Here is a 72,089-nt window from a genome sequence, read left to right on the forward strand (position 1 = left end):
ACAATCCACCAAAAAATGTTCGGTACTGGCACAGTACAGACAAAGATTCTCTTCCTTACGGCGATTCCTCTCTTCCAGGGTCAGGCGAGACCGATCCACTTGCATGGCCTCCTCGGCGGGAGGCCTAGGCGCAGATTGCAATGGAGACTGTGGGAGAGGTGTCCAGAGATCTAAGTCTTTTTCCTGGCGGAGCTCTTGATGCCTCTCAGAAAAATGCATGTCAATGCGAGTGGCTAGATGAATGAGTTCATGCAGGTTAGCAGGAGTCTCTCGTGCGGCCAGAACATCTTTAATGTTGCTGGATAGGCCTTTTTTAAAGGTCGCGCAGAGAGCCTCATTATTCCAGGATAGTTCAGAAGCAAGAGTACGGAATTGTATGGCGTACTCGCCAACGGAGGAATTACCCTGGACCAGGTTCAGCAGGGCAGTCTCAGCAGAGGAGGCTCGGGCAGGTTCCTCAAAGACACTTCGAATTTCCGAGAAGAAGGAGTGTACAGAGGCAGTGACGGGGTCATTGCGGTCCCAGAGCGGTGTGGCCCATGACAGGGCTTTTCCAGACAGAAGGCTGACTACGAAAGCCACCTTAGACCTTTCAGTAGGAAACTGGTCCGACATCATCTCCAAGTGCAGGGAACATTGCGAAAGAAAGCCACGGCAAAACTTAGAGTCCCCATTAAATTTGTCCGGCAAGGACAGGCGGAGGCTAGGAGTGGCCACTCGCTGCGGAAGGGGTGCAGGAGCTGGCGGAGGAGATGGTTGTTGCTGCTGTAGCTGTGACTGAACTTGCTGTAGTTGTGACTGGAGTTGCTGTGTCATGGTGGTCAAGTACGACAGCTGGTGATCTTGTTGGGCGATCTGACGGGCTTGCTGGGCGACCAGCGTAGGGAGGTCAGAGACAACTGGCAGGGGAACCTCAGCGGGATCCATGGCCGGATCTACTGTCACGATGCCGGCTGGCAGGTAGTGGATCCTCTGTGCCAGAGAGGGATTGGCGTGGACCGTGCTAGTGGATCGGTTCTAAGTCACTACTGGTTTTCACCAGAGCCCGCCGCAAAGCGGGATGGTCTTGCTGCGGCGGTAGTGACCAGGTCGTATCCACTAGCAACGGCTCACCTCTCTGACTGCTGAAGATAGGCGCGGTACAAGGGAGAAGACAGAAGCAAGGTCGGACGTAGCAGAAGGTCGGGGGCAGGCGGCAAGGTTCGTAGTCAGGGTGGATAGCAGAAGTACTGGTACACAGGCTTTAGACACACAAAACGCTTTCACTAGGCACAAGGGCAACAAGATCCGGCAAGGGAGTGCAAGGGAGGAGACCAGATATAGCCAGGGAGCAGGTGGAAGCCAATTAAGCTAATTGGGCCAGGCACCAATCATTGGTGCACTGGCCCTTTAAGTCTCAGGGAGCTGGCGCGCGCGCGCCCTAGAGAGCGGAGCCGCGCGCGCCAGCACATGACAGCAGGGGACGGGAACGGGTAAGTGACCTGGGATGCGATTCGCGAGCGGGCGCGTCCCGCTGTGCGAATCGCATCCCCAACGGCCATGACAGAGCAGCGCTCCCGGTCAGCGGGACCGACCGGGGAGCTGCAGGGAGAAAGACGCCGTGAGCGCTCCGGGGAGGAGCGGGGACCCGGAGCGCTAGGCGTAACATACACTACAGACAGACACACTTACACACACACACTACAGACAGATACACTTATACACACTACAGACAGATACACTTATATACACTACAGACAGATACACTTATATATACACTACAGACAGATACACTTATACACACTACAGACAGATACACTTATATACACTACAGACAGATACACTTATATATACACTACAGACAGATACACTTATATACACTACAGACAGATACACTTATATACACTACAGACTGATACACTTATATACACTACAGACAGACACACTTACACACACACACTACAGACAGATACACTTATACACACTACAGACAGATACACTTATACACACTACAGACAGATACACTTATATATACACTACAGACAGATACACGTATATACACTACAGACAGATACACTTATATACACTACAGACAGATACACTTATATACACTACAGACACACTTACACACACACACACACTACAGACAGACACACTTACACACACACACTACAGACAGACACACTTACACACACACACTACAGACAGACACACTTATATACACTACAGACAGACACACTTACACACACACATACTACAGACAGACACACTTACACACACACACTACAGACAGACACACTTACACACACACTACAGACAGACACACTTACACACACTACAGACAGACACACTTATATACACTACAGACAGACACACTTATATATACACTACAGACAGATACACTTACATACACATCATTCACAGATGGGGAAGGGGCTTTCCCCCAGAAAGCGTGACATCATCTGAAGCCATATAGGGGAGAACGTCCTCCCTCACTCTGCTACACATGCGACCCAGACCAGTTCAGTTGTGTGAGATGAGCTATGATTGGCTACGGCTACACCCCCCCCCCCCTCAGCACTCCAGACTGCATTTCCTGATTTTGGACTTCAGGAGGAGTCCAAAGTCTGTGCAAGAGATGGGGGACATGTGGAGGGAGACACCTAGTGGCAGCTTTTTCAAACACAAATAAAACTTAGAAAACTTTTTTTTTTTTAAACAAAGTATATTAGAATTTTTTTTTGTTTACCATGAGTAAATAGCAAAGTTACTTTTAATGAGAGTGCCCATTTAACTGACAAAACACTATGCCAGGAAACAGAACAGTAAGACACAGTGAATTCACACTGCACAACCCTATGTTTACCAGAGCGATAGACTTCCACTAGAGGAGAGAGTCGCCTACACAGAGCAGGTGCCAGACTATTTTATGCCCTGGGCAGGATCATCTACTTGCAACCCCCCCCCCCCCACACACACACACTCCAATAAAAAAATAAAAAAAATACTTAGATTTTTTAAAATAGGTGAAAGTTCAGGAGTATAATACAGGAAAAACTCAGGATCAGTACAGGATAAGTAATGTAATGTATGTACACAGTGACCCCCACCAGCAGAATAGTGAGTATAGCTCAGGAGTATAATACAGGAAAAACTCAGGATCAGTACAGGATAAGTAATGTAATGTATGTACACAGTGATCTCACCAGCAGAATAGTGAGTACAGCTCTGGAGTATAATACAGGAAAAACTCAGGATCAGTACAGGATAAGTAATGTAATGTATGTGACCTCACCAGCAGAATAGTGAGTACAGCTCTGGAGTATAATACAGGAAAAACTCAGGATCAGTACAGGATAAGTAATGTAATGTATGTACACAGTACATTAAGTATATATTATATAGGACACTACATACACTGCTCAAAAACATAAAGGGAACACTTAAACACCACAATGTAACTCCAAGTCAATGACACTTCTGTGAAATCCCACTGTCCACTCAGGAAGAACACTGATTGACAATCAATTTCACATGGAACAGACAACAGGTGGAAATTATAGGCAATTAGCAAGACACCCCAATAAAGGAGTGGTTCTGCAGGTGGTGACCAAAGGCCACTTCTCAGTTCCTATGCTTCCTGGCTGATGTTTTGGTCACTTTTTAATGCTGGCAGTGCTTTCCCTCTAGTGGTAGCATGTAGAAAAAACACAACACAACCCCGTAAGTTGTGCTTAGAGACCCAGGCACAACACTGGTAAAGAGTATTCCAAAATGCAGCCAGTCCCACCACCGCAACGGTGTAGCATTTGTAACAAAAACCTCCAGACTCCAAAAGGACTTAGATCGGTGCAGAATGGACAGGAGCAATATAGACAAAGGTAGATTTATTCTGGAACAACGCGTTTCAACGCCGGAACAGGCGTCTTTTTCAAGTTCACACACTTGAAAAAGACTTGAAAAACTTGAAAAAGATGCCTGTTCCGGCGTCGAAACGCGTTGTTCCAGAATGAATCGACCTCTAGTGGTAGCATGAGACGGAGTCTACAACCCACACAAGTGGCTCAGGTAGTGCAGCTCATCCAGGGTGGCACATCAATGCGAGCTGTGGCAAGAAGGTTTGCTGTGTCTGTCACCGTAGTGTCCAGAGCATGGAGGCGCTACCAGGAGACAGGCCAGTACATCAGGAGACATGGAGGAGGCCGTAGGAGGGCAACAACCCAGCAACAGGACCACTACCTCCGCCTTTGTGCAAGGAGGAGCAGGAGGAGCACTGCCAGAGCCCTGCAAAATGACCTCCAGCAGGACACAAATGTGCATGTGTCCACTCAAACGGTCAGAAACAGACTCCATGAGGGTGGTATGAGGGCCCGACGTCCACAGGTGGGGGTTGTGCTTACAGCCCAACACCGGGCAGGACGTTTGGCATTTGCCAGAGAACACCAAGATTGGCAAATTCTCCACTGGTGCCCTGTGCTCTTCACAGAAGAAAGCAGGTTCACACTGAGCACATGTGATAGTCTGGAGACGCCGTGGAGAACGTTCTGCTGCGGTTGTGCATGTTTCTTCTCTGCCCTATTGCATTTGCTAGATCCCCGCGTTCCTTCTCTCGCAGAGCATTATCAGATTTCCACCGGTGACAATTTAGTTGATCTGCAGCTGTTCTGACGTGTACACAGCGGTGGATTAACCTCATTACTGCAAGGGAAAACCTGACCTGGGATCCGCCACTGATGGAAACCATCAAATTCGCCAGTGCGAGGTGTGCCAAGGTGCCACAAAATCTACGCCACTGATAAAGTGGCACAAATCTCCACTCTACGGTAAATGTATTGGGTTGCAGATGGCCACTCTTCCGCTCGATAAGCCCAGCCTACGGTTTTCACACTTTTTTTTTTCTTTGCGCAAATGTAACTTGCACATTGGGTTCTAGATGTAGCCAGCCTCATCTTGCATTAAAGGGTTATAAAGTAAAAAAATAAAAAATACCCTATTCATAGGACTGGGGTCAGGGCTGTCGGGGTATGCTGGAAGTTGTAGTTTTGCAACAGCTGGAGGTACTCTTGTTAGGAAACACTGCCATAGACAATGCATGGAGCAGCAGACGGGAGCTCCGGAGATATTTGAGAGATGTACCTGGGTATCTCCAGCGCTCCCATTGACAAGTATTTCCCAACCAGAGTCCCTTCCCCTAGTGCCAAACTACAACTTCCAGCATGCCCGTACATCTGGAGGCACCCTGGTTGGGAAACACTGCCATAGATGATGCATGGAGCGGCAGACAGGAGTGCCGGAGATACTGGGTATCCCCAGCGTTTCTATAGATCAGTGTTTCCCACACTCCAACAGCTGGAGGCACCCTGGTTGGAAAGCATTGGTCTATGGGAGCACTGCCTAAGACAATGGATGGACAGGACGCCTCCAGCTGTTGCAAAAATACAATTCCCAGCATGCCCGGACAGTCAAAGGCTGTCCTGGCATGCTGGAAGTTGTAGTTCTTCAACAGCTGGAGGCACCCTGGTTGGGAAGCATTGGTCTATGGGAGCACTGCCTAAGACAATGCATGGACAGGGTGCCTCCAGCTGTTGCAGAAGTTTTGCAACAGCTGGAGGCCCTGTGGTTGGAAAACACTGCCATAGACAATGCATGGAGCGGCACACAGCACATGCCATCTGCCGATCAGTTGATTTAAAAAACCAAAATTGTTTTCCACCGAAGTACCCCTTTAAGCCGTGGCCACATCTGTACACCTGACCTTGGATGTTCCAGATATAAGTCACCCCCTAAGAGCCGCCGGCAGGAGTCCCACCGCCCGCCGCACACCGATACCCATCAAACCTCCACCGAGCTCACAGATTCCATAGGAAAAAAACATTGGCAGCGCCGGCGTTTATTCATCGAAATATCCCCCAGCTAGAAGTGTTGTGTTCTGCTTCCACGTACTGCCGCGTCCCCGCATTCTGTATACCTTGGACCGGAGAACACACTTTTAAATATATTTTCTTTATTTTATTACAGAGCGTTCACATGGAGCTGACACAGGGCCAGGGATTCAGATGCAGCGGCCCATTCCGCTCCTGCGAGGGCTTTATTTTCCTATTAAACCGTACACTGTGATATTTTATTACTAGGACGGTTTACAACCATTTTATACGTTTCCTAACCCTGCTGCTGCTGCTGCTGCACCTCTCAGGTCTCCACCAGTATGGAGGCTGGATGGAGACATTGTTCTGGATTACACAGGAGGGGACACAATAGTATCTAAGTATTAAAAAAAACAAGGGGACAGGGTTCTTCTATATTACAGTGCGGTATTCTTGGAACCCAGTGAAGGCAAACGCTTTATGTTCTCCTGAAATACTCTGTGCTGACAGGGAGGGTCAGTATGTTCTGTCCTCATATTATCACAGACGTGGATCGGTCGTTTCCTCCCAGGGGTGAATCTCGCCTTTCTGCTGTTTGAGGTGAACTTAAGTACGACGTCCCCTATAAATATTTATATATATTTATTCAACTTCTTCTATTATATTTTCATTCCTTGATGTATTTATTTATCTAATATATATATATATATATATATATATATATATTTATTTATATTCACTTAGTTTTTTTTATTAATATATATGTATATATATATATATATTCATAATTATTTATTTTACTTTTTTTATATTTATTTATTTTTTCATTCACACACACAAATATATTTTTAAAATGTATATTTATTTATTCTATATATATATATATATATATATATATATATATTGTGTGTGTGTGTATATATATATATATATAAATATATATATATATATATATATATATATATATATATATATATATATATATATATATATATACAGCAACAGAAGAATGCAGCAGCACACTGCCAGCACAAGGATATAGGTGAAACATGAACATGCAGATAAAACATGGAGAGCTATACAGCTATGGTGTAAAATATGCAAATGTGAAACTATGAAATAGTGAGACACTTAGCTCGCAAATTTGTCTCCGCCGGCAGTCAAATAGCTTGGACCGTCCCACCGCAATAAGGTGGCCTCATTGGGACGGACCCTACACTGTGAATATGCCTCTGTGTGAACAGTTCAGTAAGCATGGCAGGATCTGGAACATCCAAGACACCTTATATACACACCTGATAGAGGTGGGTGGGGTGCAGGAGCCAACATGGAGGTAGCCACTCCCCCGTATGTGCAATACAGACAAAGAATAAGTCAGCCAGCACTTTAGTTGATACCAAACTATTATATGGACCTGGCCTACAGGTGCACGCTACTAGGCTAGATATACAGCAACAGAAGAATGCAGCAGCACACTGCCAGCACAAAGATATAGCTGCATTCTTAGCCTAGTAGCATGCACCTGCAGGCCAGGTCCATATAATAGTTTGGTATCAACTAAAGTGCTGGCTGACTTATTCTTTGTCTATATATATATATATATATATATATATATATATATATACAGTGGTCCCTCAAGTTGCAATATTAATTGGTTCCAGGACGACCATTGTATGTTGAGACCATAACTCTATGGAAACCTGGTAATTGGTTCTGAAGCAACCAATATAGGAAAAAGTGAGGATTAAAGAAAAATAAGTAGATAACTAATATAGATAAAGCAAATCCTTACATATAAAAGTAATAAAGATCTGCTGGGAGCTGTAATCACTGTCTATGTAGAGGACAGGAGCTTCTTCAGGGTGCTGTACAGAACACACAGTGTCCAAAAAAAGTTAAATGGAGCCGTCCTCACCTGGTGTCCAAAGGAGCAGCTAACCCTGGTACAGGTAAAGAGTACAGAACATGTAATACCTCCCTGTACTGTAGGGGGCACTACCAGACACCAGTCAGTGCATAAACTTCAGTAATACAGGTAAAGAGTACAGAACATGTAATACCTTCCTGTACTGTAGGGGGCGCTACCAGACAGCAGTCAGTGCATACACTTCAGTAATAGAGGTAAAGAGTACAGAACATGAAATACCTCCCTGTACTATAGGGGGCGCTACCAGACACCAGTCAGTGCATGTACTTCAGTAATACAGGTAAAGAGTAGTACAGAACATGTAATACCTCCCTGTACTGTAGGGGGCGCTACCAGACACCAGTCAGTGCATGTACTCCAGTAATACAGGTAAAGAGTACAGAACATGTAATACCTCCCTGTACTGTAGGGGGCGCTACCAGTCACCAGTCAGTGCATGCACTTCAGTAATACAGGTAAAGAGTAGTATAGAACATGTAATACCTCCCTGTACTGTAGGGGGCGCTACCAGCTGTCAGTCAGTGCATGCACTTTAGGAATACAGGTAAAGAGTACAGAACATGTACTACCTCCCTGTACTGTAGGGAGCGCTACCAGACACCAGTCAGTGCATACACTTCAGTAATACAGGTAAAGAGTAGTACAGAACATGTATTACCACCCTGTACTGTAGGGAGCGCTACCAGACACCAGTCAGTGCATGCACTTCAGTAATACAGGTAAAGAGTAGTACAGAACATGTAATACCTCCCTGTACTGTAGGGGGTGCTACCAGACACCAGTCAGTGCATACACTTCAGTAATACAGGTAAAGAGTACAGAACATGTAATACCTCCCTGTACTGTAGGGGGCTCTACTAGACACCAGTCAGTGCATGCACTTCAGTAATACAGGTAAAGAGTAGTACAGAACATGTAATACCTCCCTGTACTGTAGGGGGCGCTACCAGACACCAGTCAGTGCATGCACTTTAGGAATACAGGTAAAGAGTACAGAACATGTAATACCTCCCTGTACTGTAGGGGGCGCTACTAGATACCAGTCAGTGCATACACTTCAGTAATACAGGTAAAGAGTAGTACAGAACATGTAATACCTCCCTGTACTGTAGGGGGCGCTACCAGACACCAGTCAGTGCATGCACTTCAGTAATACAGGTAAAGAGTAGTACAGAACATGTAATACCTCCCTGTACTGTAGGGGGCGCTACCAGACACCAGTCAGTGCATACACTTCAGTAATACAGGTAAAGAGTACAGAACATGTAATACCTCCCTGTACTGTAGGGGGCTCTACCAGACACCAGTCAGTGCATGCACTTCAGTAATACAGGTAAAGAGTAGTACAGAACATGTAATACCTCCCTGTACTGTAGGGGGCACTACCAGACACCAGTCAGTGCATGCACTTCAGTAATACAGGTAAAGAGTAGTACAGAACATGTAATACCTCCCTGTACTGTAGGGGGCGCTACCAGACACCAGTCAGTGCATACACTTCAGTAATACTGGTAAAGGGTACATGTGGTAGCCCTTGGGGGGTGTATGGTAGTGGTGGTATGGTATAGGTATATAAGGGGTTAATGTTAACCCTAGAAGAGTTTGTGATGCCAGGCTGAGGGCTGGTATGCTGAATCAGTTTTCCGGCCTATCGCCGCCCCTCCCAGTAACGATAGGTGCATAAAATAACTGAAGGTCCACAAGGAGAATTGAACTTGAACTGGAACAACTTTTACTGAAGCACTTGCAATGTCCAAGTACAGTAACAGTCTCACATAACAGTCTTGAAGTTGCTTAGTGACTGGCAGAAGTAAAGGATGTTGGATTAGACATATAGTCTCTGGATTTTAGGGAGAGATTTGCAGATCTGTCCGGATTTAGGCGAGTTATTAGGTCCGGTGGTACTGCAGAGTGTTTGGGAGATGATACACTCCATGTTTGTAATGGCTCAGCCGTCGCCGCAAGGCTCGGGCCTAACTCACTGCGATAATTGCTGTACAGGTCTTCTGTCATCAAGAGCACAGAAGCAAGAGAGCGAAACATGGCCGCCGCTCCATTATATGGGCAGGGGGTGTGGCAAATCTGATTGGTCCGAACATTTGCCACCCACCATTACAAGGTGTGATGGGATTGCTTACGTCACAAGATCTATACGCATTATAAAACCAAAACAAGGCTAGAGATACCAAAGTGCGGCCTGGAACGCATCCAGAGTGAGGCTTGGAACGCATCACATGACCCGAAGGCCCTGTGACACCTTGGAAACAAGTAATTAACCATTTATTTACATTTATACTATACTATTTACATTATCTATGTATAAATTACTAATTATACATTAGGATAGGGGCGACTAGGGGTAGACTAACTAATAGGGAACCCTAAGTCCTAGGGACTCTGGCTATGGGGACCCATAAATAAATAAGAACCATATGAAATGCGGTACTGGGACACCACAAACCCCCTTACTAAAGATAAGTCAGCCTCGACGTCTGTCCCCTGAGACAGAGGGACTAGGACTAGCATTAGAACAGCATGCTATAGAACAGGATGATTTGTACTTTTGCTATACATCCTGAGTAGACTAAACACATTTTGATGCTATCTAGACATTTGAAGGCTATCTAGACATTTAAATGCTATCTAGACATTTGAATGCTATCTAGACATTTGAGTGCTATCTAGACATTTGAGTACTATCTAGACAGTTGAGTGCTATCTAGACATTTGAGGAAGCTATCTATCCTTTAGTTTCTAGCTTCCTATATAACTTTATAAACCTTATGATACATTTTGAGGCTAAACTGAATATTAGCATATACCTCTATACATAAGGTTAACTAGATATTAGTACAGCTCTATTTACCTTTTGCATCAAGCTGACTAGACATTTTGTTATTATCTCGTATTTTATTCTCCAAACAATAAGTTACACGAAAGGTATACTGGCTAGCCGGAAGCTAGGTCACAGTAAGGGTGGCTGCTAGGGTCTATCGACTACACGCTACTTACTCCTAGAGCACTTTCAAAACAACCTATCCAGGTTATTCTAAGAATTACGTGTTTATTTTCTGTATTTGCAAGAGCACCTACTGGCCAGGCAGAGCATCTCACACACGCAGTGAATAAAGAAAAGAAGAAGTGTAGCTAACAGTGGCAGGAATTGGGTATAAGTATGCTACAATTCCTTAAGTGTTACTTAAGTGAGATATTTATTTGTTTTTGCGTATGTACTAGAGAAATTTTGAAATAGTACATTAAGTGAGTAATCTAGGGTACTATGTGCAAGTACTATTTGAAAGGGAATCCTCCCTACCATTTTTGGTTGATCCATTTGTGTAGCAGGAAAACTATGTTGTTGTCGGTCAAGCAGCACTGGTGTGGGTGGCAGCATTCTTCTGACTTGCGTTGGGGACCTCATTGGTGGGATACCAGGAGCACAACCTTCCTGTTGGTCAAGTGGCGGTGGTGGTGTTGCAGGCTCTGACATTCTTTTATTGAGTGCGTTGGCCCTTTAAATGAAGCTTGTATCTGTATGTCCTGTATCTGTATATCTTTGGGCTCCGGCAAGATGGCCGCCGCACCGCAGACTTCGGTGGGCGGAGTTTCTGAATCCTGCGCGCGGGAAGGCCTCGCGCCGGTTTTAACTCTTTTCAACGCGGATTGCAGCTCCGCTGTACTCTTCGCCTCCCCCCTTACTTTTCGTGGGGCCCCCTTGTAACGTTCGCCACACGCGCCATTCTTATACATTAAACACAGTCTCTTTCTGGGGAGGAGTGCACTTTCACTAGTGACAATATTAGGCACACACCCGAATCTTGTTCGTGCAACGCCAAAAAGGCTTTGTGGTAGCCATTGGGGGGTGTATGGTAGTGGTGGTATGGAATAGGTATATAAGTGGTTAATGTTAACCCTAGAAGAGTTTGTGACGCCAGGCTGAGGGCTGGTATGCTGAATCAGTGTTCCGGCCTATTGCCACCCTTCCCAGTAACGATAGGTGCACAAAATAACTGAAGGTCCACAAGGAGAATTGAACTTGAACTGGAACAACTTTTACTGAAGCACTTGCAATGTCCAAGTACAGTAACAGTCTCATATAACAGTCTTGAGGTTGCTTGGTGACTGGCAGAAGTTACGGACCTTGGATTAGACATATAGTCTCTGGATTTTAGGGAGAGATTTGCAGATCCGTCCGGATTTAGGGGAGTTATTAGGTCCGGTGGTACTGCAGAGTGTTTGGGAGATGATACACTCTATGTTAGTAATGGCTCAGCCGTCGCCGCAAGGCTCGGGCCTAACTCACTGCGGTAATTACTGTACAGGTCTTCTCTCATAAAGAGCACAGGAGCAAGAGAGCGAAACATGGCCGCCGCTCCCTTATATGGGCAGGGGGCGTGGCAAATCTGATTGGTCCGAATGTTTGCCACCCACCATTACAAGGCGTGATGGGATTGCTTACGTCACAAGATCTCTACACATTATAAAACCAAAACGAGGCTAGAGATACCAAAGTGAGGCCTGGAACGCATCCAGAGTGAGGCTTGGAACGCATCACATGACCCGAAGGCCCTGTGACACCATGGAAACAAGTAATTAACCATTTATTTACATTTATACTTTTCTATTTACATTATCTATGTATAAATTACTAATTAAACATTAGGATAGAGGCGACTAGCGGTAGACTTACTAATAGGGAACCCTAAGTCCTAGGGCTATGGGGATCCATAAATAAATAAGTACCGTATGAAATGCGGTACTGGGACACCACATACAGAACATGTAATACCTCCCTGCTCTGTAGGGAGCACTACCAGACACCAGTCAGTGCATGCACTTCAGTAATACAGGTAAAGAGTAGTACAGAACATGTAATACCTCCCTGTACTGTAGGGGGTGCTACCAGACACCAGTCAGTGCATGCACTTCAGTAATACAGGTAAAGAGTACAGAACATGTAATACGTACTGTAGGAGGCGCTACAAGACACCAGTCAGTGCATACACTTCCTTAATACAGGTAAAGAGTAGTACAGAACATGTAATACCTCCCTGTTCTGTAGGGGGCACTACCAGACACCAGTCAGTGCATGCACTTCAGTAATACAGGTAAAGAGTACAGAACATGTAATACTTCCCTGTACTGTAGGGGGTGCTACCAGACACCAGTCACTGCATGTACTTCAGTAATACAGGTAAAGAGTACAGAACATGTAATACCTCCCTGTACTGTAGGGGGCGCTACCAGACACCGGTCAGTACATGCACTTCAGTAATACAGGGGTTTTACCAGTGAATGCCCATTCTGATTGGTCAGATCTTCCGGCCTTTGACACGTTTCACAGATCTGGACTGTCTGTACATTGTATGTTGAGTCTGGTTTCAAGTTACAATGGTCCAGAGTTGAGGGATCACTGTATATATAACTTTTTATTATTATTTATATTCATTTGTTATTTTTTTTATATTCATTTGTTATATCAGGTGTGTATATAAGGTGTCTTGGATGTTCCAGATCCTGCCATGCTTACTGAACTGTTCTCACAGAGGCATATTCACAGTGTAGGGTCCGTCCCAATGAGGCTACCTTATCGCGGTGGGACGGTCCAAGCTATTTGACCGTCGGCGGAGACAAATTTGCGAGCTAAGTGCCTCACTATCTCATAGTTTCACATTTGCATCTATTACACCATAGCTGTATAGCTCTCCATGTTTTATCTGCATGTTCATGTTGCACCTATATCCTTGTGCTGGCAGTGTGCTGCTGTATTCTTCTGTTGCTAGATAGATATATAGATATATATATATATATTTATGTTATTTATAATTATTTCCTCTTTTTTATATTTATTAATCTGTTTATTTGTTCATTTACACACACACACACACACACACACACACACACACATATATATATTTTTTTTAAATGTTCATTTATGTATTTATTTATACACCATCACTGTGAGCTGTACTTTTCACCAGTAGAACGTTTGCATAGTTTTGACTTTTAGATCACTTTATTCCTTCTTTCTTTCTGGGATGTGTTGTGACCATAAACTATAAATCATAAATTTTGGGGTTTGGAATGATTTTGTATTTCTGCCATTGACTGCGCAGAATCAGAAATGTGATAATTTTATAGTTCTTACATATTTTTTTTTCTTACAAAGCTGTCATATAGAAGAATAATGCCTCCATATGCTACTCACTAAGTCTTGCAGATTCTTTACATGCCTTTTTTATGTGTCTAGTTTCAGTATTTGGGTCACAAATCCCTCTGTTCTGCTGCTCACTCATTCTGACACCCACTGCTCAGGAAGGGGCATGTCCAAGGCAAGCACTGAGCCTGCCCTCACTCACCATGCATTCACTTCCTCCCTGAGTCTGCTGTGCTGTCCTGGTCTCTTCATCCAATCACTGCAGGCTGCTCTGTAACCTTCTTAGCCCCGCCCTCCCTTCTTTGACTTTGCCCCAGCCTGTGCTTCAGCTGGGACAAAGATGATGGACAGGACATGATTATGTTCTGGATGGTATGGGGACACCTAGAGGTCTTTTTTTTAATTTAATTTTTATTTTTTATAAGCCATGATTTCTATAAAAAGGAGATACATTTTTTCTTCATGAAGTGTATTAGAAAGGTTAATGTTTGCCAAGATGTAGGACATATAAAAAGATTTTAAACTTGGCAGTGCTCATTCAACACTTTTTTTTAGCCCCCCCCCCCCCCAGTGACCTTTTATAAACAATCATTAGATTGCTTAGAACTATTAATGAAAATGTGAGCCAAAAATAGTCTAAATGTCCCCATTAGGATCTGTTGCCACTGCGGCTGGGGGCAAGTCCTTGGCTAGGTTTTACTTGCCCCCTTTGTGCACCCCCTTCTGATTGTCCGAGGCTACTAATTTAAGTTACCTCTTTGCAGATGCGCCCCTGCTTCTTCCCACATGATCCGTACACTCTTCTCCTGAAATACTCTGCACAGCTGGGGACCCTCCTTCTTCCCTCATGCCATTCTCAGAATATGACATCTTGAGTAGTCCTGTCCTAACAAAAATACATACAACATGATGGGAAAGTTCTCTGTGCTCTCACAAGATCGGCATACTCCTCTCCTGAAATACTCTGTGCTGCTGAGTAGAAGTGAGCCCTGTTCCTATCTCCAAATAGCTTAATGGGGTACTCCACTGGAAGACAATTTTTTAAATCAACTGATGCCAGAAAGTTAAACAGGTTTGTAAATTACTTCTATTTAAAAATCTTAATCCTTCTTGTACTTATCAGCTGCTGTATGTTCCAGAGGAAGTTCTTTTCTTTTGGAATTTCCTTTCTGTCTGACCACAGTGCTCTCTGCTGACACCTCTGTCCATGTCAGGAACTGTCCAGAGCAGGAGAGGTTTGCTATGGGGATTTGCTCCTACTATGGACAGTACCTAATATGGACAGAGGAGTCAGCAGAGAGCACTGTGGTCAGACAGAAAGGAAATTAAAAAAGAAAAGAACTTTCTCTGGAACATACAGCAGCTGATAAGTACAAGAAGGATTAAGATTTTTAAATAGAAGTAATTTACAAATCTGTTTAACTTTCTGGCACCAGTTGATTTGGATAGGGAATGAGGTGTTTTAAGACCTTTAAGACCTTCCATTTGTTCTCGATTCCAGACAGATCACTGTCCTATAAGATAAATACATTGTTCTCCTGAAATACTCTGTGCTGCTGAGTCTCTGCTCCATCCACTTTGTAACCCTCCAAGACAGTGTTTCCCGACCAGGGTGCCTTCAGCTTTTGCAAATGCAGTTTATAACCCTTATAAGACTGTGTTTCCCAAACCAGGGTGCCTTCAGCTGTTGCAAACCTACAACTCCCAGCATGCCCGGACAGCTGAAGGCTGACCGGGCATGCTGGGATTTGTAGGTTTGCAACAGCTGGGGGCACCTTGGTTGATTAACACTGCCTTAAGATCTCTTGAAATACTCTGCTGAGACTCTGCTCCATCCAGTTTATAACCATCCAAGACAGTGTTTCCCAACCAGGGTGCCTCCAGCTGTTGCAAATCCAGTTTATAACCCTATAATACAGTGTTTCCCAAACCAGGGTGCCTCCAGCTGTTGCAAAACTACAACTCCCAGCATGCTTGGACAGCCGAATGCTGACCGGTCATGCTGGGAGTTGCAGTTTTGCAACAGCTGGAGGCACCTTGGTTGGATAACACTGCCTTAAGATAAATACACTGCTCTCCTGAAATCCTCTGTGCTGCTGAGACTCTGCTCCATGCAGTTTATAACCCTATAAGACAGTGTTTTCCAAACCAGGGTGTCTCCAGCTGTTGCAAAACTACAACTCCCAGCATGCCATGATTTGTGTTGTAGTTTTGCAACAGCGCGAGGCACCTTAGTTGGATGACACTTCCCTAAAACCTTCCACTTGTTCTTCATCCCTCTTTTTATATAATAACACTTGCCCCTGGACTTCGCAGTTGTCCCTAGAATACTCCCTCTCCTGAAATACTCTGTAACGCTGTTAGCAATTTCTTCTGCTGCTCGGAGCTTTCTATTTTGCTTTATGATTTTGTGTTTTATTTGAAAACAGGAATCTGAATCAATGATCCCCCCATGGACAACCCATAGACCATACCAAATCCCCCTTTGTGGGGGCAGAAATAGAGACACCCTAGATCTTCACCTCTGTTAGCAGAGAAGGAGTCTGTTTGGTCTATAGAGCCCCGTGCTGCCCCCTGTCTATTGTTTCCTCGGGACGTGTCCCTATGGACATTTGCCAGAGTTAAGTTAATATTTGGCGCGGTCCCTTTCTCCTCATAGTTTGGATTCCTGTTCTTTCCCTCATGCTCTCACTTTCGGGGGTGTCACTCGTTACAGTGTGTCAGCGTCTGTTTAATGTCGCCCTGTCCACCAATCATTACTCAGACTCCATCCTGAGTAACAGGAACGTCCACTACATGAATGCGAAAACGCTAAAAAAATCAGCGCCAGGAATTCACTGCCCGAGCCAAACGCTTTCCGCCATCACAATGACCTACAAATGACAACACCCCCGAGTAGTGTCCAGAAGATCTCCACCCAAACTTCCTCTCAGCGGGGAGTATTATACCGTAGTAGTTATATTCTTGTATATAGGGGCAGTATTATAGTAGTTATATTCTTGTATATAGGAGCAGTATTATAGTAGTTATATTCTTGTATATAGGAGCAGTATTATAGTAGTTATATTCTTGTACATAGGAGCAGTATTATAGGAGTTATATTCTTGTACATAGGAGCAGTATTATAGTAGTTATATTCTTGTATATAGGAGACAGTATTATAGTAGTTATATTCTTGTATATAGGAGACAGTATTATAGTAGTTATATTCTTGTATATAGGAACAGTATTATAGTAGTTATATTCTTGTATATAGGAGACAGTATTATAGTAGTTATATTCTTGTATATAGGAGACAGTATTATAGTAGTTATATTCTTGTATATAGGAACAGTATTATAGTAGTTATATTCTTGTATATAGGAGACAGTATTATAGTAGTTATATTCTTGTATACAGGAGACAGTATTATAGTAGTTATATTCTTGTATATAGGAGACAGTATTATAGTAGTTATATTCTTGTACATAGGAGCAGTATTATAGGAGTTATATTCTTGTACATAGGAGCAGTATTATAGTAGTTATATTCTTGTATATAGGAGACAGTATTATAGTAGTTATATTCTTGTATATAGGAGACAGTATTATAGTAGTTATATTCTTGTATATAGGAACAGTATTATAGTAGTTATATTCTTGTATATAGGAGACAGTATTATAGTAGTTATATTCTTGTATACAGGAGACAGTATTATAGTAGTTATATTCTTGTACATAGGAGCAGTATTATAGTAGTTATATTCTTGTATATAGGAGACAGTATTATAGTAGTTATATTCTTGTATATAGGAGACAGTATTATAGTAGTTATATTCTTGTATATAGGAGCAGTATTATAGTAGTTATATTCCTGTATATAGGAGCAGTATTATAGTAGTTATATTCTTGTATATAGGATACAGTATTATAGTAGTTATATTCTTGTATATAGGAGCAGTATTATAGTAGTTATATTCTTGTACATAGGAGCAGTATTATAGTAGTTATATTCTTGTATATAGGGGGCAGTATTATAGTAGTTATATTCTTGTATATAGGGGCAGTATTATAGTAGTTGTATTCTTGTATATAGAAGCAGTATTATAGTAGTTATATTCTTGTATATAGGAGCAGTATTATAGTAGTTATATTCTTGTACATAGGAGCAGTATTATAGTAGTTATGTTCTTGTATATAGGGGGCAGTATTATAGTAGTTATATTCTTGTATATAGGGGCAGTACTATAGTAGTTGTATTCTTGTATATAGAAGCAGTATTATAGTAGTTATATTCTTGTATATAGGGGGCAGTATTATAGTAGTTATATTCTTGTATATAGGAGCAGTAGTATAGTAGTTATATTCTTGTATATAGGGGGCAGTATTATAGTAGTTATATTCTTGTATATAGGAGCAGTAGTATAGTAGTTATATTCTTGTATATAGGAGGCAGTATTATAGTAGTTATATTCTTGTATATAGGAGCAGTATTATAGTAGTTATATTCTTGTATATAGGAGCAGTATTATAGTAGTTATATTCTTATATATAGGGGGCAGTATTATAGTAGTTATATTCTTGTATATAGGAGCAGTGTTATAGTAGTTATATTCTTGTATATAGGGGCAGTATTATAGTAGTTATATTCTTGTATATAGGAGGCAGTATTATAGTAGTTATATTCCTGTATATAGGGGGCAGTATTATAGTAGTTATATTCTTGTATATAGGAGGCAGTATCATAGTAGTTATATTCTTGTATATAGGGGCCGTATTATAGTAGTTATATTCTTGTACATATGGGCAGTATTATAGTAGTTACATTCTGGTACATATGAGACAGTATTATGGTAGTTACTTATTAAGTAGAAAAATTATGAAATAAATATTTGGCAGAAGAATCGTTAAAATCCTGAATTGACCGCTGTTATCATCTTTCCCCTCTTGTTCCTCTATTAGTGAGTTGAACATTCCTTGATTCTCACATTCTTACACCGCTACATATATTTTCACTTGTGTTTATCAAAAAGCTAAAGGAGATTTCACATAAAAGCCCATGGAACAAGTCCTGTGATGTTGAGGGTTCGCCACGCCGCAGCACATTGGAGATACTTGCTGTCAGATTAGACACAAATAGGGGAGATTCTAGGACATTAACAGGATATTAGACGCCATAATTCACACATTAACTTCTAATTATTCTAAAACCTCTAATTTCTGCCGAACATGAATAAAAAAAATTAAAATATTAAAAATTGTGGAGAGAAGGAGAACGAGGAGGAAACATCTGGGAGACCGTCCAACCCAATGTATTATAATGGAATGAGTCAGGGACGGAGATTTGATGTTTTTATTACAAAATGAATAATGTCTGGAGAACTCGCTCTGCATTTTCCATAGAAGCTTCTGAAACAATTAAGCTCCGGGGCTTGGTATTAACCAAACGTTTCTGCTCCAGTAACCAATAATGTCTATAGTTTTGTTGGTGGATCAGATGTCCGTCTTAGGATAACTGCGGGCTTTGGTTTTGTTCCCTTTACATTATTAAAACTAATGTTGGTTCATGTAATACATGAAGAGAAATTCTACCAAAGCTTCTAAGGCTTAGGAGGCCTACAGAACACCTAGGTCCTTCCAAATGGGGAATGGTGGAAGATCCCAGCTGGTGGCCTCCAATGGACTTTACCCTAGAACAGTGTTCCCCAACCTGTGGCTCTCCAGCTGATACAAATCGCCAACTCCCAATATTGCCCAGTTAGTCGGAGGGTTCTCGGCATGTTCGAAGTTGTAGTTTTGAGACAGCTGCAAACCACAGGCTAAGGAACATGCTCAGCCTTTTTATGATTCTGTCCCGTTTTGTCCATAGTAGCCGCTAGTCAGTTCTTAAAAGGATACTTCGCCCTTAGACATCTTATCCCCTATGCAAAGCATAGGGGATAAGATGCCTGATTTGGGGGGTCCCGCTGCTGGGGACCCCGTGATCTCCCTGCTGAACCCGGCGTTCATTTAGAGCGTTGGGAGCAGCACTTGTGACATCAAGGCCACACACCCTCAATGCAAGTCTCTGAAAGGAGCATGATGGCGTCATGCTCCCTCCCATAGACTTGCATTGAGCGGGCGTGGCCATGACGTCATTAGCGGGGCGTGACTGTGGCATCACGAGCCTCCGCCCCACATTGCCAGTCATCCGGAACGGAGTGAAGTTTGCTCAGTGCACCGGATGTCTGGGGTGTCGCAGCCGAGATCGCAACGCAATCAGACATCTTATCTCCTATCCTTTGGGTAGGGGATAAGATGTCTAGGGGCAGAGTACCCCTTTAAAGTGGCCTTGGCCCGAGCTGCCTGATCTGAAAGGGGTTCTCCACCATAAGGTGATTTTTGTACATTCCTGCCAGACAGTAATGGACATGCTTAAGAAGGATCTGTGCTTGTCTTGGGGCTAAATGTTGTAAGATTACCATAATGCTGTGGCTATCCTTTTGTGAACTGGATATTTTCTGTTGGAGTTCTGTCTCTTAAGTTCCATGTCTCCATGTCACTCGGTCTCCCATAGTTCCATGTTTGTAAGTGTGAGGTCACTTTCCTCCCCCCCACACATCAGCCACCACACCCATTGAAACACAAATGAGTTGCATTCCATTCAAAAGACCAGTGTTTTCTAACCAGGGTGCCTACAACTGTTGCTAAATTATCTCTTTTCCACCAAGCAGTCGCTCCACCCATTGAAGCAGGACAGGCTCCTTGTCATCACCTGACTAGTGATGTCACTTTTCGAAATACTGCAACCTGGGAAATCTCGAGACCTGAGTAATTTTGTATGCTGTTAAAAATAAATATTAGGGCGAAGATCACAGAAGAATTGTGAGAAAACCGTCACACACAGGTACAGACACTATATTATGAACTACACTAACTTTACAGGGGGTAGCATAGTCAAATAAAAAAAAAACTGGAATACCCCTTTAAGTGGCAGTGGCTGCCAGGACTTGGAACGCCAGAGACCTCATGCCCCAAGGAGCGGAGAAAGAGGATGTCAGGTAAGGATGTTCAAGCCTGGACCTGAGGGTGCCTAATGGCCAGAGCAGGCACTGAAACAGTCACCAGGATGGTAGTTAAGCTGTTGCCACTTTCAGCCTTCAGTGCTCCACTGCTCCTCAAGTCCAGAGATCAAGGTCTCAACCCTGGACCGGAGGAGCATTGAGGCACCGAAGGAGTGGGACAGTTATGCTGGGACATGCCAATGCCTATGACAGTGGGGCTATAACAAACTATACTGTATGGGGGCATATAGTCTGGAGAAGGGGCCGGCGGCTGACACCTACAACTTTATAGGGACACAAAGCCATCCAGGGGCCTATAACCATATAATATATGTATAGTATCTATTTATATAGAATATATAGGGTACAGGGTACAGAGCTGGGGAGTTACAACTATATAAGTATATATTACATAACCCAGAAGTGTGGCTTGGGCTGGAGTGAAATTGCACAAACATTTGAACAATCTTTTGCGTAAAAGTTGCTACATTTTTGCACAATTCACCATTGCCCAAAAATTTGTTTAACACCCAAAGAAAACCAGGCTAAGACTTATTATAACACTCCTCCAACCCCCATAAATTGCCCCAATTTTAAAAACTGCACTGTCAAAGAATCCACAACAGGATTTAGGAATGCCAATAACCCTTTAGGTTAAGAATTAAAAAATTTTTTTTAACCAATTCTCGATTGACAGAAAATCAACTCGCTTGACTTGCACACAGGTCTCAAGGAGCACCATATGGAACTTGGGTTGGGGCCTTCTTATTATTGAGTTGTTTTTTAGGCACCAAATTGGGTTTGCAAAGGAGTTGAGGTGCGAAAACATAAGAAATTGGAAACTTCACCCCTCATGGAATGGTAGCGTGCTTCTAAGCAACCCCCCCCCCCACACACACACAGATGTTTCATAAATTTCTTAGAATTAGGCCATAAAAATGAAAAATAAAATCAAAATACTGCTGCTATAAGTTATAATCTTGGGATAACCCTGTAAAAAATCTTTATTGTGGTGCCATATTCTCACAGCCATAACTTTTTTTGGTCGTGTTGTGTGTTATAGTGCCCATGTGCCCCTACACAGTAATAATGCCCCTATATAGTAATAGTGCCCCCATGTATCCCCAAACGGTAATAATGCCCCCTGTAGCCCCATATAGTAATAAAGGCCCCTGTACCCATATGTAGTAATAGTGCCCTAACTGTTGAAAACTGTGCCCTCCCAATGTTAATAATAATGCCCCTTGTGTCCCCATAAAATAATAATGTACTCCCTGTGTCCCATACAGTAATAAAACACTCCCTGTGCCCCCCCTATAGTAACAAAGCCCCCTGTAGCCATACAGTAATTATGCCCACCTGTGCCTCATTCAGTAATAATAATCCCTGTTTTCTCCATATACCAATACCATCCCTTGTGTCCCCAAACAGTAATAATGCCCCTTATGTCCCATTTTAATAATAATGTTCTCCCTTAGCACCATATAGTAATACAACTCCCTGTGCCCCTATATAGCAACAAAGCCCCACTGTGTCCCTTATAGTAATAATGCCTACCTGTGCCTTATACAGTAATAATGCTCCCTGTGCCCCCATATACTATTAGTACTCCTTTTGCCCCCAACTGTAATAATGCCCCCTGTGTCTCCATATAATAATAATGTTCTCCATTAGCCCCATATAGTAATAAAATTCCCTGTGCCCCCCATATAGTAACACAGCCCCCCTGATCCCCATTATAGAAATAATGCCCACCTGTGCCTAAAAAAGTAATAATGCTCCATGTGCCCCCATATACTAATAGTGCTCCTTGTGCCCCAAATAGTAATATTTTCCCCTGTGGTCAAACAGAAATAATAATACTTGCCTAGTACTGGAGCCATTACGAAGGTGTGGCCTCACATGGCAGGAGATGCTAACCCCAAAGGTCGATATGCATTTTTGATGGGGGGCAGATCCTGCTTTTGTGGTACGTTGCTATGGGCAATCCCCAGCATAAATATGGAGGATGCCTGCAACAAACCACAAGTACCATAATGGCATCCTACACCGGATGAATAGGTGCGGATGTTGGACATTAGGAATAATATAAATCGGAATGTAGGTACATGACTGTGGTAGATGTACAATGACATTGGGGGAGATTTATCAAAACCTGTGCAGAGGAAAAGTTGCCCAGTTGCCCATAGCAACCAATCAGCTCGCTTCTTTCACTTTTAACAAGGCCTCTGCAAAATGAAAGAAGCGATCTGATTGGTTGCTATGGGCAACTGGGCAACTTTTCCTTTGCACAGGTTTTGCCATTGTACTGGAGCCACACTGAATGGAGCAAGTCTTCTTCTTCAGGCCTGCAGCTTATGTGAGTGAGTGGTTGACAGCTCCTGCGTTGCCATTCGCCATTCTAAAAAAAAAAAAAAAAACTCCATAGCCACCACACTACCTGGATATATTATCTGTAAATCATCCTGTCTGATATGCATGGCTCCTGTGGTCCCTGTTGTCTTCTTTGGCTGCTTGATATTCTTTGCCACCCCCAGATCGCCTACATCTCCCAGCAATCATTGCACCTCTGCTGTACCAGCCAGCTAGCTCACTCTATGATAGCAGCCCCCACCCTCCTGCTCTGAGCAGCAGAGAGGAGAGAGGTTCAGTGTCTGATTGGCTAAGGCTGCACACACCTCCCGGTTCTCAGCACTAAAGGAAGCATGGTTTATCAGTGCAGGGCAGAAACCACATGGTCTGTGTCTCTCAAGAGGCTGGGGGCTGCTTTCAGAGAGGGATTTGGACAGAGTCAGAGTGGATGGCTGGATGATGTCGCTTCCTCACTTCATGCAAGTAAGTGACAGCTGAAAGAGGGGAAACTGCTCTATATAGCTAATGAATGATATTAAGACAATTAAGTAGGTTAATGAGAGGGAAAGAATATGGGCTATGGATTGCGTTCCCCGGAGTACCCCTTAAAGTACAACCCTCAGCATGCATGGAAGCATACACAGCTGTGGAGCCAAGCTTCTGGTGACATCATCATGCCAAGCCTGATGTCACTGGTTCCACTCTTATAGGTTATAATAAAGGCATCCAAGACTATTTAATACACTTCAAAACCAGACAGTAGGGTGAAGCCTGTGTCAGATTAGCAACATATTCCGTTTACTGTTTTACATTGTGACAAACAGCTAAGAGAGTGAAAATTCAGTGGTTGAATGGCAGCGCGCTCGTGTATGACATCATCACAATTCCACTATAAATTTACACTGCGTTACGATTTGTGCACCTTAGACTGCCATCTGCTGTTCGGTAGAGATATTGACTCTGCTGCTGATATATTATAGACCCGTGTTTCTCAATCAAGGTGCCACCAGCTGTTGCAAAACTACAACTCCCAGCATGTCCGGACAGCCAACGGCTGTCCGGGCATGCTGGGAGTTGCAGTTTTGCAACAGCTGGAGACACCCTGTTCGGGAAAAACTGTTAAAGACAATGTTTTCCAACCGGTATGTTAAAGTTATCATTTGTGTTGCAGATGGTCCGATCTGCTCCTATAGATAAAGCCTGTCTGTGGCAGGCTCTACCAACAGAGGGCAGAGTTCATGGATCAACTGATGCACTGATCTGTACGAGCAACCCCTATGGGGATTAATAAGGTATAAAATAAATAAATTGAAAAAAAAAAATGGTTTTAACCCCCTATATAAATTAACCCCTTCTTTAATAAAATTTCAAATACCCCCTTTTCACATTTTTCAAAAAAAATGAATAAATAAATAAAATGTGTAAATGAAAAAAATATATAAAAATAAAAAAAACACACCCCCCAAGAAAAACAAAAAACAAAACCATAAACATAATTGGTATCTCTGGATAGGTATCTCTCGCAGGAATGTTCGAATGTCCGAAGTAGTAAAATATAACATTAACAAAACCGCACAAGAAATGGCGTAAATGTAAGGAAATGCCATACACCAGAATTGCAGTTTTTTTTTATCGCTTCACATCCTAGAAAAAAATGTAATAAAAAGCTATGAAATCAAATAGCAATACCAAAATGGCAACAATAAGAACTACAGATTACGGAGCAACAAAAAAAAAAGAAGCCGCCAAAGTAGCAAAATTCTAATGATTTTTTCAATTACATATATATATATATATATATATATATATATATATATATATTTATATATATATATATATTTATATATATATATATATATATATTTTTTTTTTTTTGAGTATGTTATGGAAAAATGAAATCATTACAAAGCACAATTGGTCCCGCAAAAAACAAGCCCCCATGTGTAGAAGAAAAAGAAAAAAAAAGTGTTTTGGTGATTAAAAAGCAAGAAGGAAAGAATAAAAGTGCACAAGTAAAAATTGCCAGGGGTAGTAGTAGTGCAGGGAACAAGTTGCTCAGGTCAAGGGTCACAGAGGGAAAGGATCCATAACCTTTACTATTTTCGTAATTGAAAAAACAACAAAAATAACCCTTTGAATACAGGTGCAGCGATTCCCATACGAAGATCCAGGGGTCTCTTGTATAGATGACAAATAGACAGAATTTATTCCAATAGAAAATCTTCTATCCAATTACGTGTTTCAGGGACCTGTCGCCCCTTCCTCAGATCCCTTTCCTCCAATCTGAGGAAAGAGGACAGGCCACTGAAATGCGTAACTGGAAGTAAGACTCTTTTATTGGAATAAATTCTGGACGTTTGTCATCTATACAAGAGACCTCTGGATCTTCGTATGGGAATGGCTGCGTCTGATTGGAGGAGAGCAGGCAGTGGAGGACAACTCTCCATTTTACTCAGAAAACCCCAAAAAAGGGGCATGGCCCACCGCCAGGAAAATGGGGGCATGGCCACCAAAAAAAGGTTGTGTCCCCAACAATTAAAAAAAATCCCAACATATTTACTAAGGTTTCTGCAGAAAATGTGGTGAACCCGACAGATCAGAGCAGGTGTACAAAAAAGCAAAACGTTGGGAAACCTTAGTAAATACAATGGCAAAATATTTGTATGGAAATAAAACCCACAAAGAGACCTACACAACACTCTTAGTAAATTAGAGCCAATAGGCTTATTCACATATTTTGTTAATTTTTTTTTTTTTTTTTTGCAGTGTGAATACAACCCTAGGAGGCTGAGGGAGATTGAATGATTTCTAATAGTAAAAAGGATTACTCCCCCGCAAAGGTAACACAACCGGATCAATGGGGATTTAGGGGCAAGGTTCACATGTGGACATCATATTTGACTTTTCTATCGTGTCGCAACAATGGTCAAGGCTGCGTCCTCCTCGCACAGTAAACACGTAGAGTCCTCTCCTCTGTATAATGGTTATAGGCCGACATTTATCATTGTCTTTAGACTGTTTTTGTGTCTACAAAAGGCGCAGAAAAGGCGCAAGTGCCTTTTTTGCACCTTTTGGTTTACACATTTCTGATGATTTTGACTTGCAATCCACTGATTTTGGCAATACACATGATACGGAAGGGTTTTATGAACTGTGCCTTTTTGTGAAAAGGCGCAAAAAAAGGCACAAAACCACCGAAAAGTCTCTAAAACTACTCTGTGACCATTTAAAGGGGTACTCCGGTGGAAAACAATTTTTTTTTTTAATCAACTGGTGCCAGAAAGTTAAACAGATTTGTAAATTACTTCTATTAAAAAATCTTAATCCTTCCAGTACTTATTAGCTGCTGAAAACTACATAGGAAATGATTTTCTTTTTGGAACACAGAGCTCTCTGCTGACATCACGAGCACAGTGCTCTCTGCTGACACCTCTGTCCATTCTAAGAACTGTCCAGAGTAGTGTTGAGCGGCATTGGCCATATTCGAATTCGCGATATTTTGCAAATATATGGACGAATATTCATCATATATTCGCTAAATTCGCACATTCGTAATATTCGCGTTGTATTTTCGCATATGTGAAAATTTGCGTATGCGCAAATTAGCATATGTGAAAATTAACAAACCAAGTTTAGCATAAGCGTAAATTCGCATATGCGGAAATTAGCATATGCAAATTTTCGCATATGCGACAATTCGCACACCAGTCTCACACAGTAGTATTAGAGTCCTCTTTACACCACACAAGCTGGAAGCAGAGAGGGATGATCACTGTGATGTGTACTGTGAAAAAAAACAACAACAACAACAACAATATTCGTAATTATGAATATATAGCGCTATATATGCGAATATTCGCGAACAACACTAGTATTCAGTAGTGTTGAGCGGCATAGGCCATATTCGAATTCGCGAATATTCGTGAATATATGGACGAATATTCGTCATATATTCGCGAATATTCGCATATAAGTAATATTCTCGTTTTATTTTCGTATATGCGAAAATTCGCGAGTGCGAAACTTAACATATGTGAAATTTTGCATACACAAAATTTACATAAACGAAAAAACAAAAAACAAAAAAAAAACGAATATTCGTAATTACGAATATATTATGCTATATTTGCGAATATTCGCGAATTCGCGAATATGCGATATGCTCGAATAAAATTCGCATTGCGAATATTCGCGAGCAACACTAGTATTCAGCAGCTAATAAGTACTAGAAGTATAAAAAAAATTTTTATAGAAGTAATTTATAAAAAAAAGTTTTCCATATATGGAAATGAAGGGGACATGGAATGAAGAGCACATGGAATGAGGGGACATTGAATGAGGGGACATGGAATGAGGGGACATGGAATGAGGAGACATGGGATGAAAGGGATGTGGAATGAAGGGGACATTGAATGAGGGGACATGGAATGAAGGGGACATGGAATGAGGGGATATGGAATGAGGGACATGGAATGAAGGGGACATGGAATGAGGGGACATGGAATGAAGGGGACATGGAATGAAGGGGACATGGAATGAAGGGGATATGGAATGAAGGGGATATGGAATGAGGGGACATGGAATGAAGGGGACATGGAATGAGGGACATGGAATGAAGGGGACATGAAATGAGGGGACATGGAATGAGGGGACATGGAATGAGGGGACATGGAATGAAGGGGACATGGAATGAAGGGACATGGAATGAAGGGGACATGGAATGAAGGGGACATGGAATGAAGGGGACGTGGAATGAAGGGGACATGGAATGAAGGGGACATGGAATGAGAGGACATGGAATGAAGGGGACATGGAATGAGAGGACATGGAATGAAGGGGACGTGGAATGAAGGGGACGTGGAATGAGAGGACATGGAATGAGAGGACATGGAATGAAGGGGACATGGAATGAGAGGACATGGAATGAAGGGGACATGGAATGAAGGGGACATGGAATGAAGGGGATGTGGAATGAAGGGGACATGGAATGAAGGGACATGGAATGAAGGGGACATGGAATGAAGGGGACATGGAATGAGGGGACATGGAATGAAGGGGACATGGAATGAGGGGACATGGAATGAAGGGGACATGGAATGAGAAGACATGGAATGAGGGGACATGGAATGAAGGGGACATGGAATGAAGGGGACATGGAATGAGGGGACATGGAATGAAGGGATATGGAATGAGGGGACATGGAATGAAGGGGACATGGAATGAAGGGGACGTGGAATGAAGGGGACGTGGAAAGAGGGGACAAGGAATTAAGAGGGTATTGAATGAGGGACATGGAATGAAGGGGACATAGAATGAGGGGACATGGAATGGGGGAGACATTCTAAGAGGGCTCTTTTTTTGCACTGTGATCAGCAGTTTTTTATTAATACCATTTTTTGTGTAGATGGAACCTTTTTTCTGATTTAGGGTCAATTCACACAGTGGAATTTCCGCCAGCAGAATTCCACTTGCAGAATTCCACCTCAAATGAAATCCCAATACACTTCTATAGGATTCCGCACTCCCATTGACACTTCAGAATTTCCGCTTGCGGAATTCTGCAAGGGGAAATTCCGAGGTGTCAACGGGAGTGCGGAATCCCATAGAAGTAATAATAAAAAAGACAAGAATACTTTTTTGTTTAAAAATATGAGGTCTTTTTTTTTCTTTACACTCTTTTAGTCCTCCAATGGGACTTGTACTTTATGATCAGTCATCTAATTGCTCAAACAGATCAATGTAGCACCTGTGTATTGCATTGATCCATTAGATCTGCACTCTATTGATGCAGCCTGCCATACACAGACTGTATCAGTATTAGAGTCCTGGCAGCCACTGAAGCCTAATGAAGCTCCCCGGCAGCCAGCAGTGGACATCACAACAGTGCGCTATATACTCTTGTAGCACCCTCTATATTTTTTGCTTTCCCTTATACCAGTAGTCTTCAAATTGTGGCCCTCCAGCTGTTGCAAAACTACAACTCCGAGCATAGCACAAACTTATATGGTGTTTATAAGTGCTTTAAAGAGGTACTCCACCCCTAGACATCTTATCCCCTATACAAAGGATAGGGGATATGATGTCTGATCGCGGGGCTCTCTGCTGACACCTCTGTCCATTTTGGGAACTGCTCAGAAAGGGAGCAAATCCCCATAGCAAACCTCTCCTGCTCTGGACAGTTCCTGACATGAACAGAGGTGTCAGCAGAGAGCACTGTGGTCAGACAGAAAGTAAATTAAAAAAGAAAAGAACTTCCTCTGGAGCATACAGCAGCTGATAAGTACTGGAAGGCTTAAGATTTTTTTAATAGAAATAATTTAGAAATCTGCATAACTTTCTGGCACCAGTTGATTTAAATAAAAATGTTTTCCAGTGGAGTACCCCTTTAATTATGTTAGTCGCTATTATATTCTATGCGTGTGGAGGGAGGGGCCTACAACAATAATGGCCATATGCTCTTTGGATAGAGAAACACATTTGCAGAGAACGTTGCTTATTACGAGCCCATCCATCCCCCGTAATGGGGAGAGTTAGTGCGATGGTTATTTCAGACACCCCAGTTGCCTGCGCAGACCCCCTTGTGTATGTCTCTCCCTCTGTCTCCAGTTCCATTTTCTTCTCTTTCTCCGAGAGGTGAAATAAGATTCCGCCCGCAATACGGTTAATGAAAACCTGCTGTGACATTAGAGCGGTATTAGTGCCACCTGCTTCCTATTAACACGAGAACAGCTGAGCAACAAAACTTTACGAAGCTCAACAGAGACTCCTGAAACTGTGTAACCTGTCGGTATATTCCTCCCCAGACGCCATTTGTAGAGTGCGCGAGATTGGAAACGGTCGTGTAAGCGCGGAGGAGTGGGGGGGATGGGGGCGCAGGGTTTACAGACCGAGTTGTAAGGTGTTATCAGTGGTAGAATTAGACTGTTATAGAGTGACAGACAGACATTGCTGCACTTTATGAGCCCAAATCGTTTGTCCTGTGATTGGAGACGTCAGGTCCTCTTAAAAATGTCTGTTCAACTCTGAACCATAGGTTACAGTTCATACAGATAAAGATGACATGAACAGCAAATTTACTGTGTACAAATATTCGATATCATACTGTACTGATCCTGATTTATATCCTATATTATACCCCAGAGCTGTACTCACTATTCTGCTGGTGAGGTCACTGTGTACATACATTACATTACTTATCCTGTGCTGATCCTGAGTTATATCCTGTATTATACTCCAGAGCTGTACTCACTATTCTGCTGGTGAGGTCACTGTGTACATACATTACATAACTTATCCTGTACTGATCCTGAGTTATATCCTGTATTATACCCCAGAGCTGTACTCACTATTCTGCTGGTGGGGTCACTGTGTACATACATTACATTACTTATCCTGTACTAATCCTGAGTTATATCCTGTATTATAATCCAGAGCTGTACTCACTATTCTGCTGGTGAGGTCACTGTGTATGTACATACATTACATTACTTATCCTGTACTGATCCTGAGTTATATCCTGTATTATACTCCAGAGCTGTACTCTCTATTCTGCTGGTGAGGTCACTGTGTATGTACATACATTACATTACTTATCCTGTACTGATCCTGAGTTATATCCTGTATTATACTCCAGAGCTGTACTCACTATTCTGCTGGTGAGGTCACTGTGTATGTACATACATTACATTACTTATCCTGTACTGATCCTGAGTTATATCCTGTATTATACTCCAGAGCTGTACTCACTATTCTGCTGGTGAGGTCACTGTGTACATACATTACATTACTTATCCTGTACTGATCCTGAGTTATATCCTGTATTATACTCCAGATCTGTACTCACTATTCTGCTGGTGAGGTCACTGTGTACATACATTACATTATTTATCCTGTACTGATCCTGAGTTATATCCTGTATTATACTCCAGAGCTGTACTCACTATTCTGCTGGTGAGGTCACTGTGTCCATACATTACATTACTTATCCTGTACTGATCCTGAGTTATATCCTGTATTATACTCCAGAGCTGTACTCACTATTCTGCTGGTGGGGTCACTGTGTACATACATTACATTACTTATCCTGTACTGATCCTGAGTTATATCCTGTATTATACTCCAGAGCTGTACTCACTATTCTGCTGGTGGGGTCACTGTGTACATACATTACATTACTTATCCTGTACTGATCCTGAGTTATATCCTGTATTATACTCCAGAGCTGTACTCTCTATTCTGCTGGTGAGGTCACTGTGTCCATACATTACATTACTTATCCTGTACTGATCCTGAGTTATATCCTGTATTATACTCCAGAGCTGTACTCACTATTCTGCTGGTGGGGTCACTGTGTACATACATTACATTACTTATCCTGTACTGATCCTGAGTTATATCCTGTATTATACTCCAGAGCTGTACTCTCTATTCTGCTGGTGAGGTCACTGTGTCCATACATTACATTACTTATCCTGTACTGATCCTGAGTTATATCCTGTATTATACTCCAGAGCTGTACTCACTATTCTGCTGGTCAGGTCACTGTGTACATACATTACATTACTCATCCTGTACTGATCCTGAGTTATATCCTGTATTATACTCCAGAGCTGTACTCACTATTCTGCTGGTGGGGTCACTGTGTACATACATTACATTATTTATCCTGTCACATTTGACTCTAGAATACTTAGTGGACTCAGTGGGGGAGATTTATCAAACGATTTAGACTGTTTTTTCCTGTCTAAATTTGTCGCACAGAAAGTCGCAGTCTAAATATGTGCGACTTTTCTGCGACTTTTGCTGTAGAGGATTTTTAGAACATGATGCATTCTGGTCTATTTTAGACGGAAATGCATTGGAAAATGCATTGGTGCTGAATTTATCAAGTGCGACTTTTGTGCGACAAGTCGCATCTGCCCAAAATACGCTGAAATGTCAGACCATGTTGGAGCAGGTCTAAATGCAGTTTAAGCTGTAGACCCTGAAGTCTGAGCACAGAATTTATCAAGGGCTGTGAGACCTTTGATAAATTAGGAGCACAATAGACAGGAGACGACCACATACGCTGGTCTATAAGCATACCCAGAATAGACTAGATTAGGAAATGTCCCCCACTGACTATAAAGTGCCCAAGTACTGTGGCCACAAAACAAGCCCAAATCATCCCCTTCTCCCCCTAGTGCTTGACAGATGGTATGAGGAGTTTCCACTTATATGGTTTGGTTTTTACCAAATGTGACACTATGCTTTACCATCAAACATCTTCACCTTGTTCTTGTCTGCCTGAAGGGCATTGGGGGAGATTGATCAAACCCCATGTAGAGGACAAGTTGTGCACGCTGACCGGGAGCGCAGAGTGATCCCCGACGGGGATGCGGTTAGCGTGGCGGGAGGTCCCCGCTCACACGCAGCATCCTGACACTATCCCCTACCTTCTGCGGCTCCTCGTCTCCCCTCTGTGTCCTGGCCCGCGCGGCCCCGCTCTCTAGGGCGCGCGCGCGCCGGCTTCATGAAATTTAAAGGGCCAGCGCACCATTAATTGGTGCCTGGCCCAAAGTCTCCTATAAATGGTTCCTGCCCCTTCCTGCCCTTGCCGGATCTTTGTGCCTCGTTCCAAGAGAAAGCGTTCCCTGTTATTAAAGTGTTCCCTGCCTGTTGCCGACCCTTGCCCGTGACCCCCGCCTCTGAACCCGTGCTGCCTGCCTAGACCTGTTGCTAGTGACTACCGCTTCTGATCCTGTGCCGCCTGCCCTGACCTTTGCTACGTCTGACTACGCTTCTGCCTGTTCCTCCTGTACCGCGCAACCAGAGGGGTTGAGTCGCTATCTGGTGGAACGACCTGGGGGCTACCTGCTGCAGCAAGACCATCCCGCTTTGCGGCGGGCTCTGGTGAAGACCAGTAGCTCCTTAGATTCCGTTCCCTGGGTACGGCCCACGCCATCCCTCCTCTGGTCCAGTGGATCCACCTCCAATCCCCTGTCCGGGCCATTACAGTCTAGTTACAGAGGGGAAGGGAGGAATTCATCAAAACCTGTGCCGAGGAAAATGTGACATGTTACAGATAGCAACCAATCAGATTGCTATTTTTGTTAAAGAGTACTCTGCTGGAAAATTGTTTTTGTTTAATTCAGCTGATGCCAGAAAGTGATTGGATTTGTAAATGTGAGTGAGTGAGAGATTTGTAAATTACTTCTATTCAAAAATCTTAACCCTTCTAGTACTTATGCTCCAGAGGAAGTTCTTTTCTCTTTGAATGTATTTTCTGTCTGACCACAGTGCTCTCTGCTGACACCTCTGTTCATATCAGGAACTGTCCAGAGCAGGATATGTTTGCTGTGGGGGATTTGCTCCTACTTTGGACAGTTCCTGACATGGACAGAGGCATCAGCAGAGAGCACTGTGGTCAGACAGAAAAGAAATTCAAAGGGAAAAAAAACTTCCTCTGGAGCATACAGCAGCTGATAAGTACTGGAAGGGTTAAGATTTTTGAATAGAAGTAATTTACAAATCTGGTTAACTTTCTGGCACCAGTTGATTTAAAATAAATGTTTTTCAGCTGAGTACCCCTTTAAGGATAATGTAATCTGATTGGTTGTTCTTTGCATTAGAAAGTTGTCGGACAGCCTGTCCACATTGCTTGGCTGAATGTTTTTTTTTTGTCTCTCGGGGGGGGGGGGGGGGGGGGGGGGTTGGGGTCAAGTCCTGGAAAAAAAAGTGTGGGAACTCACCGAAGATTTCCACTTAAAGGGGTGCTAGACATCTTATACCCTATCCAAAGGATATGGGATCCCGGGGTCCCGCTGCTGAAGACCCCCACGATCTCCCTGCTGCACCCAGCGTTCGTTTAGAGCATTGGGTGCAGCGCCGGAGGCTCGTGACGTCAAGGCCCCTCCCATAAACTTGTATTGAGTGGGCATTACTGGGACATCACTAGTCTCTGGCCTGCATCACCGGATGTGTGGGGTGCTGCGTGCTATATTGCGGGGGTCCCCAGCAGCGGTACCCCTGCGATCAGACATCTTATCCCCTATACTTTCGATAGGGGATAAGATGTCTGGGGGTGGAGTACCCCTTTAAGGGCGTGTCCTGCAGGACTCCTACTAATGGGAACTTTGTGTTCCTGCTGTGGAAAAAGTGCAGAAACTCCGTTCCCATGAGTTCCTGCAGGACTTGAGCCCTGAATGGGGGGAAGCAAAGGTGAGTGGAATGAGTGTGTTAAGGTCTCATCGGAAGTAAGGGCCACCACCGCGTGGTGGATGGGGGACATGTTTTGATCAAAAAGTGCACTAAAAGCCTCCATTTTTTCCCCGAGTGCTGTTGCAACCTTCTTTTTGTATATTTGGTGTAATTTAGATGATGCATTTGGTCTGGGTGTCACGATCCTGGTGACCTTTGTAGCCTGGCTTGTCTGTGTAGGTTTAGACTTTATGTATTGGATGATGATTTTTGAGGCTCGTGTTGCATAAGCTGGGGCTGCACATTTGAACCTTGGTGCTTCTAGAGGTCATGTAAGTTTTCTGTATTGGGGGATCTTATTGTGTATATTTTAACTATTTCAGGTTGGGTCCACATTTTGTTGTGCATATAGATCTTTGCTATTAGAGCAAATCAGACGTATTGTAGCATAAAAATGTAGTATGGGAATATATCTTCTTATTTGGTTCCAATTAATTGTGCGTAGGATTGCTGGTCCAAATAGTGCAGTAAACCATAGACTGCCTTAAAGAGGTACACAAAGGATAGGGGATAGGACGTCTGATCGCGGGGGTCCCGCCACCCCAGTACCCCAGACATCCGATGCACAGAACGAACTTCGCTCCATGCCAGATGACTGGCGATGCAGGGCAGAGGCTCGTGACGTCACAGCCACGTCCCGCTTGGGGGTCTCTCATAGACTTGCATTAAGGGGTGTGACTGTGACATCACGAGCCTGCGGCGCTGCAGCCGACGCTCGAAACGAACGCCGGGTGCAGCAGGGAGCGGCGGAACCCCCGCGATAAGATGTCCAGGGGCGGAGTACCCCTTTAAACCCTTCACAACCCTTTGGATTTTGATTTGTGGTTTACATTTTCTAAGAACCGTGGGGGAGATTTATCAAAACCTGTCCAGAGGGAAAGTTGCTGAGTTGCCCATAGCAACCAATCAGATCGCTTCTTTCATTTCTCAGAGGCCTCTTTATAAATGAAAGAAGCGATCTGATTGGTTGCTATGGGCAACTCAGCAACTTTCCCTGGGGACACATTTTGATAAATCCCCCCCCTCCCAATAACTTTTTTATTTGTCCACTGACTAAATTGTATTAGAAGTTATTTTTGTGGTACAAGTTGTACTTTAAAAAAAATCATATTATGGGGGGAATTTATCAAAACCTGTGCCAAGGAAAAGTTGACCAGTTGCCCATGGCAACCAATCAGATCACTTCTGTGAAAAATGAAGGCGATCTGATAGGTTGCTATGGGCAACTGGTCAACTTTTCCTTGGCACAGGTTTTGATAAATTTCCGCCATAATGCTGACACCTCTGTCAGGAACTGGGCAAGAGTTGGGCAAGAATCTTTTAACTAGTTGATGGAAAGCCTTAAAGGGGTACTCTGGTGGAAAAAAGGTTTTCAATTCAACTGGTGCCAGAAAGTTAAACAGATTTGTAAATTACTTCTATTTGAAAAAATCTTAATCCTTCCAGTACTTATCAGCTGCTGTATGCTCCAGAGGAAGTTGTGAAGTTCTTTCCAGTCTGACCACAGTGCTCTCTGCTGACACATCTGTCCATGTCAGGAACTGTCCAAAGTAGGAGCAAATCCCCATAGCAAACATATCCTGCTCTGGACAGTTCCTGACATGGACAGAGGTGTCAGCAGAGAGCACTGTGGTCAGATAGAAAAGAACCACACAACTTCATCTGGAGCATACAGCAGCTGATAAGTACTGGAAGAATTAAGATTTTTAGATAGAATTAATTAACAAATCTGTTTAATTTTCTGGCACCAGTTGAATTTAATTTTTTTTCCCACCAGAGTACCCCTTTAAGGCTTTCCTTCAACTAGTTAAAAGGTTCTTGCCCAACTCTTGCCCAGTTAGGTTACGCAGCTTGTTGCTCCGAGTCCCTCAATCTATCACCATATGGCTTTCCTCCCTTACTCACTTGATTACTCTGTGGTGTGAATCTCCTTGGATCATTCATTAAATCTGATATTTGTTTTTTCTGAAGGCTCAGTCCAAGTACAGGTTATCTAAAGGGTCAAGGCCCCTACAAACTGCGTCCTCATCACTGCAAATACAGAGTAGGTGGCTGGTTACACATTGGCTTGGATGGACAATTCTTTGTCTTATGCAATCAGGTCATTGTGTGCACAGGTGTTACTAAGGGCATGGAACAATGTTTCCCAACCAGGGTGCCTCCAGCTGTTGCCAAATTACTACTCCCAACATGCTATTGGCTGTCCGAGCATGCTAAGTGTTGTAGTTTCGCAACAGCTGGAGGTTCACAGTTTGAAGACTGCTGTTCTATGGTGATGTTTCCAAACAAAGTGGCTCTCCAGCTGTTGCAAAACTACAACTCTCAGCATGCTATTGCTGTCCAGGCATGCTGGAAGTTGTAGTTTTGCAACAGCTGGAGGCATACTGTTGGGAGGCACACTGGCATGGAGGGTGATTAGGGTTGCCAACTGGCTGATATTTTGCCCACCCTGTCGGTATGTTTACAGTAAAAATGACGGCAATGCAATGGCTGGTATTTATCCAACCAATCCTCCAACTCTCAGAATGTTACGCCATAACCTATACCAGATTTTCCCAACCAGAGTGCCTCCAGCTGTTGTAAAACAACTGTGGTAGCTTGGGGGGTGTAGGGTATGGTGAGTGTAGCTGTGCAGGTAATAAAGGGTGTTTGTTAACCCTTGCTATTCGTGACGCCAGGGTGAGGGCTCCTCAATAAAGCTTTTCCTACCGCCGCCCTTCCCAGGAATGATAGGAAGGTAGATGATACTGAGTTTAAGTAGATAGTAATAATGGATTGTCCACAACTGGAAAGCTTCTGCAAACAGCGTTAACTTTACTGAAGATTTTCTGTACACTTCATTAACATAACAGTCTCTCATCAATACAGCTTCCTTTTGGAGATTGACAATGGTTGGGACTTTAGCTTTAACAGTCTCTAGACTATTGCACTGCTCCACTGGATTTAGAGAATTAGTTGCAATCCAATAGTCAGGCAATTATTAGCACGATTTTTGGTTCTGCTGAGGCCGTAGGTTTTGAGGCCTAGCGTGTCGTTGAAAGTTGCGTAGCACACCGTCCTGTTAGTCCGGCATCCACGAGAGCAACAACCCAAGAGAGCGATAATTGGACGCAGCTCCCTTATATGGGCAGGGGCTGGACTAACGCTAATTGGTCCATACGGATGTCAATCACCATTACAGTGAATGCTGGGTAACACGTGACCCAAGGACCTCCTAAGGTCCTGCAACATACCATAGAGGTTACAAACTTGGTCACATGACCGAAGGTCCTGCGACGCTGAACAAGGTAAGTACTATACATTCCTATATAATATAGATAGAATTACTAATATATACATTTATTAATATACAAGTTAAACTTAAGTAGAGGCGACTAGGGGCTGTCCCACCTGAGGAACCCTACCTGAACGTAGTTACTCTGACTTTGGGGACCTCTACACTATGTACAGGATGCAATACGGTACCGGGACACCACACTACAACTCTCAGCATGCCCGGACAGCCAGCTGGAGGCACCCCTGGTTGTGAAACACTGAACTATACTACATACTACTATATAGTCCACCATGCCAGGAGTTGTATTTTTGCAACAGCAGGAGGCACCCCTGGTTGGGAAACACTGAAGTATACTATATACTACTATATCGTCCAACATGCTGGGAGTTGTAGTTTTTTTTTGAGGCAGCTACTATGCCACAGGCTGTATCAGGTCATGCTGGGAGTTGTAGTTGGTAACTAACTGCAACTCTTGAATTTAATTTAAAAAAAAGGCGATCAAAAAGTCCCATCAAAACAAAAATTATCCTGTTAAAAACTACAGATCAGGGCACAAAAAAATGAGCCCTCATACAGGCCTGTATAAGGAGAAATAAAAAAGTCATAGGGGTCAGAATAGGACGAAATTTCCCCCACATATGTGTATCCTGTGCTGTTACGCATTTATAATTAATTATGCAAATTAGCATGGCCATGTATGTATCATCTCCCCCTCACATGTATAATCTGATAATCCCCTCCTCACATGTATAGAAATTGTGGAAAAATATCAACTATCTTGGGTTGTTGCTCTCGTGGATCCATCTCCAGAGATCTAGATTTGCTATTGTCCATAGTGCGCAACATTATCAAGAACTTTGCAACCCATGGCACTGTAGCTAATCTCCCTGGGCATGAACGGAAGAGAAAATTGATGAAAGGTGTCAATGCAGGATAGTCCGGATGGTGGATAAGCAGCCCCAAACAAGTTCCAAAGATTTCAAGTTGTCCTGCAGGCTCAGGGAGCATCAGTGTCAGCGCGAACTATCCGTCGACATTTAAATGAAATTAAATGAAATGCTATGGCAGGAGACCCAGGAGGACCCCACTGTGGAGGAGACCCAGGAGGACCCCACTATGGAGGAGACCCAGGAGGACCCCACTATGGAAGAGACCCAGGAGGACCCCACTGCTGACACAGAGACATAAAAAAGAAAGACTACATTTTGCCAAAATGAACTTGAGTAACCAAAATCCTTCTGGGAAAACGTCTTGTGGACAGATGAGACCAAGATAGAGCTTTTTGGTAAAGCTCATCATTCTACTGTTTACCGAAAACGGAATGAGGCCACAGTAAAGAACACAGTACCTACAGTGAAATATGGTGGAGGTCAATGATGTTTTGGGTTGTTTTGTTGCCTCTGGCACTGGGGGCCTTGAATGTGTACAAGACATCATGAAATCTGAGGATTACCAACGGATTCTGGGCCGCACTGTACAGCCCAGTGTCAGAAAGCTGGGTTTGTATCTGAGATCTTGGGTCTTCCAGCAGGACAATGACCCCAAACATACATCAAAAAGCCCCCAGAAATGGATGACAACAAAGCGCTGGAGAGTTCTGAAGTGGCTGCAATGAGTCCAGATCTAGATCACGATAAGAGAGACCAATAAGAGTGACCTGGAGCAGTTTGTAAAGGAAGAGTGGTCCAACATTCCAGTTGAGAGGTGTAAGAAGCTTGTTGATGATTATAGGAAGCCACTGATTTCAGATATTTTTTCAATCTTGTCCAGCCCATTTTTGGAGTTTGGTGACATTATTTCCAATTTGCTTTTTTTCCTCCCTTTTTTGGTTAAGTTCCAATACGCACAAAGGGAATAAACATGTGTATAGCAAAACATGTTACTGCAATCCTTTTCTGTGAGAAATACTTCATTTTCTTCAAAAATTCATGTGAGGGGAGGATTATAATAATCCCCTCACATTTATAATCCCCTCCTCACATGTATAAGGCTTGGTTCTTCTCGCCCTTTTGGCTAAGATCAAGTGTAGTATCTGTTCTTATCAGTTTCATGCCAGTGGACAACTACGCTGGTGTGGAGCTGGTGGGGATGGGTACATGGAGGGGGCAGGTGTACCAGGGCTTTCCGGGGCTGGTTCTGAGGAATCAGCTTGACGGCTGCCCCGATGTGACCTGTTACCGCCGGGTCTCGCCATGAGGCGAGGTAGAGCCGAGGTACTTTTGTGCCTTGGGGAGTGGTGACCCCCGAGGTGCCGAAACTCACCGGGAGAATTAGCTCACTGAGTGGAAGCACAGGCACCATGATCTCTTCACCTTGTGGCACTCACCTCTTGATTCCGGGCCTTCTGGCTAGTATCAGAGAAATATTTATAGATCCGGCCGGATGTCCGGGCAGTATATCTGCACACATTCACTTATTTATTTATTTATTTTTGTCTCACTGTGTCACTTTTTGCGTGTTGTGTGTCCACAGGATTTGTCAGGATGCGGTAGCCCTGTAGCCTTCTGGGTGTCCCTCCTGGCCTTCTAGGGGAGGTGTGTGTGATCTTTAGGTTCCGCACCTCCCTGCAAACACCCCGGGTACTCCTGCTTTGGCAGGGTACCAACCATTATTGGCTCTGCAGGCAGATACCTTGGCTAACGCCAAGGAGGATACCGGGAGCATTTGTGGTCCCCTAGTAGCTTCGGCGAAAAGGGACATCGAACCTGGAACCTCGCAGGTACCTTTTGGTCCGGAGGCAAAGGGTAAGGTTTGTTGGGGGGCCTCTCTCCTATCGGGCTTCCGATAGACCGCATCTTCTGTTCCTCGTTTGATTAGTGTAACACGTTTGCACTTTTTCTTGCACTTGGGTGATTCGAGGGCACTTCCTCATCTATTAAAAAAAATATGTACTGTCCTATATGATATATACTTAATATACTGATCCTGAGTTAAATCCACATCCTGAATTATACTCCAGAGCTGCATTCACTATTCTGCTGGTGGGATCACTGTGTACATACATTACATTACTTAACCTGTACTGATCCTGAGTTATATTGTCACGATTCGGCTTACAGGTAGTGGATCCTCTGTGTCAGCGAGGGATTGGCGTGGACCGTGCTGGTGGACCGGTTCTAAGAGGCTACTGGTGTTCACCAGAGCCCGCCGCAAAGCGGGATGGTCTTGCTGCGGCAATAGCAACCAGGTCGTATCCACTAGCAAGGGCTCAACCTCGCTGACTGCTGAGAAGGAGTGGGACAGAAGGACTAGGCAGAGGCAAGGTCAGACGTAGCAGAAGGTCGGGGCAGGCGGCAAGGTTCGTAGTCAAGATGGATAGCAGGAGTTCAGGTAACACAGGCTTTGGACAACACTAAACACTTTCACTGGCACAAGGCAACAAGATCCGGCAAGGGAGTGCAGGGGCAGTGAGCAGATATAGCTAGGGAGCAGGTGGAAGCCAATTAGGCTAATTGGGCCAGGCACCAATCATTGGTGCACTGGCCCTTTAAGTCTCAGAGAGCTGGCGCGCGCGCGCCCTAGAGAGCGGAGCCGCGCGCGCCAGCACATGACAGCAGGGGACCGGGACGGGTAAGTGACTTGGGACGCGATTTGCGAGCGGGCGCGTCCCGCTGTGCGAATCGCATCCCCGACGGCCATGTCAGTGCAGCGCTCCCGGTCAGCGGGACCGACCGGGGCGCTGCAGGTAGAGAGACGCCGTGAGCGCTCCGGGGAGTAGCAGGGACCCGGAGCGCTCGGCGTAACAGTACCCCCCCCCTTAGGTCTCCCCCTTTTTTTGTCCGATAACTGCTTTACCTGGGACGAGGACACTGGGAAAGAATGGAGGGTTTCCTCAACGGCAGGCAGTACAGCAGGAGTGGGAATGGGGAGGGAGGGCAGAGGGCGAAGCCTGGCACGGGGCAGTGTGTCACCAGGACGGGGGCCATGAGGAGGCACTGAGGCTTGCCTGACGGGACTGGGAGGGGGGGAGAGGCACTTCCTATGGCAAGCAGAGTCCCAGTTCTTGATCTCCCCGGTGGTCCAGTCAAGGGTGGGAGAATGAAGCTGGAGCCATGGCAGACCGAGGAGGACCTCAGAGGTGCAGTTGGGGAGGACGAAAAATTCAATCCTTTCGTGGTGGGGTCCAATGCACATTAAGAGGGGTTTTGTGCGGTAACGCACGGTGCAATCCAATCTGACTCCGTTGACCGCGGAAATGTAGAGCGGCTTGACGAGACGGGTCACCGAGATGCAGAATTTATTCACCAAAGACTCCAAAATGAAATTCCCAGAGGCACCAGAGTCCAAGCAGGCCACGGCTGAGAGGGAGGAGTTGGCTGAAGGAGAAATCCGCACGGGCACCGTGAGACGTGGAGAAGCAGACTTTGAACCAAGAGACGCCACACCCACGTGAGCTGGGTGCGTGCGTGCGTTTCCCAGACGTGGAGGACGAATAGGGCAATCCACCAAGAAATGCTCGGTACTGGCACAGTACAGACAAAGATTTTCTTCCCTACGGCGATTCCTCTCTTCCTGGGTCAGGCGAGACTGATCCACTTGCATGGCCTCCTCGGCGGGAGGCCCAGGCGTAGACTGCAAAGGATGCTGTGGGAGAGGTGCCCAGAGATCTAAGTCTTTTTCCTGGCGGAGCTCCTGATGTCTCTCAGAAAAACGCATGTCAATGCGGGTGGCCAAATGGATAAGTTCTTGCAGGTTGGCAGGAATCTTTCGTGCGGCCAGCACATCCTTGATGCTACTGGATACTCCTTTTTTAAAGGTCGCGCAGAGAGCCTCGTTATTCCATGATAATTCGGAAGCAAGAGTACGAAATTGGATGGCGTACTCGCCCACTGAAGAATTACCCTGGACCAGGTTCAGCAGGGCAGTCTCGGCAGAAGAAGCTCGGGCTGGTTCCTCGAAGACACTACGGACTTCAGCGAAGAAGGACTGGACTGTGGCTGTGGCAGGATCATTGCGGTCCCAGAGCGGTGTGGCCCAAGACAAGGCCTTTCCTGAAAGAAGGCTCACTACGAACGCCACCTTAGACCGTTCTGTAGGAAACAAGTCCAACAACATCTCCATATGCAGGGAACATTGAGACAGAAATCCACGGCAGAGTCTAGAGTCCCCATCAAATTTGTCCGGCAGGGACAAGCGAAGGCTAGGAGCGGCCACTCGCTGCGGAGGAGGTGCAGGAGCTGGCGGAGGAGATGGTTGCTGCTGTAGCAGAGGCAGAAGTTGCTGTAACGTGGCGGTCAACTGCGACAGCTGCTGTCCTTGTTGGGCAATCTGCTGCGATTGCTGAGCGACCACCGTGGTAAGGTCAGCGAGACTTGGCAGCGGCACCTCAGCGGGATCCATGGCCGGATCTACTGTCACAATTCGGCTTACAGGTAGTGGATCCTCTGTGTCAGCGAGGGATTGGCGTGGACCGTGCTGGTGGACCGGTTCTAAGAGGCTACTGGTGTTCACCAGAGCCCGCCGCAAAGCGGGATGGTCTTGCTGCGGCAGTAGCAACCAGGTCGTATCCACTAGCAACGGCTCAACCTCGCTGACTGCTGAGAAGGCGTGGGACAGAAGGACTAGGCAGAGGCAAGGTCAGACGTAGCAGAAGGTCGGGGCAGGCGGCAAGGTTCGTAGTCAAGATGGATAGCAGGAGTTCAGGTAACACAGGCTTTGGACAACACTAAACGCTTTCACTGGCACAAGGCAACAAGATCCGGCAAGGGAGTGCAGGGGCAGTGAGCAGATATAGCCAGGGAGCAGGTGTAAGCCAATTAAGCTAATTGGGCCAGGCACCAATCATTGGTGCACTGGCCCTTTAAGTCTCAGAGAGCTGGCGCGCGCGCGCCCTAGAGAGCGGAGCCGCGCGCGCCAGCACATGACAGCAGGGGACCGGGACGGGTAAGTGACTTGGGATGCGATTTGCGAGCGGGCGCCTCCCGCTGTGCGAATCGCATCCCCGACGGCCATGTCAGTGCAGCGCTCCCGGTCAGCGGGACCGACCGGGGCGCTGCAGGGAGAGAGACAACATATATCCTGTATTATACTCCAGAGCTGTACTCACTATTCTGCTGGGGAGGTCACTATGTACATACATTACATTACTTAACCTGTACTGATCCTGAGTTATATCCTGTATTATACTCCAGAGCTGTACTCACTATTCTGCTGGTGAGGTCACTGTGTACATACATTACATTACTTATCCTGTACTGATCCTGAGTTATATCCTGTATTATACTCCAGAGCTGTACTCACTATTCTGCTGGTGAGGTCACTGTATACATACATTACATTACTTATCCTGTACTGATCCTGAGTTATATCCTGTATTATACTCCAGAGCTGTACTCACTATTCTGCTGGTGGGGGTCACTGTGTACATACATTACATTACTTATCCTGTATTGATCCTGAGTTATATCCTGTATTATACTTCAGAGCTGTACTCACTATTCTGCTGGTGAGGTCACTGTGTATATACATTACATTACTTACCCTGTACTGATCCTAATTACATCCTGTATTATACTCCAGAGCTGTACTCACTATTCTGCTGGTGAGGTCACTGTGTACATACATTACATTACTTATCCTGTACTGATCCTGAGTTATATCCTGTATTATACTCCAGAGCTGTACTCATTATTCTGATGGTGAGGTCACTGTGTACATTACATTACATTACTTATTGCTAGCCCAGGGTCCAATCAAAATTAAAGACAGCCCTGGCTCCACTGCTACTCAGCAGGACCCGACACGGGCATCCTTGAACTTGCCGTCCTCCACTAACACTGTACAGCAGCAGTAAGTGAGGTATAACACCCAATGTTACTCTCAAAAACGAAATATCCTAAAGACCAACGGTAAGATAATTTATTTTCCATCTTATCTCTTATCTACGAACATTTTTTGAAAACAGAACTTTATTGGCAACATATCACAGTGCCGATGTGGTATCCCGGTACCGCATCCTATGCGGTCCCTTTATGTGTATGGGTCCCCATAGCCAGAGTCCCTAGGACGTAGGGGTCCATGTTGTATAGTCTACCCCTTGTCACCTCTATCTAGTAAACTAGTAACTTATGCAAGTTTTATGTAAATATAGTTATATAAATGTAAATAAATAGTCAATTACCTGCGCTTAAGCGTACCTGGACCTGCGGGTCACGTGACTAGGTGAACTCTATGGTATTTCTGCTTGAGGACCTGTGGAGGTCCCTGTGACGTATGTACGAGTGAATGACAGGTATTCGGACCAATCAGATTCACCCCGCCCCTACCCATATAAGGGAGCGGTGGCCATTATTTTCTTTCTTGTTCCTGGGCTGTCAACCGAGAAGGACCTGCGCAGCTATTCTCGCAGTGAGTTAGGCCTGAGCCTTGCGGCGATGGCTGATTAGTGCTAAATCGAGAGTGTATCAATCCCCAGACACTCTGCAGCATCACCGGACCTAATCTAACCCCTAAATCCGGACGGATCTGTAATATCTACCCTAAATTCAGAGACTTTCTAAATACCTCAAGGTCCGCAACAACTGTCAGTCACTGAGCAACATAAGGACTGTTATATGAGACTGTTACTGTGCGTTGGATGTACCGCAAGCACTTAAGTAAAGTTGTTCAAGTTAAGTCTCCTTGTGGACCTTCAGTCATTTCATGCACCTATCGTTACTGGGAAGTGCGGCGATAGGCTGGAGCATTACCTCAGCATACCAGCCCTCAGCCTGGCGTCACGAACTATAGGGTCAACATTAACCCCTCATATACCGATACAACATCCCCACTACTATACACCCCCCAAGGGCTACCACACCGACATCTGACTAATATTCAAATTGAATCATTGTATAAGTATACTGTATGGTATTATAATAATTGGGACTATACTGCAAGGGCCCAGCATTCATTCAGTTTCTTATTGTATGCTTTAATTGTTATTCATTATATATATATATATATATATATATATATATATATTTTTTTTTTTTTTTTTTTTTTTTTATTAAATCTACTATTATATTTTATTACTTAGAGGTTTGTATCCTTGTAATATATACATTGACTTTCGGTTGTACCAGTGGGACAGAAAACCAGTGGGACAGAAATCCAGAGAGCCAAAAAATAAAGTATTGAACATGATGGGCCTGTCCACCAGCCAGATCTACAACATTGAATAGCATGACTGAGGAAACTTTTTGAATAAGTAAAATTTGTGAATGAAGTGCAAAAAAGAGGTTATACAAAAAAATAAAAATAAAAATAAAAAAAAGAGTTGTACCAATAAGAAGGGAACAGATTTTGCTTCTCATTGAGCAAATACATTCTATTGACTTTGGAAAACCTGACCCAGTGGTCCATAGGTTACATGGTTAATGATTTAGGAGGAGGTGACTTGCATCCATGGTCCTATATATTAAGTCACCATATGTGATGCTCTAGGAACCTGGCAAAGTCTCGAGCTTCCAGGACAGTGTGAGTACAGATAGATCCTATACATTGCATGTTATTTTAGGATTTTTTTTTTCCTGTTTTTTATTTTATTTTGCTTTCTATAAATTAAATGATCTTCTGATTTGTGGATCCATAGAACACAAAGGGTAAATTGAGGTTAAACTTATACTTAACCCCTTAAGTACAAATATAAGTAAACCTGTACGCCCCTGAAAGACCAGGACTGTTTTTTCAAATCAGGGATGTCTGACTTTAATAGAGAATAACTCTGGAAATGTTTTGCCAATCATGATAATTCTGACACAGTTTTTTTGCCACAAATTGTCCTTCATGTACATAGTAAAAAATAAGCCGATATCATTTGTATTTCTTTTTTACAATGCAAAAAATTATGAAATAAAAAAAAATTATGATTTTTTGCTATTTTAAAACTAATAGGTTACATATATTTATACTTTCTGACCAAATTGTTTATGAAACTTATACTTTCAGATGTCTAATTTATTATGAATGCATTTCTTTTGTTTTTAATTAACATTTTAAAAGAATTAGAAGCCTAACAATTTAACTTGAAATTTTGAAAACTTAGAAAATTTGAAAAGTACATCTTTTTTTAATGTGCTATGCAAGGTGTGCAGAAATTTGAAGGTGGTAGAACATAAGAAACCCTCTCAAATGACCCCATTTTAAAAACTAGACCCCTCAAGGTATTCGCTAGGGGGCGTACAGTGAGTATTTTACCACCATAGTTTTTTGACAGGAATTATTGCAAAGTCAGTGTTAAAAATTCAAAATGAGCTTTTTTTCACAAATGCATCATTTGTGGGGCATATTTTTTGTGCATCGCTTCTGATATTTAAAGAAATGCACCCTATATTTTATTGAGCTGCTCGGCCCATTTTTTAAATACCCCCGTTTAAGCCATATTTGGTTCTTTGGCCGTGTGGTAGGACCCGGAAGGAGAGGAGCGCCATTTGGCTTTCATGGCATCATTTTAGGACGAATGGATTATAGGCCACACCTCATGCCTGCAAAGGGTTTTAGCTGCCAGAACCATACAGAACCCCCACAAGTGACCCCATTTTGGAAACTACACCCCCTAAAGTATTCGCCTAGACCAAAAGTGATCATTTGTGGGACATATTTTTTGTATATTGCATCTGAAAAGTAGAAAATGCACCCCATATTTTATTACACTGTTCGTCCCGTGTTCAGCAATACCCCCTCTTAGGCCATATTTGGTTGCATGGCCACATGGTGGGACCCAAATGGAGAGGAGCACCATTTGGCTTTTAGGATATCATTATACAAATTATAGGCCGCACTTCATCTTGCAAAGCATTCTAGCTGTCAGAACAATACAGCACCCCCAGTTGTGACCCCATTTTCGAAACTACACACCTAAAGTATTCACCTAGGGCAAAAGTGAGTACGTTGAGCCCTTATTGTGTGGCTAGAATTATTTCAAAGTCAGTGAAACAAAATAGAAATTAGCTTTTTTTCATTTTGGTAAGTCGCTTTTTGGTAAGTCGCTTTTGAAATGGAGAAAATTTGCCCCACATTTTATCACCCTGTTCATCCCGGACTGGGCAGTACCCCTACTTGGGCCATATCTGGCTGCCTGAGCGCCTGGTAGGACCAAGAAGGAGAGGAGCCCCATTTGGCTTTCAGGGCAGAATTGTATGAATATTCCCCATTCATACTGCGTTTCTGCAGTATCGGTGTCCATTGTCATGTCAAAAAAGGGATGCCAACGTATACTGTAGCAGTCTCATTCAGAAATGAATCACTTTTTTTTCATGATGCTGACGGATACCTCTAACATACTGCGGCAACGCAGAATGAACGGGACGCAGTGTAGGGTCACATACAGCGCATCACACCTATTTCACACATATTTCACACCACGTTTGCCCCCGGCAGTCACAAGGGCAAGATCACTGCTGCGGCCGGGTAGCTCAGTGTGTCTGCTCATGACTGCAGGCAGGAAATCCGCCACTATGAGTAGACACACAAAGCTACCCAGCCGCAGCAGGGAGCTCAATATTTTGACTCCTGGCAGGCATCAGCAGCATGTAATATGCTGTGGATGTGCGCCATGTGATCCTACACATTATGCATTTTTATTTTTCATTATATTTATTTAATAAATGTATTTTTTTTTACACTTTTTACATTTTTTAAAAAATGTTTACACTATTTTTTCTTTTACACTTTTATATATATTTTTTTACACTTTTTTTTTAATGCTTTGGAATACTTAGTATTCCAAAGAATTGCAGTTATATGCTGCCTGCCAGTTTTACACTAGCATGCAGCATTTCAGTGCCTCTGGCACGTCCTGACAGGCAATAACCGGGGCAGACCTAGGGGTCCTTGTAAAGACCCCCGGCTGCCCAGGTAACTAGCAGCACCCCACAATCGTTGTGGGGTGCTACACGAGAGAGACAGAGGGAGCGGTTTAGGGTTAAACTGCCGGGACCGAAGTTTACTTCGGTCTCGGCAGTGCTGCAGGATCCTGGCTGTGTGATACAGTCGAGTCCCTGCTGCGATCTCGTGGGTGCACTGGGTAGCACCCACAAGAACCATAGACATGTATACTCGTCCTGGTGTCGTTCAGAGGTTAATCATAAAAACACCATAGGTGACATGAAGAATAAAATGCTGTATACTGTAATTATTGGGCTGTATTTGTAATACACTGATGTGCTGGGTCTTCAAAAACGAGACACAAACACAATGGCCCAGATTTATCAAACTATGTGAGAAAAAAAAATGGAGTGATTTTCCTACAGAAACCAATCACAGCTCAGCTAACAAGCTCTGATAAAGGGAAAACTGAGATGTGATTGGTTGTTGTGGGAAAATCACTCCATTTTTTCTCTCACAGTTTGATGAATCTCCTCCAATGAGGAAGATTTATCTAAACCTGTGTAGAGAAGAAAGTTGCTGAGTTGCCCATTGCAACCAATCAGATTGCAACTTTCATTCTTAACAAGGCCTCTGAAAAATGAAAGAAGCGATCTGATTGGTTACTATGGGCAACTGGGCAACTTTTCCTCTACACAGGTTTTGATAAATCTCTCCCAATGTATCCTACCTAGAAATTAGAAAGATATAAGGAGTTGTCCAAGATTAGGACAACATGGCTATTTCTTTCACCAGTCCACAGGTTGTTTGTGGTATTGCAATGGGCAGGTGGGGCGCTGTTTCTCATACTGGACAACACCTTTTAACATAAGTTTGAAATCCATTCTATTGAGTAAGCATCTTGGGGAGATTTATCAAAACCTGTCCAGAGGAACAGAGGAAAAGTTGCCCAGTTGCCCATAGCAACCAGTCCACTTTATTTCATTTTTCAGAGGCCTTGTCAAAAATGAAAAAAGCGATCTGATTGGTTGCTATTGGCAACTCAGCAGCTTTTCCTCTACACAGGTTTTGTTAAATCCCCCCCCCTCTCTTTCCTATAGACACTAGAGCAATGATGGTGGCAAATTTTTGGGGTTGTGATTTTTTGGCCATTCACAGGACGGAGGTTTTAGCTGAGTTTAGAAACTAAGGTGTTAATTTAGCTTACCTAAAAACTTCAGATGAGGATTATGGCTTTTGAAGGTGGAACCTTTCTGCTGTAAGACTATTAGGTGCTAATTGACTCTCCCCTCTACCACTAGCGGGCAATATATTATTTGCATGAATATGCTTACCTAGTAGGTGTCTTCTTCTCTAGATTGTTACATCTCATCGGTGCCTGCCCCTAATAATTTTTTCAATGGAGGTATGGACCCAAAACTTGGAAAAAGACCAGCTGTATATGTGACCACGCTATTAGTCACATTAGTCAGATGCGTGCCGGTATCAAAACGCGTCTGTGTTCGGCTTCAATAATTTTTTTTCAGTATTACTTTCAATTATACTCTTGTTGAGATTTTACATGGCGGGGACTACCGTATACAGCTGGCCTTTTCCCCAGTTTTGCATCTGTACCTCCATTGCATCTGATATCGGCCAGGAAGCCTCTGCTGTACTGATGCCGGGAAGGCATTACCACCATTGGATTCTTACAATGCTATCATAAGCCGTTGTATGAAAAACACAACGACTTATGATCTCATTGCAAGTATCCATAAGGTAGCAAGAGCAAGAGACCTTTTGAATACTACCAGAATTATGCCAAAACGTTATTACCCTATGGGAAGCTCTGCTGTAAATTTTATTTTTATAGTATTGTGTAATAATTCAAAATATTTTTGGTAGCCAAAGCAAAAATGACTGAATATACTCATTGTCACTCGCTTATTTATGAGTTCAATATTGGAAATTACTAAAAGGTATATAGACGACATAATTTTTCTTCCCTTACTTTCAACAAAATGTGAATCAGAGAAAAATCTTTTTCTTCTCTTTCAGAAACATGAGGGTCCTTCTTATTTTGGGAGTAGCTCTACTTTTCACGTTGGCCTTTGCGGATCATCATAAGGGCGGGCCGAAACATGACAAGGATGATCATGATGATCACAAACATGATCATGACCACCATGATGACCATGACCACCATGATGACCATGACCATGATCATAAACACCACCATCACAAGAAAGGGGAACGCCATGGCAGAAAGCACCACCATCACCACAATGAGTCCTTATCCTGCCACAAGATAGCTCCATACAATTCTAAATTCACCTTTGACCTGTATCGGCAGGTAGCTCTGGATCATCCTTCTGAGAACATTGTATTTTCTCCTATTAGTATCTCTACTGCGTTTGCTTTTCTGTCCCTCGGTGCTAAGGGTCAAACCCACTCACAGATCATTGAAGGATTGGGCTTCAACACTTCTGAGATCTCAGAGCAAGAAATCAATGAAGGCTTCCACCATCTTCTGCATCTCCTGAATGATGCAGACAGAGAGCTTCAGCTCAGTGGTGGGAACGCTCTCTTCATTTCCAAGGAACACAAGATTCTCCAGACGTTCTTAGATGAAGCCAAGAAAGTCTACCACTCAGAAGCATTTTCTACTGATTTCAAAAATACTGAAGAAGCCAAAAACCAGATCAATAGTTATGTGGAGAAGAACACCCATGGCAAGATCGCTGAACTGCTGGACAGTGTAGACCAGGACGCCATATTTGTCCTTATCAACTACATTTATTTCAGAGGTAATTCCATCTATTGTATTACACTTGCAGACCCACTCCAAACTCTTAGTAGTGCCCAAATATCTCACCTATTGAATGTGTTTTCTAAAGAAGCCAATACACCTTATATAAAGTCACCAAACATGCTGATGTATGGCCTCCCGACTCTCCAGTGACAGATGATGTTGGTGCGGAGAAGAGTCATGTGTAATGGATTTTTATTGCAGACCCTTTTGTTCTGGCCGTGGGTCACCCCTTGCTTTCACAGTTATTGAAATGTATGGGCACCTTAAGTTAAAGTGTAAAAAACTGATACAGCCCAATTGATACTAAATGGCACTGGCTAGACTGAGCAACCCAGCCCAACACCTATACCCATGGTGTAAAAATACAAGGAAAGTAAAAAATAATATGTTGGAGAACAAAAGTCTATAGATATTAGGATAATAATTTATTTAAAATGTATCAAATAACATACATAAATAGTTGGTTCACAGGGCCCTTGTGAAACCACCCCTTAAAATAGTCACAAATAAAATCACATGAATATTGCATTGTGTAGGTATAAAATATAGCCAATAGGTAGAATACCACCAATTATAGCCACTAGTTAGTGGAATTAGATCTAATAATCTATGATAGCTGAGCTGGTCTTATACGGAATGACTGGAGTAACTTTTATGATTCCATAATAAAGCGCATAACTCCAAATAATTGTATTACATCCAAGTAAATGTCTGTAACAGTTCCAGGCTTGGAAATAAGGTGCAACGAGTGTCTATAGATATCTTATCCTTATATCACACATACCGACACAGATAAATATCCAAACAGACAAGGTCTTGTACAGGGCGATAGCTGCCTGATATCTCTTAGTGATAATATTGTCCGACACAGCGATAAGTAGATTGTATCCACTCACCCTCCGGAGCACCAATAGATCTGGTGCTGCGCACCTCTCACCTCGTGCGGGCTTCGGGGGTCTTTGAGTAGATAGTTGCGCTGTGTATCTGTAGATGTTGACAGCGCGGCCGGCTCGATTAGCGATCCCCGTATGCTCGCGCTCTCAGTACAGCTCTCAGTCAGCTGTAGGGAGCGTGAAGACTTTGCTAGCAGCACTGGGCTAGCGTCCTCGTGGATGCCGAGCGTGCTCTCGGATCACTCTGCTAGCATTGTATACTAAGTCTAGTAATACCACCTATAGCTTCATATTTTCTCGCTACCACGAATATCCACCTCTACTGAGCTGTTGTCAATTACCTGGAACCATCCTCTGTCATCAGAGCGATCCAAACGCATCGTTGAGCATCATCCTGCATCATCCTCTGTCATCAGAGTGATCCGCGCGCACGCTCGGCATCCATGAGGACGCTAGCCCAGTGCATGCTATCTACAGATGACAAACAATGAGAGCGCGAGCATACAGGGATCGCTAATCCAGCCGGCCGCACCGCCAACATCTACAGATACACAGCGCAACTATCTACTGACAGACACCCGGAGCCCCCACGAGGAGAGAGACCAGCTCAGCTATCATAGATTATTGTATCTAATTCCACTAACTAGTGGCTATAATTGGTGGTATTCTACCTATTGACTATATTTAATACCTACACAGTGCAATAATCATGTGCTTTCATTTGTGTCTATTTTAACAGGTGGTTTCACAAGGGCCCTGTGAACCACCTATTTATGTATGTTATTTGATACATATTAAATAAATTATCATTCCAATATCTATAGACTTTTGAGCTCCAACATATTATTATTTTACTTAAGTTAAAGTGTACCTGTCATATCTCAGAAAAAAATTATCCTTATACATGTTACTCACCAGGTCAAGCAGATGCTTTACATGTCTTGTTTTATGTGTCTAGCTCACAAATCCCTGCTGCTCAGGAAGGGACATGCCCGCCAGCACTCACCATGCAGTAACTTCCTCCCTGAGTCTGCTGTCCTGGGTCTCTTCATCCAATCACTGCAGGCTGCTCTGTGAAATACAAAGCCTAATCCCTCGACCATGTTTTCATGTTGCAATCTGATAGGACAGGAGTGAGCACGGAGGAGTGCTAGTCCTGCCCTCACTTCCTGGACTTTATCCCAGCCTGTGCTTCAGATGGGACAAAGATGATGCTGCAGCCGGATGGGATTATGTTTTGGATGGTATGGGGACCTCTAGTGGTCTCTTTTTTAATAAGCCATGATATCTTTAAAAATGAGATAGCAATATTTTATGACCTTTATGTTTTGCCAAGATGTACAACATTACAGTTTTTGATTCTGACAGTGCCTATTTAAGAGAAAACACTGAAAAATAACTCTCCTTGGTACTGATGATTCACTTGGCGATATCACTTGGTGGTGGAGCGCGGGTTGCTGCACCCTCACATCAGTCTTTAATATCATAACTTCACTATACATTTTTTTTTTCTCCAGGGAAGTGGGAAAATCCATTTGATGAGAGATTCACAAAGGAAGGAGATTTTCAGGTCAATAAGGACACCACTGTGAAGGTGCCTTTCCTGTTCAGAACGGGAGTGTACAAAGTGGCTTTTGCTGATGAGGCCACCGTGGTCTCCATTCCTTATAAAGGAGATGCCAGCGCCTTGTTCATCCTGCCAAAAGAAGGAAAGTTATCTGAGATAGAACAGAATTATGGTAAAGAATTAATTTTCAAGTGGAAAAAATCAATGAACAAACGGTAAGTAATTATTTATCTATCTATCTCATATCTATCTATCTATCTATCTATCTATCTCATATCTATCTATCTCATATCTATCTATCGCATATCTATCTATCCATTTCATATCTATCTATCTATCTCATATCTATCTATCTTTCTATCTATCTATTCATCTCATATCTATCTATCTATCTCATATCTATATATCTGTCTCATATCTGTCTATCTATCTATCTATCTCATATCTATCTATCTATCTATCTTTCTATCTATCTATCCATCTCATATCTATCTATCTATCTCATATCTATATATCTATCTCATATCTGTCTATCTATCTATCTCATATCTATCTATCTATCTCATATATGTCTATCTATCTATCTTTTTCATATCTATCTATTTCATATCTATCTATCTCATATCTATCTATCTATCTATCGCATATCTATCTGCCGTATCTATCTATATACCATCTTGTAGGATCCACATTATTTTGTCTATAATAATCTTTCTCTTGTTTTTTCTTAGGTTGATCGACTTATTCCTCCCCAAATTCTCGGTCTCTGGTACTATCAACCTTAAAAATACATTAAGTAAATTTGGTGTAGTAGACGTCTTCTCAGATAACGCTGATCTTTCCAATATTACTGGAGAAGCCAACGCAAAGATTTCAAAGGTTAGTTATAGCTATCTATCTATCTATCTATATCCTATCTATTTATCTATCTCATATCTATCTATCTATCTATCTCATATCTATCTATCTATCTCATATCTATCTATCTATCTCATATCTATCTATCTATCTATCTATCTCCTATCTATCTATCTATCTATCTATCTATCTATCTCATATCTATCTATCTATCTATCTCCTATCTATCTATCTATCTATCTCCTATCTATCTATATATCTATCTATCTATCTTTCTCATATCTATCTATCTGATATCTATCTATCTATCAATCTATCTCATATCTATCTATCTTATATCTATCTATCTCATATCTACCTATCTCATATCTATCTATCTATCTATCTCACATCTATCTATCTCATATCTATCTATCTATCTCCTATCTATCTATCTATCTATCTCCTATCTATCTATCTATCTATCTATCTATCTATCTATCTATCTATCTATCTCCCATCTATCTATCTATCTATCTATCTTTCTCATGTCTATCTATCTGATATCTATCTATCTATCTATCTATCTCATATCTATCTATCTTATATCTATCTATCTATCTCATATCTATCTATCTATCTATCTATCTATCTATCTATCTATCTCATATCTATCTATTTCATATCTATCTCATAACTATCTATCTCATATCTATCTATCTATCTATCTATCTCTCTCATATCTATCTATCTATCTCATATTTATCTATCTTCATTCTATAACAAATATTTTTTCCTCACCCCCTATAGGCCATCCATAAAGCTGTGCTCACTGTGGATGAGAAGGGGACAGAAGCGGCCGGCTCCACAGCCCTTGAGGCCATCCCCATGATGCTTCCTCCTCGCGTTGAATTTAATCGCCCCTTTATATTTTCATTGTACGACTACAAAACCAGAAGTGTTCTTTTCACGGGAAGAATTGTCAACCCACAGAAATGATTTGCTCCATAACTTTTTTCATACAGTAAAATATAATGATTTGCCCATTTTGTAGTTTTTTGTTTTTATTTCATATTTCTTCTAGAATTAAATGCTAGACAAATTAGTCAACCATTGTGGACCAGGGTCTTACTCTTCACACCAGTCACAGACCCCATAGAATTCACCAGCACTAAAACAAAACTTTCAATACATACCAAGAATAACACTATTCCCCAAAATCAAAAAAGGGAATGAGCTGCATTCCCCAGCTTAGTCTCCGGACTGTATATTTTTCCTGGGGCATTAATCCAAATGTCCTTCACAGGGTGTTAAACAATTGCAAGAGTTCATGTGGCATTTTTATAAATGTCCTTACCTACTCCAATAGAATGTAAACAAAGTAGTAACGGTTTGTTGTGAAGGGTCTTTTGTACCTTGGTACTGACACTTAACCCTGATATTACTGTTACTGACATTTTAAGGTGAATAAACATTTGTAGATACTGACAATAGCATATATACATAGATGAAACCATATACACATTAGACATTTCTTGGATCGGGCTGCCAGAGGCTTTTTACCCAGATGCCTGTGCTACGGGGCCCATCAGCTTTTTGCTACTTCTCCCCAAAACATAGAAATGTTTTAATACATTGAGGCACTGAAAACAATAACTTCCACGTATTGTACTATTTTAACTTACCAGGTGCTCTCTGTGGCCATTTAGAGAACCCTGTGAACAGTGGACAGGAAAAAAAAAATAGTTTTGACATGGACTGGAGTTTATACATACTAACTATGAGGTAACAGTCCTGACTTAAGACATTTTTAGTACTGTACATTAACTCACTATCTGTACACGATATGTAATATATACATTTGATTACTGACTAGTAATATGTACATTTGTTTATGTGCAAATTTTAGCTACAAGGTACAGCTATTCTTATTCAGGATACCTTCTGCAAGACCAATCCTGCTGACATAAAGACAGAAGACCAATATGGGTTAACATAAACATTTTTATATATACATTCTGTACAGTTTTAGCCCATTAGTACCGCTTACATCACCATCATAATAATATTATTTTTTTTTCATTAGGCCCTTATTAAATGGTATTCCGGGATCTAAGCTTTTATCCCCTATCCAGAGGATAGGGGATAAAATGTCTGATCATGGGGGGGCCCTCCGCTGCAGCACCCACATTGTAAGCGGGGCTGTGTCTCCAGTGTCGGAAACTTCCGGGTTTCCGAGATTGGAGATGGGACGTAACGCCATGCCCTTATTAAAGGGTATTCCGGGATCTAAGCTTTTATCCCCTATCCATAGAAGAAACAAAACAGTCCCAACGTGTTTCACGTGGATGGTGTCAGGGTCTTCAGGGGACAAACTGGGGAATAAAATGCAACAGACTAAACCATATCAATGGTGACCCATTATGGTGCAGAACTAAAGGGCCATAGTGGAAACAATATATGGACTGAACCCCCCCCCCTCCACCACCTCATAATGGAGCCACTTTGTGCACCCCTGCACCACTTTAAATTGCTCCGCCATTGGCTGTCCGGGCATGCATGTTGTTGTTTTTCAATACCTGGAGGGCCACAGTTTAGATCTGCTGCAGATTTTAGGGTCTCATTTGAATCGGAAAATAAATTGTCTACAAATTGTATCTCTTGCTCTGGAGGACTCAGCATGTTTGTGCATTACATAGATGTACCATTGACTTAAAGGTAATACTTCTTTTCCCCCTATGGTGGCACCAAAGGCAATTGTTAGATTTCTCCTCTGATTACAGCTTGTCATTGATTAAAGGAAGGGGGGACAGAATTATCCAAAGAATAAAGACTAAAACACATATAAGAATGGATCAGCTCAGCATCAATGCAGAACTTACAAAGTAAAGTGGTTATCCAGTTTACAAAACCCATTTTCTTTTTTTTTTTTTTTTTCAAATAAGTTTTTATTCGTTTTCCAATATACGCACAAACAGAACAAATGCACAATATGAATGCAGAATGCAAACTTACAAAGAACTGTACCTTGAACATAGTAAGGAATATAAAATACAAAAGTTTACAATACCATGTTCAAGGTGTAAAAAATTGGATGGGGGGGGGGGGGGGGGGGGGGAGACAGAGAGACATAATACCGAAAACATTTGTTTTAGGAAAAGGGCAGCATCATACCAGGCAGTTCGTTATGCAGATGTGAGGGCTACAAGACTATACGTTTCTATTTTGAGACAGCCAAGGAGACCAGATGGACAGACAGGAGTCATGTGTTCGATCAGATCTACTTGTCATCTCCTCAAAGTGGCATATCTGGTGGACCTTCGATTCCCATTCCGAGATAGTAGGTGGGCTGGAGCTAAGCCATTTCAGCGGGATTAATGATTTGGCAGCCGACAAGAGATGAGCTAGAAGTATGTTTTTGTGGGGTTGAAAATTAGATGACGGCTTGCCGATCAACACCATATCAGGTTGGAGTTTGAGGGAACGGGAAAGTATCTGGTTAATGCATGATTCTATCTAGTTCCAGAAAGGCACTATGTCCGGGCAGGTCCACCAGATATGTGTATGGGTCCCGGTATGCAAATAACACCGCCAACACTGCTTAGAGGGGGACAGACCATGTGCATGCAGAAACTCTGTTGTTTTATACCATCTGGATAACAGTTTAAAATGCGTTTCCCTCAATCTGACACATCTTGAGAATCCTTGAGAATATTTTAGAATGTAATTCGCTTCGCTCTCTGATAGTACTACATTTAGCTCTTTTTCCCAAGAGGACAAGTACCCCGGGTTAGAGGAGGATCCCACTAAGGAGCAGCATTTCTTTGCGTAAGATAGTTTATACCAGCCCCTCCGAGGGGTCAGCAGGCCAGTTTCAAAAGTTGACAAGGGTCTCAGAGGGGCTATTACACTCCAGAACTCTGTGAAGCAGGACCTGAGATGGGATATCTGAAGGAAGGACAACTTCAGCGTAGGAAGCAGCAGGGAGATTTCCTCTGAAGTCGGAACCCTTCCATCCTCAAAAATCTGGCTGATCGTAAAGCTTTCTAATTTGGACCAAAGGGAGCCGTAGGTGGGGGATTTGCGATCCAGAACGACAGGAATTAGAGAAGCAGGCAGCAAAGGAGAAATCAGGGGCAAAAGGACAGAGGCAAGGGAAGACCACACTGTATAGAGACTCATGAAAAGAAGGGAAAGGGGGGATTGGGAGTAGTTACGCCTTTTGGGAACCCAAAGGTGGTGTAAGAAGTCTGGTCCATATGCCCATTGGGACCACAAGGCCTCTCTAAAATGAGGGAGGTTTGAAGGGGGGTTGGAGGACGAGTGGCAGGAAATCCACCTTCTTAACTGTAAGGATCTATATAGGGTGTGAATCTCTGGCATACCTAAACCTCCTTTTTCAGGGGGTCTAGCTAGCAGGGTCTTTGCTAGGCGAGGCCTTTTGTTCTTCCATAGGTATCTTGAAAATATACTTTGCGTCATTAAAAAAAAAGAGGATGGGAGTGTTATCGGCAGCATATTTAGCTTGTAAGCTATTTTCGGAACTACGTACATTTGCAATACATTGCATCTGCCAATCCAGGAGATGAGGGGGTTATCATAGTCAACTAGAAGCTGTTGGACCTCCGAGAGTAAGGGTTTAAAGTTAGCGTTATAAAGTTGGGAAATTGAGGAAGTTATATGAACACCCAGATATTTCAGGGAGGAGCGAGCCCAAGGGAAAGGTGTACTACTGTGTAAATTAGCAACTGTGCTGGGAGATAACGTAATATTGAGCAGTTCTGACTTATTCACATTTACCTTGAAGTTTGATAAATTACCAAATTCAGAGAACAATGATATCAGGCAGGGAAGCCCCCCCCCCCCCTCCGGGTCTGGTAACAGAAAAAGTAAATCATCGGCAAATGCTAGTGTTTTAAGCTCCCCCTCTGGCGTTGCAAACCCCTTAATCTCCGGCATCTGTCTTATCTTCTGGAGAAGAGTCTCCATCACCAGAATAAATAGGGAGGGGGACAGGGGACAACCCTGCCGGGTGCCATTCGTTATGGAAAACGGTGGGGAGAGAGAGTCATTTATACGCAAGGAGGCGTAGGTATTCGCAGACAGGGAGAATATTGATTCTACAAACGTGTGGGGGGGGGGGAACCAAATTTGCGGAGGGCTGCCCTCATGAACGACCAACTAACTCTATCAAATGCCTTCTCGACGTCCACGCCGAGAAGGACCAATGGACAGTTATTGGAGTGAGCATAATGTATACAAGAAAGGAGTTGGACAGTGTTAGTCTTCCCCTCTCTACCCGGGACAAAACCAGACTGCTCAGGTGCTATCAGGTGAGGTAACAGCTTTTTGACGCGCAAGGAGAGAAGTTTGGCCCATACCTTTAGACCAAAATTGAGCAAAGAGATGGGCCTATAGCTTCCGCACTCCTTTGGGTCTTTTCAGTCTTTAACTATGAGTGTTATGTGTGCCTCTTGAGCCTGGCGTGGAAGAGAGGTAGGTGGTTGAAGGCGTTAGTGAGGTGAGGGACCAGCAGTTCAAGGAATTTGGTGTAATAACGCAAAGGGAGACCATCAGGTCCCGGGCTCTCACCAGGGGGAAAGGATTTAATGACTGAATTCCCTTCTGTCTCTGTTATCGGGGAAAGTAGGTTAGATATCATGGATGAGTCTAAAGAGGGGAGATGTAGATCGCTGAGAAAAGCCTCCTGAGTCTTGGCCAGAGCTGAGGTTGAGGACGTTTCAGGGGGAAGGGGTAAATTGTACAGATCAGCGTAGAATTGCTGAAAAGCAGTAGCTATTTGGGGAGTGTCCGTATGTACCCTACCACTCTTTTCCGAGCCGAGTACCTCTCTTCCTACAAAACCCATTTTCATATACCCTTTTAGAAATAAATTCCCTCTTGTAGATCCAAATTTCTAGGCCAGAGAACCCTTTGATATGAATTCACACTTTGTAATGTTTACTTTACCCTGTGGTGGCGCTGCAGGGAAAATGAACATTTACTGTCAGGATTTCCCACATATTACATTACAATATTACTAATCGATGTGAGTCGATGAACACATTGGGGTTGTGTAGGTTTTTTTGTGGGTTTTGCTTCCCAACAGGTATTTTTCCAAAGTATTTACTAATGTTTCCCTACATTTTGCTTTTGTTTTTACAACTGTTCTGATCTGTCAGAGTTTTTCCAGCTGAAATCTAAAACATTTTCTGTGGAAATCTTAGTTAATGTGTTGGGATTTTACTAAACTTTCCTGGGCACGCCCCTTTAGTCAGGCCCACGCCCCATTTCTACTGTGACCAGGATCACGTTAGTAAATAAACCCCATTGATCATCTGGATTGTTCAAAGTAGAGACCCTGTTTAAATGGGCCCTGTCAGATTTGAAAACTTTTTATGTTGTACATCCTGGCAAACATTAAACTTTCTTAAATACTTCATAAGAAAATGTTATTACTTTTTTTTTTTTATAGAAATAATGGCTTATAAAAAAGACCCTAGTGGTCCCTATACCATCCAGAACTTAATCATGTCCGACTGCAGCATCATCTTTGTCCCAGTTGAAGCACAGGCTGGGAGAAAGTACCGGAAGTGATGGCAGGACAAGCACTCCTCTGTGCTCACTCCTGTCCTATCATACTGCAGTATGACAACAGAGAGGAGGGGGTTACAGAGCATCCTGCAATGATTGGGTGAAGAGACCTAGCACAGCAGACTCAGGAGTAAAGTGAATGCATGGCGAGTGAGCATGGATCAGTGCTTGCCTTGGACACACCCCTTCCTGAGCAGTGGATGTCAGAATAAGTAAGCAGCAGAACGGAGGGATTTGTGAGCCAAATAAAGAAGCTGGACACATAAAAAAAAAAAAACCTGCATGACCTAGTGAGGAACAAATAAAAGCATTATTTTATTCTGTTATATGACAAATATTCTTTCATGTATTTATGTGATATCCCAAAATATTGGTGTGGACCATTAGCTGGTGATTTCTAACCCAAAGAGGAATCAAAGTACACCAACACCTCTTCCACACTTCCCCAGTATGTCATTGAAGGACTCAAGCTTAGTGATGCAGTCAATTTGTACAAGCAGGACACAAATGCATGGCAAAACCCATAGAACTGCCCCCACATGTGATCTGCCATAATTGAGGGACCAGAAAGGTGAAGATAAAATAGTGAATAGCAGCCACTTTTTTAAATTAGGTTTTATTTATTTCTTGCTTGCAAAATAGCTTTGCCAATTTTGTTTTACATCAAGATGACCCTAAGGCAAATAGACTGGATTGACTAATACTGATTTTGGCAAATGCGAATCTGTAGCCCAGAGGTTACGTGGTTAATGATTAGAGAGAATTCGGCTTTCATAATAGGATGTGTCCATTGTCCTTATATAAAGTCATCAGTCATACTGTAGACACTGCAAAGCAAAGTGGCATTTGGGAGATCCAGTAAGACTGTGAGTACAGAGATATTGTTGGGTTTCAGGTATTTTTCATGTTCTTTATTATCTTCTCTATTATAGGACCCAGTGGATCCAATGAGATTCGCTGGTCTTATTAATACAGTAGGTTCCTTGAGTTTCCTGCTTTCTCTCCCAGTTTGACACCTTCTGCATTTGACTCATGGACAAATAAGGGTTTTTAGTTAATTGGTGACTTTATTGACCGGGCAAGTTCCTTTCTCATTTTAGCATTTTTCATAGCCTTCCAGATTTTGTAAAATGGGACAACAATGATATTGTAGACCCCGCTTCCAATCTTTTGTACCTATGGATGTAGGGGCATCATCTTTACAATCTATGGTGATGGTTTCCCCTGGGATCTTTCCATATATGATCAACAGGAAGAAGGATGGGATAAGATGACTCTTATGACAAGGATCATTCCTTCAGTTTTTCTACTTTGCTTCAGTAAATGTAATCATAGTGGTACAATGTTCCATATCTGGTGGGAATGTCCAAACCTTCACAGATTCATCTCCTCTACTCTTTTATGGGTGTCAATCTTTAAAGAAACTAGAACAGGCGCTTCTAAAGGCTCCGATTCCAGAGGCGCACAGGGGTGTAAATTAATCTATTTTTCTTTTTTTTGGTAGCCAAGTTGTCCAATGCCAGGAGCTGGAACACACCATCTAGTCTAAATAATCTTAATTGGATTATATCCAATGATAGTTTGACGAGCCCTCTTAAAATGGTACTACGGGATACCAAAAATCTATTCCCTATCCTAAGAATAGGGGATGAGTGTCAGATCGCTGGGACCCCCGAGATCCCCCGCATGGTGCTCTGGTTTTCCTACTGAATTGAGCATGTCGACCATTGCCCATAGTGGTTACTAATGCGCCCCTCCATGCATCTCTATGGGAGAGCCAGAGATACCCAAGTGCAGTGCTCCGGTTCTCTCATAATGATGCATAGAGGGGCTTTGAGTGGGAGTCCTTAGGATAGGGGATCGAGTTTATCCCAAAGTACCCCTTTAAGGATGCTCAGGCACAGTTTGAGAAGACTTGACAACTGTGGATAGCTGATTTGGAAGCCCCTTCTCGATAGTAATTGCCTTTGCCTTACTATATGTAGGTTCTCTTCTTCTTTTTATTTTGCCCTCTTATCTCCCTCCCTATGTTGGTCTTGTCTGTCTTTCTCTTTCGTCTCAGTCCTCCCCGCTGAATGTGTCCATGGTGTTCCCCTGGTATATCGTTTTTCTCTCTGACTTTCTTAGGTGGGTCTGATCTGTTCTTCACATTTGTATTTTGGATATTAGACAATCCGTCGCGCAATAATAAGCCCACACATTTGATAGTGTCATACTGTTTGTTGATGACTTCTATCTTGCAACACAACATGCTATGGTAAATTTCCATTTTACTTTTCTATTACTTACACAGTCAACCACACCCCTAGCAAGAAAGCACTATATAGGGGACTTCTCTAGAAGTCCTTTTGGCACCAAAGCAAAATTTTCTCATTGTAAACTCCATAACTAGGTGGTAGCTGGAGATTAATAGTTGAAGGTATATAGACAACGTTGTTTTATTTACTTACAGTCAACAAAACCAGAATGAAATAGAATATAATTTTCTTTGTCTTTCAGAAACATGAGGATCTCTTTGTTTTTGGGAGTAGTTGTATTTTTCACATTGACCTTTGCTCATCATGAGGAGGGCCACCATGAACACCAGGATGATCACCATGAACACCAGGATGATCAACATGATCACAAACACGGCCATCACCATAATGAGTCCTTAGCCTGCCACAGGCTAGCTCCATACAATTCTAAGTTTTCCTTTGACCTGTATCGGCAGGTAGCTCTGGATCATCCTCACGAGAACATCGTCTTTTCCCCTATTAGTATCTCTACTGCGTTTGCTTTCCTTTCCCTCGGTGCTAAAGCTCAGACCCACTCACAGATCACTGAAGGATTGGGTTTTAACACTTCTGAGATCTCAGAGCAAGAAATTCATGAAGGCTTTAACCATCTATTGCGTTTCCTGAATGATGCGGACAGAGAGCTTCAGCTCAGTGGTGGGAACGCTCTCTTTATTTCCAAGGAACACAAGATTCTCCAGACATTCTTAGATGAAGCCAAGAGGCTCTACCACTCAGAAGCATTTTCTACTGATTTCAAAAATACTCAAGAAGCCAAAAACCAGATCAATAGTTACGTGGAGAAGAACACCCATGGCAAGATCACCGAACTGCTGGACAATGTAGACCAGGATGCCATATTAGTCCTAATCACCTACATTTATTTTAGAGGTAATTCCTTATATTATGAAATATTACACATTGTCCATCCTACAAGGTAATGCACATGTTGACCCCCTCCCCCACAACCGGTGCCCTGGGGGCTTGTTAAAGAAGTATTCCAAGAAATCTAAGATGATGGAAAACACTGAATAAATAACTCTTCATGGTTCCGATCCTTTTCCATGGGTTGCTGCACTAGCACATAGGCCAATATTTAATTCTACCCCAGTAAGTCCTTTATATAATGTCCCAGCTCAGCCCCTCTATACAATAGTCACATATTGTTCCTTTTTTCATGTCTTTCTAGGGAAATGGGAGAAACCATTTGATGAAAAATGGACAAAAGAAGGTGATTTTCATGTCAATGAGAACACAACAGTGAAGGTTCCTTTCATGCACAGAACAGGAATGTACCATGTTGCCTTCACTGACGAGGCCACCGTGGTCTCCATACCCTATAAAGGAGATGCCGGTGCCATGTTCATCCTGCCAAATGAGGGGAAGTTTTCTCAGGTAGAACAGAACTTTCATAAAGAATCAATTATGAAATGGAAGAACGCACTGAACATACGGTAAGATATGGTTTATCTAAATGGAAAACTCCAGCACTCAAAAAGGTATTTGGAAAAGTAGAAAAAAAGAAATGTCTGAATTCCATCATATTCCAGCGACTCAACAATGATACAATAAAGGAACTTCTTTTTTTCACTCTTTCCGTTACAATTTTGAGTGCTGGGAGTTTTCCTGACATATAATCTTCTGGTGCCTGATCAATAATCCTCCATGCTAGTACTAGAGTAACTTTTTTTTCTTAGTAGTAGTATCTATTCATCTATCTATCTATCCATCTCCTATCTATCTATCTATCTATCTATCTCATATCTATCTATCTGATATCTATCTATCTAACTTATATCTATCTATCTATCAATCATCTATCTCATTTCTTTCTATCTATCTATCTATCTCATATCTATCTATCTCTCTCATATCTATCTATCTCATATCTATCTCATATCTATCTATCTCATATCTATCTATCTATCTATCTCATATCTATCTATCTCATATCTATCTATCTCATATTTATCTATCTATCTCATATCTATCTATCTATCTATCTATCTCATATCTATCTCTCATATCTAACTATGTATCTATCTATCTATCTATCTCATATCTATCTAATATCTATCTTTCTATTTATCTAGAAGAAGAAAGCGGCAGCACCAATGTAGAGATATGGAAGGGGAGTGCCGTCGGTAAGAACCTGGGTCAACATCTCACACGATATCCACAAAGCAAAATATCAGCACTTCCTTAGACAAAAATGTAGCTTTTATTCACAAAAATGCCAGAGCGATGTTTCAGACGTCTCTCACGACCATTGTCAAGCAACAAATGAGTCAAAGTGTATACAATTTATAGTGTGAACAATTAGTGACATCATCTCACAATTATTTCATTGATTCAACACGTGACATGAATATATACATAAGTGAATTAAGGGTACTGCATGTGGTCTTGCCAGAAACCATTTTGCCTAAGGAAGTGCTGCTGTTTTGCTTTGTATTTATCTATCTATCTATCTATCTCATATCTATCTATCTCATATCTATCTATCTCATATCTATCTATCTCATATCTATCTATATCTTATCTATCTATCTATCTATCTACCCATCTTTCTCATATCAATCTATTTTATATATATATATATATATATATATATATATATAGCCATTTATCCATCCATCACTGCAGGACACCAATTGATGATTAAAGGGGTATTCCAGGAATCCAAACAGGCCTTTTTTCTTTCAAAAACCTCTCCCTGTCTGTCTCCAGGTTGGTTGTGGTTCTACAGCTCAGTTTCATTGAAATGAATGGAGCCAAGTTGTAATATCCCACCCAATGTGGAGACAAACAAAGTGCGGTCTTTGAAAGAAAAAAGTCCTGTTTTGATTGAAAAACCCCTTTAATCCAAGCACGCAACATGATGTGACGTTTCAGTTCACCCCCAGATCATTTTTGAGGTCCCGGGATGGGACTGAACGATGTGTCACGGGGGATTCTATGTATTGCACGTGATGGATTGTTAATATGTTTTGTGGGAAAGAAGAAACAACTGTTTATACTCTGGAAGGAATCTGCATATTTGGAGAGATTTATCAAAATCAGTGCAGAGGATAAGTTGGCCATAATAACCAATCAGATCACTTCTTTTATTTTGCAGAGGTCTTTTTAAAAATAAGAAGCGATCTGATTGGTTGCTATAGGCAACTGGTCAACTTATCCCCTGCACAGGTTTGGAATAACCCCAATCTAATATGTGTGTCTGTGCCAGAATGTGTGGTGCTAAGCGCCAAAATGAATCTTCAATGGGCGTATCCTGTCAGAAAAGGGGCTTGGTCAGTCAGAATAGGGGCGTGTTCTCACAGAAAATCCTGCAAATAAATGGCTGGAAATGTTCACCAAGAAAAAGCTGCTCAGAAAACTTTTCCGATATGTGAATCTGTGAATCCCCAAAGTAAATAGAGGGGAATCCTGCAAGTCAGAAACAACATTTCACTCTGATAAAAACCCAACATTCTTAGTGAATCAATTATCTGTAATTCTGTTGTTCTTTTCTCATAGGTTGGTTGACTTATTCCTCCCCAAATTCTCGGTCTCTGGTACTATAAACCTTAAAGAAACATTAAGCAAAATGGGTGTAGTAGACGTCTTCTCAGATAACGCTGATCTTTCTGGTATCACTGAAGAAGCCAACGCAAAGATTTCTAAGGTCAGACCTATCTATCTATCTCATATCTATCTATCTATCTCATATCTATCTCATATCTGTCTATCTATCTAGCTCATATCTATCTCATATCTATCTATCTATCTCATATCTATCTATCTCATAGCTATCTATCTATCTATGTCATATCTATCTATCTATCGCATATCTATCTCATATTTATCTCATATCTATCTCATCTCATATCTATCTATCTATCTATCTATCTATCTATCTCATATCTATCTATCTATCGCATATCTATCTCATATTTATCTCATATCTATCTCATCTCATATCTATCTATCTATCTATCTCATATCTATTGATCTCATATCTATCTCATATCTATCTATCTCATATCTATCTATCCGTATATCTTTCTGTTCTCTCATATCTATCTATCTATCTATCTATCTATCTCACATCTATCTATCTCATATCTATCTATCTGTATATCTTTCTGTTCTATCATATCCATCTATCTATCTATCTATCTATCTATCTCATATCTATCTATCTATCTGTATATCTTTCTGTTCTCTCATATCTATCTATCTCATATCTATCTCATAGCTATCTATCTATCTATCTATCTATCCATCTATCTCATATCTATCTATCTGTATATCTTTCTATTATCTTCTATCTATCTATCTCATATCTATCTTTCTCATATCTATCTATCTATCTTTCTATCTTTCTATCCATCTCCTATCTATCTATCTATCTATCTATCTATCTATCTAACGAATAGTACATCAGTTCAACAGTAGTTTAGTGTAAGCAGGTAGTATGGCTCAGGTCTGGAGCCTAGTAATCCACAAAAGCAAAGATGACTACAGCACACAAGAGTATGGTGAAGTTAAGTAGCTTCATTCCATTCCAAGGTAGCAACGTTTCAGCCGCCCATGCTGTGTACAGTGAGGTATCTTTGTGTATTTCTAGTTTGAGACACATCGGATTTGACTAGCCTGTCTCTCAGATAAGAAGTATGTCTATATGATAAAAGAGGAGGATGTTTAAACTCTTCAATTTGGGGAAAACGGTCTTATATTAAAGGGGTATTCCAGGCCAAAACTTTTTATATATATATATCAACTGGCTCCGGAAAGTTAAACAGATTTGCAAATTACTTCTATTTAAAAATCTTAATCCTTCCAATAGTTATTAGCTTCTGAAGTTGAGTTGTTGTTTTCTGTCTAACTGCTCTCTGATGACTCACGTCCCGGGAGCTGTGCAGTTCCTATGGGGATATTCTCCCATCATGCACAGCTCCCGGGACGTGGCATCATCATTGAGCAGTTAGACAGAAAACTTCAGAAGCTAATAACTATTGGAAGGATTAAGATTTTTTAATAGAAGTAATTTACAAATCTGTTTAACTTTCCGGAGCCAGATGATATATATAAAAAAGGTTTTGCCTGGAATACCCCTTTAACCTCCAGTGTTTGTTTAAGGCACTGGAAATCCATCCGGAAAGGTCACTATAAGTGGAAACAAACGCTGTTCTAGATTTGGCTGTTTTTTTGCAAGGGTTTTTAATCAATGCTTGGTGATCTAGTGTTAGTATTTTTTATTTACTTTCTTGTAGTAATGAATTTGGATACCCCGTAGCCCGAAAATAATGGATCATTTTGTCCAGAGCAGGTTCTAGTTCATCCTCCAAGGCAATAATGCGCTTCGCGCACAGCATCTGGCTGGCAGGGAGAGAGCAGACCATCGGTCTTGGATGGCAACTCGTATAGTGTAACACTGAGTTGCTATCCGTTGGTTTAACATAGAGGCTCGTAATAAGTCTAACATTTTTAATGGACACCATTGTGTCTAGAAATTGAACAGTAGATGTAGAAGAGGTCAAAGTAAATTGAATGTTAGGTGTAATAGAGTTAAGGTATGTGTGAAAACATTCCAACTCATAGTCCCAGCCAAAACAAGAAAAATATTGTCAATGTATTGCCACCACCCCAGCAATTTGCTGGAGTGGAGGGACACATAGACAAAACTTTCCTCGAGCACAGCCATGTACACATTGGTGTAAGTAGGTGCCACATTGGTGCCCATGGCTGTGCCCATTGTACAACAGAAAATAATTGTTCTGCAACACCAACTATAATAACATAATAATGAAGGGGGTTTTTGGACCTGAAAATGCATTTTTTATAGATGACTTAACAGTCTGTACACCTCCATCATGTGGGATGGAGGTGTACAGACTGGCCACAACTAAAGAAGCAATAATTGTATTCTCTGGAACAGTAATATTGGCAATTTTGCCCAAAAAATCAGAAGTGTCCACAAAGATAGACAGTCTGCTGGTAATCAAACCCCTCCTGGAGACAATCAGTCGTCGGGGTGGGGAAGGGGGAGGGGAGCTTCTCCAGCAACCTGTGTAGCTTGGGCAGTAGATACAGTAATGGTGTTACGGGAAAAGGTACAAAAACATAGTCATATAATTGTTTGTCAATTAAACCATTTTGTAAAGCACCATGAAGAACTAATTTGATATGTGACTGGATTTCACTTGGCAAAGGTTGATGCGTGGTGTTATCTTTCTTTCTACCTATCTATCTCATATCTACCTATCTCATATCTATCTCATATCTACCTATCTCATATCTATCTATCTCATATCTATCTATCTATCTATCTCATATCTATCTATCACATATCTATCTATCTCATATCTATCTATATCATATCTATCTATCTCATATCTATCTCATATCTATCTATCTATCTCATATCTATCTATCTATCACATATCTATCTACATTCTATATAACAAATATTTTTTCCTCACCCCCTATAGGCCATCCATAAAGCTGTGCTCACTGTGGATGAGAAGGGGACAGAAGCGGCCGGCTCCACAGCCCTTGAGGCCATCCCCATGACGCTTCATTCTCGCATTAAATTCAATCGCCCCTTTATAGTTTCATTGTACGACTACAAAGCCGAAAGTATTCTTTTTTCTGGTAGAATTGTCAACCCACAGATGTGATTCGCTACATAACTTTTTCATACAGTAAAATGTTATGATTTGCCCATTTTGTAGTTTTTAGTTTTTATTTCATATTTCTTCAATAATTAAATGCAAGACAAATTAGTCAACCATTGTGGACCAGGGTCTTACTCTTCACACCAGTCACAGACCCCATAGATGAATCAGATTATCTAGAGAGTCTGCACCATGCAAAAGAAAGAAGAATTCACCGACACTAAAACGTAACTTTCAATATATACCAAGAATAACACTATTCCCCAAATCAAGAAAGCTGCATTCCATAGATGTACAGGCAGGTTCCTATGCACCAATGGACTTATGTTAGGTGTCCATGTGGTGTCAGGGGGGGGTAATGTGGAATTAACCGTTTTGTGACGCCAGGGCATGGTTGACCTATACACCACCCGAGGTAGACCACCTTCCCCTGTGCCAGGCACGGGGCTAATAATCACTCTGACGCAAGATTACAGGTATCTGGTTTGCTTTACTGAGGTTGGAAAAATGGTACAATCCGTTACAGCTCAGATTAGCATGCAGGAGTTACAGGGTTAACTCTGGGAGGCTTATCGGCTTGCTGGGACTTATAGTTGATTGTGCTGTATATGATGCCATACTTTAGGGACTTGGACTTGACTAACTTGACTGAAGTAATCCCTATGGTAAGTAGGCTTACCACAAGGCTTTGACTTTCACCTGGGTAGTGGGGTTAACTGGTAGTAGATGGGTGGTTGCTGGACTAGGCCTCGAGCCTTCATTTAGATCCTTCTCACAGATAGACTTTGCTCTTCACCAAACTGTACCACAGCAAAGGATTAATCTCAAGAGAGCGAACTGAACTCTATCTACAGTATATAAGGGGACAATTTAAAGCCTTCCCATTGGGCAAATAAGTCACATGTTCACCACTGCATACTCCCCTTAACAACAAGGTCCTTAGCAACAAAAGATTTAAGGCAACAAGTACATAGATAATACAAATACATTAACCCTTATGTAACAGTACATTAGACTATGAAATATAGAGAGTTCTGAGGAGAGGGGACCCAAGGCAGCATTTCACACACAGGATGGGCAGGAGTACAGAAGAACATGTAATTCTGTACTGGGTTACCACAAACTCCCCCTCTAGAGCCTGGGTTCTCAACCTGGTGTACGCGTACCCCTAAGGGTACGCCAGGGGCTGTCAGGGGGTACACTAATGCGCTGACAAATACCGGCCATGCATTGGCCAGCGCATAGCCACGGCAGCTCACTGTACAGTAGCGCGGCCCGAGCTGCGGCTACTGTAAGTGAGCTGCATGGTTGCCAAGGAGACGTGTGGCCTCCCCTGATGTTGTGCGGAGTTGCCGCACCGCACGTCAGTGCGACCTCGCCGAACATCCCGTGAAGGAGCAGGCAACGGGACCGCAGGACGCCATGTAAACAACTGTATGGGACGGAGGGGGGACTGTATGGGACGGAGGGGGGATGTATGGGATGGAGGGTGGACTGTATGGGACGGAGGGGGGATGTATGAGACGGAGGGGGGACTGTATGGGACGGAGGGGGGATGTATGGGACGGAGGGGGGACTGTATGGGACGGAGGTGACTGTATGGGATGGAGGGGTGATGTATGGGACGGAGGGGGGACTGTATGGGACGGAGCACAAGGCATTAAGATGGAGGGGGAGAGGGATAATGGCAGAGGGGTGATGGGGAGTAAAAAAGCACAAGGCATTAAAATGTAATGCCTTGTGCTTTATTACTCCCCCCCCCCCCCCCGCCATTATCCCTTTCCCCCTCCATCTTAATCCCCTTGCACCATTCCCCCTTCCTATGATCCCCTTTTGCCATATCAAATA

The 72,089-nt window shown here is 42.7% G+C and overlaps 2 protein-coding genes across 6 annotated transcripts; both read left to right on the plus strand.

The window, feature by feature from the left end:
* The first annotated feature begins 23,204 nt into the window (after window positions 1–23,204).
* LOC130295200 (alpha-1-antitrypsin-like) lies at window positions 23,205–55,784 on the plus strand. Of its 5 annotated transcripts, none has more exons than XM_056545675.1 (6): window positions 23,205–23,307; window positions 26,067–26,140; window positions 50,659–51,407; window positions 53,823–54,087; window positions 54,604–54,751; window positions 55,520–55,784. In XM_056545675.1, exons 3-6 carry the CDS (start codon window positions 50,663–50,665, stop codon window positions 55,706–55,708), a joined length of 1,347 nt encoding a protein of 448 aa, XP_056401650.1. In that variant the 5' UTR covers window positions 23,205–23,307; window positions 26,067–26,140; window positions 50,659–50,662; the 3' UTR covers window positions 55,709–55,784. The 5 variants fall into 5 exon arrangements, with proteins under 5 accessions (XP_056401650.1, XP_056401651.1, XP_056401652.1 ...); XM_056545676.1 differs by lacking the exons at window positions 23,205–23,307; window positions 26,067–26,140 and adding exons at window positions 35,601–35,619; window positions 36,510–36,582; XM_056545677.1 differs by lacking the exons at window positions 23,205–23,307; window positions 26,067–26,140 and adding exons at window positions 35,743–35,788; window positions 36,510–36,582.
* An 8,022-nt stretch (window positions 55,785–63,806) lies between these two features.
* On the plus strand, window positions 63,807–70,282 carry LOC130295201 (alpha-1-antitrypsin-like). The gene is made up of 4 exons (XM_056545679.1): window positions 63,807–64,470; window positions 64,769–65,033; window positions 67,099–67,246; window positions 70,056–70,282. The coding sequence occupies exons 1-4, from the start codon at window positions 63,807–63,809 to the stop codon at window positions 70,242–70,244; spliced, it is 1,266 nt and encodes a 421-aa protein (XP_056401654.1). The 3' UTR covers window positions 70,245–70,282.
* Window positions 70,283–72,089: the final 1,807 nt, after the last annotated feature.

This window comes from Hyla sarda, chromosome 11 (genome assembly GCF_029499605.1).
Source record: "Hyla sarda isolate aHylSar1 chromosome 11, aHylSar1.hap1, whole genome shotgun sequence".
Classification (NCBI taxonomy): domain Eukaryota; kingdom Metazoa; phylum Chordata; class Amphibia; order Anura; family Hylidae; genus Hyla; species Hyla sarda.

Bases quoted from the DNA above. Each gene is read 5' to 3' on its own strand.
- LOC130295200 (XM_056545673.1), top strand. From the start codon at position 49,397: ATGGCTATTTCTTTCACCAGTCCACAGGTTGTTTGTGGTATTGCAATG. The intron at 51,408-53,822 runs GTAATTCCATCT...TTTTTTCTCCAG, and splicing joins CAACTACATTTATTTCAGAG to GGAAGTGGGAAAATCCATTT. The intron at 54,752-55,519 runs GTTAGTTATAGC...CACCCCCTATAG, and splicing joins CCAACGCAAAGATTTCAAAG to GCCATCCATAAAGCTGTGCT.
- LOC130295201 (XM_056545679.1), top strand. From the start codon at position 63,807: ATGAGGATCTCTTTGTTTTTGGGAGTAGTTGTATTTTTCACATTGACC. The intron at 65,034-67,098 runs GTAAGATATGGT...CTTTTCTCATAG, and splicing joins AAGAACGCACTGAACATACG to GTTGGTTGACTTATTCCTCC. The intron at 67,247-70,055 runs GTCAGACCTATC...CACCCCCTATAG, and splicing joins CCAACGCAAAGATTTCTAAG to GCCATCCATAAAGCTGTGCT.